This window comes from Vulpes vulpes, chromosome 14 (assembly GCF_048418805.1).
Source record: "Vulpes vulpes isolate BD-2025 chromosome 14, VulVul3, whole genome shotgun sequence".
Classification (NCBI taxonomy): Eukaryota; Metazoa; Chordata; class Mammalia; order Carnivora; family Canidae; genus Vulpes; species Vulpes vulpes.
Genome location: NC_132793.1, coordinates 32,460,960 through 32,533,048, shown reverse-complemented (window position 1 = coordinate 32,533,048; position 72,089 = coordinate 32,460,960). Strand labels below are relative to the sequence as shown.

The following is a 72,089-nucleotide window of genomic DNA, read 5'->3' as shown; positions in this document are numbered from 1 at the left end:
TGAGGAATCCGGGACAGACTTTGCTGGGTAGTTCTGGTTCAGAGTCTCTTCATGAGGTTGCAAACTCATGAGGGCTGTAGTCAGCCAACAGAGGAAGGATCTGCTTCCAAGGTCACACAGGAAGTTGTTGGCGTGACTCAGTTCCTTGCTGGCTGCTGGCTGGAGGTTTCAGTTCTTTGCTATGTGAGCTTCCCCCTATAGTTGCTCGCAACATGGTAGCCTATTTCTCCCAGAGTGAGAGATCAAAGAAAAGAGGGACTAAGATGGAAGCCACAGTCTTTTACAACCTAATCTCAGAAGCAACAGAACATCACTTCTGCTATATTCTACTGGTCATATTGACCAACCCTGGTAAAATGCGGGATATGCTGGCATAAAAGTGTAGATATCAGGAGAGAATCACTGGGGGCAAATGTGGGAGCTGGCTACTATATCATCCTAGTTTAATCCTCCACATTCAACTGCCTAGAGGCCTGAAATAGCCTCCTGATCCATGTCTCTTTTTCTCCTCTTACCATCTCCATTCATTAACCACTCAAGCCAGAAATCAGATCTTGCCATTCTTATGCTTAAAAACCCTCCAATGGCTTCCCATACATAGAGTAAGATCCAAACTCTTAACCTGGCCTTGCCCACCTCTCAAGCTCATTTCCCATCACTCCCAGCCACCACAAACAGATTCTTGTTCCTCCGACATACCAGGTTGGGTTCCCTTTCCCTGGGGGAATTCAGATCACAACTTAAATGTCACTTCCAGAAAAGACAGACAACACTACCCGAAGATAAAGTACTCATTCAGACACTCCCCTGCCTAACTGTCATTCCTGACCCATCACCACACACAAACACAAGCGTACTTCTTACCTGCTAAAAAAAATCCTGATTCTTTGTTTAAGAGCAGGCAAAGATATCTTGATCTTAGGCAATACAGGCTCCTCTCATTTACAGGAATGACACATGATTATTCTATAGAAGATACAGTAATCCTTTCCTTCAATGATGAAGCAAAAGCATCTACAACTGTCATGGGTTCTAGTAATGAGAGGTAGGAGGATATTTATTGGGAGCTTCCCTTCTAAAATACAAAGAGCAGGCTTGGTGAGAACAGCATCTTTTTCTCCCATCACTACTTTTCTAGATGTAACTACCTTAAGGATATAATGTCCAGAACTATGAGATAAGCAACCATCTTGTGATGTGAGATAAACAGCATGATAATAAAAATCTAATACTACCAACAATGATAAAACAGCAAGATACAAATCAGACTCTGATCTTCAAAACACTACACCATTCCTGGTCCACCAACCAGCCTCTAGATTCCTTGACATAAAAATTCATTACATACCCTTATCACTTAAAACCCTGCTAGTCATATTTTGTGTTACATGTAGCAAAAAATATTCCTAATTGATATGTTCATTCACACAGAATCTTCCTGCTAAATGATGGCTCATTCATTAAAAGACACAGACTCTATAATGCAGCGTGCACTTAAAAATACCTGATGTCAAAGAACCAACAGAATTACTGAGGCCTATAATTTTCTTGCTAAACTTTCTTAAGATCTTTAGCAGTAACAATGAAGGCTGAAGTATAAAGGTGACTCGTTTTATAAGCATTTCTATGAAGAAGTTTCTTTTAATAGACTAAATAATAATAAAAATTGGGGCAGCCTGGGTGGCTCAGCAGTTTAGTGCCGCCTTCAGTCCAGGGTGGGATCCTGGAGACCCGGGATCAAGTCCCACATCGGGCTCCCTGCATGGAGCCTGATTCTCCCTCTGCCTGTGTCTCTGCCTCTGTGTGTGTGTGTGTGTGTGTGTGTGTGTGTCATGAATAAATAAATAAAATCTTTAAATAATAATAATAATAATAATTAATCTTAATGAGTCTACTACAAAAAAATAGTATTAAGCATTTTACCTCAATGATCTGAGCTTGTTAATGAGCTAAAAGAGCCAGTATTATTATTATTTTTTTTAAGAGCCAGTATTATTAACTTCATATCACAGATGAAGAAACTGAGGCCTGAGAGATGAATTTATCCAAGGTTCTTCAGCCTACAAGATAAACCTGAGACTTGAACCCAGGTCCACTGACCTGATGTTCACAGGCTTAACTCTAGCACCACCCCCAACCTCCAGCGGGCTGGGCCCATCATCAGTTCTCTACCCAGTAAGTATTTTAGCAAGTGTCTCACTTGAGTGACCTGTATATCACACCTAAGTACAGCTTGCTCCTTGGCCATCATTTGGCATCTATATCTTAAAGAGTTCACATTAGAGAAAATTAGATGCAGTTTTTACTCACAGAAGGAATATTTTTAAACCTTTTGAAACTAATTAAATACCTGGCATGATAAGGAGAAAGGCTTATGCTTTAAAGTTGGGAATTTATGTCATAGCTGCTCCGGCTCATGACAGCTTTTCCCACTCCCTAATGTTTGTCTTAGTCAATATTCAATTTTATCACAATCCCTTGCCCATTTAACAGAACTACATTTGTACACTTTCCCCAAGCATCCCTAACTCTTCTCCACATAACAACTGGAGTGATCCTTCTCAAACATAAGTCAGATTACATCACTCCTCTGCCCAAATTGTCTCATGGCCTCACATGTCAGGGTAAAAGCTGAAGTCCTTACAATGGCTGATCAGGTCTTTTAAAATACTGCCCCCTTTTGCACTCTGATCTCACTGCCTAGGACTCTTCTCTTTGCCTGCTTCTCTTGGGTAAATTAGCCTTGCTGTTCCTCAAGTAAGCCAAACATTCTTCTACTCAGAGATTTTGCCGCCATTTATACTGTTCCTTCTGCTTAGAGATCTGCTTCCTCTAGCTACTTGCATATCTTGTTCCTACAATCCATATCTCTACTCAAATATTTTATTTTTCTTTATTGCATGCCATGTATAAAACAGCAACACCTTCCCTCCAATTCACAAACTTCCTCTCCTTTTCTGAACTTTTTTTTTTCAAAACACTTACTACCATCTGACAGTATAAAATTTATTTGTCTGCTTTTTTATCAACTGTCTCCCTCCCACTGTCATATAAGATCTCAGAAACAGGAACTTTGTTCACATGTTTTCAGAATTTAAAGCATGCTTGTCATGCAACAGATACTCAACGAATACTTGCCAAATGAATGATTGAACAAATTTATCTTGGGTAGTGAGGTCACATCACTGCTCTGTCATTTAGTTTCCACATGAAATAAAAGAGTGAAGCTCAGAGGATCTCCTCATTCTCTCCTTATTCTCTCATAAGCCAAAGCACAGGGCTTCCTCTAGCTGGAGAACAACAGGGATGAGCATTTACCGGGAGCCACAAATGGTTAGTTTCTCTCTGCCTTTCACATCTTGGCTTCCTGGGTGGCCCTGGGCAAGTCACTTAACTCTTTCTTTAATTCTCCACTTATATAACAAGGCTAACACCTACCTACCGCATTGGGAGACTTGGGAGCATTAATTAATGCTTGTAAAGTGTTCTGGTATTTCTCGATTAAAAGATTCAATTAAAGTAAATTGTTACTAGTACATAAATGAAAATGAAACGAGACTGTTCTAGGCACTATAATTCATACATGAATTCCAGCTTTAAAAAATTAAAAGAACCATCACTTTTATTCTAAAACAATCCATAGAACTCTCTACTCAAAAGAAGTTTTTCCAAAATGTTAACCCTCTGAAAAGCAGCTCAGTTTCAAAGAAGTAACATGACAACTTTTCCTAACTTAGAATGTTCCCTAGTTGTCACATCTAATTCTATATGTGTGACTATGATTACAGTTCAAAAATTTATCATTAAAGAAAAAAGGAATATATTTTAGCCCACTGCCTACTTTATGTTTCTTATCTTTAAAGGCCAAAGGGAAAGTAAATATTTTAAGGTGCAAAATATGTCAAAGAAAAATGTATTACAGTTGTTTATATTTGTTTGTGAAGACATCTAAGACTATTTAAGAAAAAGAAAATACAAAGAGTTATATTTTGAAATACCAACACTATTACATTGATCTGAAGCTCTACTAACTAGGTAACTCCAGGCAAGCTAAGGTTCTCTATTTAAAGAGCTTTATTATATTGAACTTCACATTTTTAATTCACCTTGCCCAAAGAGACCGCTTGCCCACATCTTAGCTGCTTAAGCAAACTTTTTTTTTTTCAATTTGATTGCCTTAATACTATCCATGAAAGAGAATGTTATGGCATTATATGTCCTTCCTTTACTCCTTCCTTCAAAGGAGATCTCCTCTGCCTGCCCATGATAGGGAACATGAGCAACTGCTTCCTGTTTAAGGACACAATTGGCCTCCTGGGATGTAGGGGTTGACTGGTGATGCCCACAGAGAACAAAAACTTAGGAATCTGCACACCTATTTAGAAACAACTGTGAACATGGTATGGAGAAGTTGGAGAAAGCTCCTCAAGTATTTACCAGCTCAGTCAGGGAATGGAAAGTGAGTGTGAAACTAGACTAATTCACTTATATTTTATTTGGGTCCCACCCCTGAATCTCCTATTTACCCATCCTGTTGAGTTGCTAAGGACAACACAGGTAAAGGATTTTTTTATATAGTAAAGAACCATGTAAACCTTATAAATTATTATTATCTGTTAAACCTGTTTTTTAGGAAATAGAATTCTTTGGCAACCAGATTAATATTATGGTTTCTCTTCACAGAAAAATGCATGTAAGCAGAGTTTTATATACAACTTCAGCAGTTTGGGATATCTCTAAGATTCATGAATCGTAGACACTATACCCAAAGTGAACCAGATTAAGAAGACTATCTGAAGAAGCCTAGATATGGACTCCAGTGGTACCATGAATTCCCCAAGCCAACAAATATTCCATAAACAATTTACTGCTCTAGCAGGCTTTTATTCAGTGATTCATAAATCAGGCAGCATCTAATCTAACAAATGGAAAAAAGATCCAAAAAGTTGTTCAGGATGAGAGATTTTTATAAACCAAAGTGAGCAGGATCAAGGAAGTTATACTGGTCATTTTCTGATTGGTTAAAGCACTGGAGAAGCGGATGGACCGAGCAGAGCACAAGGGTGAGCTTCAGACAGACAAGATGATGCGGGCAGCCGCCAAGGATGTGCACAGGCTTCGAGGCCAGAGCTGTAAGGAGCCCCCAGAAGTGCAGTCTTTCAGGGAGAAGATGGCATTTTTTACCCAGCCTCAAATGAATATCCCGACCCTCTCTACCGACGATGTCTAATCGCCAGAAAAGTTATTTCCTTTGTTCCACTGACCACGCTGTGAACATAGACTGTGGCTAAAGTTATTTTTGTGGTGTTATATGAAGGTACTGAGTCGAGTCCTCTAGCGCTCTTGTCGGTTTGAAGATGAACAGATTTTTTTTTTTTTAAGTTTGGGTTCTATTATTATTAAAAAAATAAAAATAATAAAAAATAAAAACAACAAAAACCAGCAAAAAAAAAAAAAAATCTTGGAACCAGGTCAGATAATTCGGGCTAAACAGGCAAGTGCTGATTGGCTGATCTAAGACCTTCCTTTTCTGGGAGACGTGAGCACAAAAACTTATTTAAGTTTTCATTTGCTGACATAGGCCTAGCATAATCATCTCCATCTTGGGCCTAATCTGGTTAACATCCAAAATTGAGGACATTTTCCTGAGAAAGTTTCCTTAGCTTCCATCATGCTATCAACAGGGTTTGTCACCCACTTGAAATTAAGAATATCTGACCTAGGGTTCCTTGAAATGCTAATTTTGCTTCTCTGGCCACAGTTTGAATTTCTCAAGAGAGGGATATCTTCATCGTTTTATTATGCTTGGTACATGGAGTGCTTAATACAGATTTGTGAAATGCATAAGTCAATTGCCATTCAAAAGCCAAGTCGGGGGCAGCCCGGGTGGCTCAACGGTTTAGCATTGCCTTCAGCCCAGGGCCTGATCCTGGAGACCCAGGATCAAGTCCCACGTCAGGCTCCCTGCATGGAGCCTGCTTCTCTCTCTGCCTGTGTCTCTGCCTCTCTCTCTCTGTCTCTCATGAATAAATAAATAAAACCTTTAAAAACAAAAACTAAAGCCAAGTTGGTTCAGTAGAATTGTTGTTGGCATAAAATAGAGGAGAAACATCAAGCTGAGGCATAGAAAGCTATAATACACACAGATAATCTTATTTTATTCCCCAGGTATTTCTCAGACTTAGGTTATGTGTAATATATTTTAGACCTTATCAATTTCATAATCAACACTTCGATATGAAAAAAGTGTTATTTATATAGATTGTGGCAGCTTCTCAAACTTTAATGTGCTTACAATTCACCCAAGGATCTTTAAAAATGTTGATTCTGATCCAGCAGGCTGACATGAGGGCCTGAGATCCACATTTTGAATAAGCTTCCAGGTGATACTAATATGACCAGTTTGCAGACAGTACTTGGAGAAGCAAAGACACAGGGAACAGAGGGAATGGACATTAAGGATCCTATTCTCTACTCACCTGTTCACTACCTTTGGGATCAGGATACGATGGCAACTTGTGGATGAATTTAAGATAAAGAAAAGGTTCCTAACAAGGTAAATGAATAGACCCTCATGCAGAAATGCCAAGAATCTAACCCAGCTGAAAGCAATATTAGATTAACTGTAAAGTGAGACATTGATGGGATTTTCCCCATTCTCCACCTAATTATATTGGCATAGAATAAGCAAAGGTATTTCACTTGTATTCAAGTTTTTATTGACCAGAAACACAAAGACTATTTATTTAAACATTTATCAAGCTTTTTGGTCTGATCAGATGGTCTTACCCAAAATAAGCTTTTCAGGGAAGAATTTTATGTACATTACTTAGCAATGAGTTGCTCTTCTTCCTCTTTTTCCTTTCAGCCCTGGGCCATTTTGCCTTGTCTTCTCACTCCAGAAAATTACTAGGTGAGGTTCTATTACCCTCAACTTTCTCTTTATGGTTTCTCAGTGTTCCTGAAATACATTCACCAAGGGAAAGTGTTCATTTTCATCTTAAGTACTTGTAACTCCCTACATAACTTGTCACAGTTTTTGAAAGGGCAGATTTTAAAAGCTTCATACTCTTGTTTCAAGTACACAGGTTAACAGGCCTTAATAAAACCAGAGTTATTCTTCTAGTTGCAGAATATTTTATTGAAAATAAATTCCAAAGGCTCCCCATCCTCTTTACCTATGGTGAATTTCTTTTCCAGTGTACTTTAAATTGCCAAGTTTATTTCAAATGGAATAAAAATTATAATTTCCCTATTGAGAGGGTTAAGCCCAAAGGCATTCTTATATATTGACCCATTTTCTTCCAAAGGAGGTTGGGAATGGGTCAAGTCTTCATGTTAGAGAAGGGAGACAGAGTGACATAACAATGTAGCAGACAGGAAAAAGCACTAGATCAAGAATCAGAAAGCCTAAGATTTAGTACCAGCCCTACTTTGGAGTAGTCACACACATACGGAAGAAGCTACCCCTATGAAACTCTATAAATGGTAACAGTAGTTTGGAGTTAACATGAACTCTGTTTGAAACCTTCGTTCAAGCTCCTACTCTGACCCAGAAGACTAGGAGAATCTATAACTTCAGCTTCCTCCTCACTATGAAGAGAAAATCGTGCTAGTTGGTCACTGTTGATGGTTACAGCTCTAAATGCTGCTTCTAGTGGAATCTGCCTGCGGGCAATTAGAAAGTCCAAATCAGTAAGACTAACTCAATGCTCAGTGGGTGCCTTCCCATAACAAAGACATGGAGAGCTTTAGTTTTATTACCCACTTTTTTCAAATATCAGATGACAGTGCTGCTGGTAAATTCTGTAGCACATGTTCCAATGCTTGTCTGATAGATAAAGAAAATCAAAAAGAAAACATTTTTGCATCTTAAATTGTTTAAATCGAGTTTGCAATAAAAGTAGAGGACAAAAGGATTATTCTGAATTTATACTTGACGCTTTATCTCTGGCAGACCATGTTAGAGATCTGTTGCTTTTTTCCTTCTACGGAATGAATAGGCCAAGTGTAAAGACCTGGTATCAGCACATCAAGAATGAAACACTATTAGTTGATGCAATTATCTAACTTGCGTCCATTTTGTCTCAAAAAAAAAAAAAAAAACCATCCCTCCTTATAAATTATAAGGTAAATTATAAGGTAAGCAAACAGTAATAAAATGATGCTCATAGTCTTTCATGGCTTGTTTCAGTGCAAAAATAATATTTACTCAATTTCTGTTAAGTCCGTCAGAAGGAGTGATTCCATACCCTCTTTAATAAAGTTAGTTTGCTGTCCATACAAACCAAATGAGTATTTTATCTTCACAAAACCCTCTTGAATTCCAAATAGTCATATCTGTTTGTAAACAATAATCCACGTTCATAGCTTACGTACGTACACTGTATGTGTGTATAAAATCAGTCTATGCATAAACTTGAGGGGAAAAAATACTCCCAATCTAAATGCAAATGAAATTTATTATTTTGATAAGAAAGCCATTTAGCATAATAAAGATATGCCTCAACATTGTAACTTTTGTTCCAGTATCATGAAGATAAGTATTTCCCTTTTTGGTTTTCTAGTAGCTAAAACCACGCACTGATACACTGTAACTGTAATGGAGGAGGCTTTTCAACAAGTCTCTTTCCACAGTGCTTAACTTCATTATCCTGCTACAGTATACTGGGCACAAGGGGGCACTGAAGGAGTGAACAATTGCATCTACCATACTGGAACTGGGACACCTAAGTGTGTTCACCTTTCACTCTGTCACACTGTAGCATTTACCTTCTTCCTTCCTTCCTTTTCTTTCTTTTTCTTTTTTAATATATGTAAGGAATATGTCTAGCTACTCTGGTCACATGAGGGAAAATTCATCCAGTCCATGGACAACACGATCTTGAATGGCCTCTTCTAAGAGTATACATGCCATATCATCATGAAACAGCATCCTGTTTCACTAAAATGCCAAACATCTGTGGCAAGAGTCTACTAGTTCCCTACCCAATATTCATAATACCCCTTCTTTCTAATAAAATCCCTATGATGTTGGAGGCAGCTACAAACTACATTTCCCAGTGGCCTTAGAAGAACAGGGTGGATAATGAAATGAAAGAAAAAGTCTTCATTGTGTGAACGTCTGGGCAAATTATCCAAACAGGGCTCCTAAAATGGTAGGAGTCCTTTTCTCCTTACTCTTTCTTCTTGCCTAGAGAGAAAACGCCACAGCTTGCGCTATAGCAGCTATCAATTCTGAAAAGATGGTGGAACAGAAAGAAAGAACAAGCCTAAGATCTTAGTAGAGCTACAGAATTTTCAATACATCCCTGCACTGTCTCCTTCGAAGCTTCATGTTATGAGAAAAAAAAAAAAAAAAAGGAAAAAAAAAGGAAAAACTTCTTATCTGGGTCAATTCCTTATGATTTGGGTCTCTGAAGCTTTAAAATAAAAAGTATTTGAAAACTGCAATTCCCAAATTATACATCTTGAAAGTATTATCATTAGTAAAGGAGATTCTTCAATTATATAGAACAAAGGAATTGGACTAAAGGAAAAATTTCACTGAGCTTCCATCAGGTCCCATGAAAGTTAATGCATGATTGTGATAAGGCATGAACTAAAATGTATTTTTAAGCACCTTTTTAATCAAATTGAACAAATATCAACTAGCATATCACAGAGTAAAAGCCTTACACTGATCATAATAAATTCCAATTCTCCTCTAAATTACTGCGGTGCAAGGCAACTGCCCATTATATCACACTGGATGCATACTAGACACCCCAATGGGAAGAGCCACAGGGTAAGTGCAGAGTTTTGTCCATTTCCATCACTCACTGGAATAGACAGACAGCTGCACTTTTAACAATCTCCCCTCTCAGCACCCTGGTCAGCGGCCTCACCCTCAACTCCCACTGCTCCCAACACCCTTAGTTCTCACCCTAACCTCCCCAGGAACCCTGTCTTCAATCCTGCTTGTTTAAGAATGCTGGAGAAACCAAATATCCAAAAGCAGCTTCTTATAAAGGAATATCCTGGGTTTCTGAGTCTATTTGCCCATGAAGAAAAGAACTGTTTTATCATATTAATTGAAAAATTAAACTTCCTGACCATTTGTATTATTATTTTCCAAGTTATCTCAGTGGGTGGAAAATAAAGTCTAGATTTTTTAAGCAAGTATAAATATTTTTTACATGTGAATCTTTGAATTTTTTAAGTTTCATGATGTGCTTTTACTTCTAGACAGTCTCGTCAAAGGACATTGTTATTGCAAAATAATAGTCATTGCTTTACAGAATTAAGGACAAGGATGAAGCTCTGCTTATTAAGCAAATTCCAAAAAAATGCCCTATTCTACAGGAAAATCACAGCACTTAGGCCATAATGTTATTTTGATACAGAGTTTGCATCATTTTTTTAAAATCATCTTTAAACCAAAAATGTCATGCTACTTTGAAAGGAAATCACATGGCTTAGGGGAAATAAATCCTACCCTACTGTGATTCTTAAATGAGTAGTAGATTTATATTCTCTAATTCAACTGAATTCAGGGACAAAGTCTTTTAAGTTGCAGAGCTTAAATTAAACACAATTGGTTTTTAATTGAAAAGATACTTAAATACTGAGCAGGCTAAATTAAATAAGGTTATAAAGTTTCAGGCTGGGGAATGCTTTTAAAGTAAAAGTGACAGCCACCAGTTATAGAAGACAGCTAAGCAGGAGTTGATATACTCAGTAGAGATACTTTTCCCTGCCTGTTTAGTCTTCTAAGTTTGCAACTCAGACCTCAAACCTTGATAGTAACTATGAACAGTTTCAGCACTGGTATATATATTAAACTAAAAATATATATGTACACATTATAAAGAGTAACATAAATATTTTCACATTAAAAGTGTTTGTATATCTATTCCAACTAACTTAAACACCTGTTTGTTGTTTTCAAATAAAGAAACTGGAATTTAGGCATTTTCAGTGAATAGCACACAAAAGCACAAGTGACCACTCTTTTCTTCAGTTCCCAATACTTGTTCCATCACACTCTGGCTATTCACTGCATAGTCTGCAGACCAACAGTAGCAGCATGACTCAGGAACCTGGAAATTCAGAATTTCAGGTCCCACCTCAGACCTCAGACCTTTTACATCTATATGATCCCTCAGGGTATTCATAGGCTCACTGAAGTTCAAGAAGCACTATTTCAGGCTACACCACCACCTAACTGAAACACCACTCTTTTGTAGAAGTTGAATGATACTGCAATCAGTATGTCTTACCTCTCTGAATATGCATGTTACAAAAACTCAAATTAATGCTAGAAATATAAGTTTGCACCACCTGCAAATTTAAGTCAGTTACTAACTTTGAAACCTCATCCTCTGTAAAATGAGACTCTACCATTCCTCTTATCCTCATGAGCAAGCAATCAATTAACATAAATTAATTTGGAGATGCCTAGTATTAAAACAGAAAGAATGGAACCAGCAAACAAGACCACATTAGTCTTTTCACTGCTAGGTATGTGTAGAACACAAATGGTTTGACTGCCCAGTTGTCTGCATGAAGATTTTTGTTTAATTTCTCCTTTTGGCATGTTTTGGTTGTTGTTTTAATTTCAGCTTTAGTAAAAATTGTTACATTAAACACACATTCTTGAGGAATAATCTAAGAGATTTTCAATTGCCAATTTTACCATTCTCTATTTTTACTTTAAATACAAGCTTGAGAACCCATTCTCATGTAAGCTGTTACCCACTTACATTTTTGGAAAAATATATAAATACCTGTTAAGATCACCATTGCTTGCTTATTATATGTCTTGTCCTAGATGGATTTGTGGCACTGAGCAATAGTTTAGAAACATTTAAGCAATAATTAAGCCCCATGAGAAATGGCACTAATGCATTAATCATAGAACTAATCATATAACTCAGATGTGGTAGGAAAGTGAGTATGAATGTTTAAGTAGTTATTTTCGGGTTTGGAGAGGAGGCGGGGATGTTGAGGAAGAAAGAAAAAAAAAGAATGGATGTGAGAAAGGAAATATCACTGGAATGCTGAAATTGCAAATGAAACCCACAGAAGTCAGGAAATTCAAGAATTAAGGCTCCCACTGCTCCCTTAATTCTGTCCCTGGTATCGGGCAAACACGTTGTGTATATATCTTTCATTACCAGATCCCATAACACTTAGCAACAGAGCCTACTTAGGATGGTGATGAAGAAGCATATGGCTCCTTATGAAATGAGCTTTAACTACATCGAAAGGTTAACAACTAGTATAACAAGGTACTTTTTCCTATAAAAATTTAATGTTAATTATAAAATCGGATAACATTGTTATGGCGTGAAATATGAAATACACAAGGCAGCACTCCCCTGGGGCATAGTTGATGTGCACTGTATTCACAATGGAATTTTCCCAGTGTACTAATGTGTAAATAATTCCTTTTTCCCTAGAAAATATATGAAAACTAGCTAATGTAGCAAAATTTCAGAATCTCTACTTTGCTTTACATAAGAATAAGTTTCAAAGGCTGCAAACTATAGTTAACAATATACTAATAAGTCAATGTGGTCCAGGAGATGAGAAATAACAAATGATTCTTCCCTCCCTCATCCCTCCCAAGAACATCATTTCTGGCTGGTTTTGGAAAGTTGTCCTTTCTCTTCAGATTTACTGTCCCAGTGATGTTTGTTTTTTTCTTGCCTCTCTGAATGTATTCAAGGTAGAAAAAAATATCTCAGGAGGGTGTTTACTTGGAGATCAAAAACAAAGCAGTATAAAATAAAAAGTTGCACAACATATATCTTCATGAAGGTACATAAACAATGAAGGGTGAACTTTGTTAAGATACCAGTTTTGGTGGTTATTAAAGGCACTATTAAAGCTTTTGAAAAGTAAATTAACCATTCCAGAAGTGGCTCTATAATTTGTATGGTCCAGTGCTAAACAAAAACACGGAGACTTTGTTAAAAAATTATGAATTTCAAAATAGTTGACAGTAGAGCATGTAGCCAAAGGCCAGAACTTCTAAGGATGGGGCCTCAGGAGAACGTACACTCTGATCCTTTCCTTGATTAAACTGACCTCTGCACTTATGGCACTTAGCACTTTCTATTATTCTTAGTCTTTTGTGCCTCATACCTACTTCTCCCACTAGCCTATAAACTCCTTGTAGGCTGAGACTCTAAAAAGAACATGGGCCCTGAATCAGGCAAATCTGCCTTAATTTATTTGTTTCATGAACTCAACTGCATTATTTAATTTCTGAAACTTGGTCTTCTCATCTGTAGAATGGGCATAATGTCAATACCTCCAAGACAGGATGGCTCTGAGCATGAAATAAGGTAATGCATAGTGGGAATACTTAAAAATGGTGAGTACTCATATTATTGCATTATAAGGCTGTTGTGAGGATCACAATGAGATAATAAAAAGAACTTCACAACTTTTAATGATATGGGGTTGCTTAAAAATAGTACGATAAATTCATACAGTGGTGTATGTTTGCTGAGATGGATCTCCATATTCACTTAGAGCATTTGATCACAGCACTACATAAAGAACGGTGCACACCTGGCAGCATCGGAAAGCTGGTTAGAAATGCAAATTCTCAGACCTCCAGACCAAACCTACTAAATCGAGAACTCTGAGAGTGGCACCTCATCATCGGGGTGGGGGAGGGCGTACCAAGTCCTCCAGGTGATTCTGATATGCTTTCAAGTTTGAGAAAGACTGATCTACTACATGAGCTGAATCTGTGAATTGATGAAGGAAGTCTTCTAAGCTATATTTTTTATTAAATTACAAAGCAAGGTGCAGATAGTTCCCAAACTGATTTCAAGCCCAGAGATTTTTCACAATTGAGGCCCATTTCTCCACTCTGGCAAATACTAATGAAAGTGTTCCTCTGGCCAATGCTGGAGGAATCACACTCATTCCTATAACTTACACCCACTTTGCTTTTGGGAAGGAGTCACAGTGATTTTCCTTTTTGATGTTTTGTACTGTCAGAATTTTTTCAACTAAATTTTTAACTATATATATAGTTATATAAACTTATATAAGTTATATATTTAACTATATATAGTTATATATATATATATAACCCCTTCTCATGTGGTCCTTTAAAAATGCACCTCTTTATTTCATAATGAATAAAGTAAATAAGTGTAACCCAAATGTGGGGGGAAAAAAAGCATGGCTCTGGTTAACTAGAATGAGGCTAGAATAAAACATATTTGAAAGTCAGGCCAAGTAGTGAAGGCTGTTCTTCTAGAAGCAGAGAACTAACCCTAATATGTGGACTTCAACCAATGTTGCTGAGCAAACCCTTGTTGCCTGAGGAAATCCTGACAGCAGGGCCTCTAATTTCATGAAATAAGCCAGGTTGACCTCAAAAACTGTTGGCAAGGAAATTATACAGGAGCAAGGGCACTTCACACAATTCTCTCTTTGGTTTTTCATTCTTTTAGGGTTGGTTTCCATGGAAATCTGCACCTGCCAGTTCCCTGGGGTCGGTAAGCCTGAGGACTCTAAGGAAACAGGGAACAGAAAAGTGGGAACAATGCAGATTTTATAGGCTTCTTTCACTTAGCATTTCTGCTTATGATGTTTTCAGAAGACTAACTGTTAGGCTGCAGAGCAATTCCATTAATATCCCCCTTATTTACCATTTTCTTGCTTTCTGGAACCTTGAAAATGTAAGATAGTAAGGTTTCAGTGCATAGTTATTTTGTATACAGATATGGAATTGGGTCAAATGCCAGGAACAGCATTGTTTTCAGAATGTTTTGGTAATGATAAGAATCCTTTATATTTACAGGGAGAAATACTTATCCAAAGAACCTCGGGCCCTTTAAGTCTTTAAAATTTGCCTTGAGCCAGAGAAGTAAGAGCACATATTTTTACTATTTTGAATCCAAAGTGTTAGAGTCACTAAGACAGGTGGTCACCAGCTGGGAAGAAGTGAGCTCAGCCAGGTGACCTCTAAGAACCCTTTTGGAGCAAGAACATGTGACAATTGTAGTTACAGACCAGAATCATCTTTGCTAGCCCTACATAGGAAGCTCTGACCTGATCAGCTCATGGCTCTTGCTCTCCCTCTCCTCCCACAAAGAATTTAGGTTGAGAAAGGATTACTTGCAGTTTTTCAGACTGGGAAGGGACAACAAACTCTTTCAGGGACATCAGTCAACAGTGACTGAGCTCTGACTGGGGATTCCAGGGGTGGGTGAGGGGAGGTTATGGCAAATAAATAAAAGAAACAGTACCTGAAGAAGCTTATACCTTTCTAGGAATACACAGTATATAATGCACCTACCATTGTTAAAGGGCAGGGTACTTGTGCTAATCCTTACTTTGCAAAATTAACCTTGTTTCTGGGACACTACTTCAACATTAACCAAGAAGTTCAAGGCAAGGCTGTTGTTTTTATTTTGTTTTTGGTATATGTACTCATATTTGAAGTATTTCAACAAACTATAGTGAATTTATGGAGTTGTACAACCATCCCCACAATCCAGTGTTCGAACATTTCCATCACTCTACTGCAGACAATCTCTTAACTGCTTTGCCTCCATAGATTTCCCTTTACTGGACATTTCATATAAAACATAGGATTCACATACTGGCAATCACCAATATATATTGTTTGTTGCCTCCAGCTTCTTTCATTTTGCATAATGTTTAATAAATTCACCCATGTTGTAGAATGTATCAGTTGTTTGTTTTATTGCTGAATAGTATTCCATTGTATGAATATGCCACATTCAGTTTACCCATTCATTAGTTGATGGACACTTGGAGAATTTCCACTTTGGGGCTATTATGCATAAAGCTGCTACAAACATTCATTATAAATGTCTTTGGGAGAACATATGTTTCCATTTCTCTTGGGTAGATACTAAGGAGTGGAATTACTGGGTTGTATGGTAAATTTATGTTCAACTTTTTAAGAAACTGTCAAATTATTTCCAGAGTGTCTACACTGAAAATAATTCTCATCAACAATGTATGAGTATTCCAGTTTTTCTATATCCTTGCCAATATGTGTTATAGCCTGCTTTTTTCACTATAGTATTTCCAGTAGTATCCCATTGTGATTTTAATTTGAACATCTTTTCATCATCACAATAGTGTGCTTATACACTATTTATACATCTTCTTAGTAAAGTACCTATTCAAATGATTTGTTCATCTTTTAAAATTAGGTTGTTACTCTCAGTACAGTTGACCCTAGAACAACATAGGGGTTGAGGTACCAACACCCCTTGAAGCCAAAAATCCATGTATAAATTTTGACTCCCATCCCTAGAGACTTACTTTATTTAGTCTAGAGGTTGGCCAGAAGCCTTACTAATTACATAAACAGCCAATTAACACATATTTTGTATGTTATAACAGTATTCTTATGAAAAATCCAGAGAAAAGAAAATATTAAGAAAAATCACAAAAGAAAATATATTTACTGTACTGTAAAAAATCCATGTATAAAAAAAATCCATGTATAAGCAGACCTGTGTACTACTGTGAACTACCTGTGTAGTTCAAACCCATGTTATTCAAGGGTCAACTGCATTGAACTCTAAGAGCTCTTTATATATTATGAATACAGATCTTTATCAGGTATGATTTGCAAATATTTTCATCCAATTAGTGACTTGTTTTATTTTCTTAACAGTGTCTTTTGAGGTGCAAAAGATTGTAATTTAGATGAAGTCCACTTTATGAAATTTTTATTTTATGGATCTTAATTTTGGTTTCATATCTAAGAATCACCTGCCTATCCCAAGATCAGAACATTTCCTCTTATGTTTTCTTCTAGAAGTTTTATAGTTTTTTTTTACATTTAGATGGTGTGTTACATTAATTAATTTTCGGGTATAAAACCAACTTTGCTTTCCTAGGACAAATGGTTCTTGGTCATGATGTATGATTCTTTATTATATGCTGCTGGATTTGGTTTGCTCCATTACCCAATTTGCTGACATCAAATTCTCCATAATACTCCTGTCTAAGCCCTTGAAATTCTTCAGGTTTAGCACAAAACTCCCCTCTTTTCATTCCTGATTTTGATAGTGTCTTTGGGGGAGGAGCGCAGTCACACTAGGTAATTGTCAATTTTATTGACTTTTCAACTTTTGGCTTCATTAATACTCTCAACTGCTTTTCTGTTTTCCATTTCACTGATTTCCACTTCAATCTTTATTGTTTCCATAATTCTGCTTGCTTTGTTTTTAGTTTCTTCTTTTCCTAGTTTCTTAAGGCAAAAAGCTAGGTTATTGGTTTGAGATCTTTCTTCACTTCCGAAGTAGGTGTTTAAAGCTTTAAGTTTCTCTTTGATCGCTGCTTTGGCTGCATCCCACAGATTTTGATATGTCATGCTTTGGCTTTTATTCAATTTAAAATATTTTCTGATTTCCATGTGATTTCTTTTTTGACCATGGATTATTTGATATGTGTTAATTTCCAAATTGGGGATTTCCCAAGTTTGTTTCTGTTGTTAATTTCTAATTTAATTGTGTTGTAGTCTGAGGACATAATTGTATGATTTCAACCCTTTTAAATTTACTGAATCTTATTTATGGCCCAACATATGGTCTACCTTGGAAAATGTCCTATGTATGCTATTGTTGGGTGAATTATCCTACAGGGTGTTGGTCCATATTGGTTGATAGTGTTATTTAAGTCTTCTGCATGTTTGTTGATCTTCTATAATTAACATACTGTTTTATAAATTATTGAGAAAAAAGATATTAAAGTTTTCAACTACTACTGTTGAGTGGTTCATTTCTTCTTTCAACTCTTTCCATTTTTGCTTCATATATTTTGGGGATCCATTATTAGGTGTTTATACTTTCTTTTTTTTTAAGATTTTTTATTTATTTATGAGAGACACACAGAGAGAGAGGCAGAGACACAGGCAAAGGGAGAAGCAGACTCCATGCAGGGTGCTCAGGACTTGATCCCGGTGTTTATACTTTCACCGGCATCCCGGTGTTTATACTTTCATAAGTGTTATATCCTCCTGATTAATGGGCCGTTTTCCATTACAAAATGTAATGTCTCTGGTAACATATGCTGTCTTAAAGTCTATTTTTCCCAATAATTGTAGAGCCATTCCAATTTGCTTAATATTATCATTTACATGATGTATCACTGTTATGCTTTTCATTTTTAGCTATTTGGATAAGTATCTCTCTTATAGATAGCATACAGCTGGAACTTGAAGTTTTATCCAGTCTAACAACCTCTGCCTTTGATTAGAGTTTTCAATTCATTTACATTTAATGTATTGATATGGTTTCATTCACATCTGCCACTTTGTTTTTTTGTTTTCTCTGTTTGTACCTCTCTTGTTTCTCTGGTCATCTGCTACTAGTTTGTGTGGGGGTAAACAGATATTTAAAGTGCACCATTTTAATTTTTTGTTAGTTTTTTCTTAAATATTTTGTGGAGTTTTTAGTGGTTGATTTAGGACTTGTACTGCAAGTTCTTAGATTATTACAACCTACTTCAGATTAATACTAACTTCTTATAAAATATAAAAAATTATTCCAATATAGCTCCATTTCTTTCTCCTTCCTTTTTGCTATTATTTTCATAAATATTATATCTTTACATGTTATAAGTTCAGTAATGCAGTTTTATAAGTATTGCTTTATGCAATCTCATATATTTTCAACCAGTTAAAAGAAAAAAGAAGAAATATTTATAAAGTCTTATATATTTACCTGTATATTTATCTCTAGTGATATAATTCCTTCATGTGGATTCTACTTACCATATAGTAAAATTTCAACATGAAGGAATTCCTTTAGTATTTGTTCTAAAACAGGTCTGCTAGCAATAAACTCATTTTTAAATCTGAGAATGTCTTTCTTTTTGAAATATCAATTTTAAAGGATAAATTTAATGGATTTAGAATTCTTGAAATGTCAGTCTTAAAGGATAATTTTACTGGATTTACATATCTTCACTGACAGTCATATTCTTTCAGCATTTTGAGTATGTCATACCATTACATTCTGGTTTCCTTTGTTTTGAATGAGAAATCAGCTGTTAATTACATTGTTGTTGTCTTATATATAATGAATCATTTTTCTTTGTCTTTGATTTTCAGCAGTTTGACTATGAAGTGTCCAGGTGTGACTCTCTTGGCATCTATCATACTTGGAAGCCACTGAGTTTGTTAGATCTGTAGATTAGTTTTTATTTTTTATTTTGATAATATTAAAAAATATTTATTTATTTATTTTGGCAGGGGAAGGGCAGAGGGAGAGAGAAAATCTTGAAGTAGGCTCCTTGCTGAGCCTGAAGCCCCAATGTAGGGCTCCATCCCACGATCCTGATATCATGACCTGAGCCAGATACTTAACCGACTGAGCCACCCAAACACCCTATAGATTAGTTTTTAATCAGATTTGGAAAGTATTTGGCCATTATGTTTTCAATTTTTTTTCTGATCTTTTCTTTCTCCCTTCTCCTGTGAGACTCCCAATTTATGTGCATTAGTATGATTGATAGTACCCCAATAAGTCTCTGAGGCTCTCATTTTTTTCCTTTTCTCTTCTGCTTGAACAAAACAAATTCTATTGATCTATCTTCAAATTTGTTGATTCTTTCTTCTGCAATCTCAAATATGCTGTAGAGCCCTTATGATTCTTTACTTCAGTTATTTTACTTTTTATCTATAGAATTTCCACTTATTTTTATAATGTATATCCCTCTATTAAGATCTCTATTTAATTAATCATTATTCTCATATTGTTCTTTCATTGCTTAACAGTTACCTTTAGCTGTTTGAACATATTTACAATAGCTATTTTGAAGTCTTTGTCTACTGAGTCCAACAACTGGGCTCCTCAGAGATAATAGGGGTTGACTTTTTTTCTTAAGTATGAGTGATACTTCACTATTTCTTTGTATAACACCTGGCATTCCTTGTATGTATTTTTGGTGAAAGCTGAACACTTTGTTGAAAATTGGACATTTCAGATAAGGTAACAACTCTAGACTTCTATTTTTTCTTCCTGGGCATTAGTATTATTGCTGCTTTCTTTATGTATTTAGTCATTTGCCTGAACTAATTCTATAAAGTATGCCTTCCTCGCAGTCTGTGACCATTAATGTCTTTGCTAAGATATTTTCTTTATTCTTGCTTTGTCAAGCCTGACTTCCTTGGGGTTGCCCTGGTGTTACCATAGCTTAGTGGTCAACCAAAGATTGGTCAGAGGTTATACTCAAACACCTTGAACCCCTCTACCATTTTAAGAAAAGTTATGGGTAGGCTGGGACATGCATTTAAAATTCAGGTAATTTAGGGGATCCCTGAGTGGCTCAGTGGTTTAGCACCTGCCTTCAGCCCAGGGTGTTATCCTGGAGTCCTGGGATCAAGTCCCACATCAGGCTCCCTCCATGGAGCCTGCTTCTCCCTCTGCCTGTGTCTGTACCTCTGTGTGTGTGTGTGTGTGTGTGTGTGTGTGTGTGTGTCTCATGAATGAATAAATAAAATATTTTAAAATAAAAAATAAATAAAATTCAGGTGGTTTACAAGACTGCCTTGACTTTAACTTCCTATGTGTGCAAAAACTCATGATCAGCCAGGATGAATATATAGCCAGGGATCTTTACTGAGTATGTGTATTACCTAATCATGTACACAGCCTTCCAAATGACCAGAGATATTTTGTAGCTTATCAAGGACTACTATGACTATCTCATTCCCGGACTCTCCCTGCTAAAATTTTCTCTCTAACCAGGATCATAGCTTCAAGCAAACTGCAGTATTGGCCTTCCTTCTTTGTTTGCTACTGAGGCTAATTTTCAATAACACTTAGGGATATGATTTTTTTTGCACCCCATTCCCAATCAAGTCATTCCCCACCAGCAGTTTCACTGTTGGTGTTTTCTCAATTTGCCACATCCTAATAGAACTTCTGAAATGGGTCTCGAGGATGGGATGGATGGAAGCATCCCAGGCTAAAATGCCACAGATCTTCACAGTTCTAACCCAAGGTTCAGCAGAATTTTAAAAGATAAATGCTTTTAAATTTGTTTTTATATCTTTGGTGGACATTTCAAGAGTTCTAAAATAGTTTTCACAATTATGTTCGGTTTCATTAGTGCCTTTTGTGAAGATGTATTTATTTATTTATTCATGATAGAGAGACAGAGAGAGAGAGAGAGACAGAGAGAGACAGAGAGAGAGAGAAAGAGGCAGAAGCAGGTTCCATGCAGGAGCATGACGTGGGATTTGATTCCAGGTCTCCAGGATCACATCCTGGGCTGAAGGTGGTGCTAAACCACTGGGCCACCCGGGCTGCCTGCAGAGAAGATTTACCATGCCCCTCACTTCTTCTATCTAAAAGCCTTGCCCTCTAGAATGAAATTGTGTGTCATCAGAACCCCAATGAAATGATTACTGAGGGAAAGGAATTTAAAATGATCACTTTATTACGAAATAAAATAAAAATCAACAATTAACCTAGAGTTTGGAAAATCTGATTGAAACAGCATCAATAGGAAATAATAAAAGAAAAAAAATGTTTTATCTGACAATTAAGATAACTAGGTTCTAGTTCTGACACTGTTGCCCATGAACTGCAAATTCTACTGCCTTGCTTCATCTTGCTGAGTCTCATATTATTCAGCTACCAAAAAAGAGCATGTGGAATCGGGGCACCTGGGTGGCTCTGTTGGTTAACCAGCTGACTCTTGGTTTTGGCTCAGGTCATAATCTTAGGTCCTGGGATTGAGCCCTGCATCAGGATCTGTTCTCAGTGCAGAGTCTGCTAGAGATTCTCTCTCTCCCTCCCTCTCCTCCTCTCCCTTCTCCTTTCTAAAATACATCGAATCTTAAAAAAGAAAAGGCATGTGGAATCAAATTTCCTACAAAGGTCTTTCTCCACCTAATATTTGCGTTTCAGACGAAAACAGCAAAACATGGCAAGGAGATGCTTAAAGGACCATAGTAACAGTGAAAATACAAGCAAGTCTGTTGCACTAAGACACTTAGAGCTACTTTCTTGGTAAAACTCACTAGTAAGCATATATTTGACTCAGTGCACACTCAGAAACATGAATGTGTCACTAGACCCAAGCACTCATAGTCCTTTGACATGCTCCTATAATCAAAATGTACAAACAATGGCTTGCTTGAGAAGTAAATAATAACTAGACAATGAAGCCCAAAGCACCACAAATTCGTGGTATAACATGATGTTTGTCCATCTAAAGACAAAATTTCAAATCTCTGCTCCCCACTTAGTAACTGCAGATACGAATCTTTACTATTTTAGGCCTCAAGATCCTCATCTGAAAATGAGTGTAAATTCATTAAAACAGATACAGCATTTCCTATACACAGCACAGATTCTGCAATATAAATGCTCCATAAATTGTCATATTTATAACTATTTCATATCTCCAGGGTTGATCCTCTGGGTTGACAATGGAGGTATCTGTGTGCATGAAGGTGGGAATCTACACCCAAATTCTCTCTCCCTTACTAGGCTGATGCTAGAGTAAATCATGCTAAGAAAGCCCTCCTAAAAACAAACATCAAGGAACCATTATAGCTTCACAACCCTATTGCATAGAATTGGGAAAAGTGCAACTGGATGAAATAGGAGGGGAAGTAGGAAAGATGAGAAAGAAGAGGGCACGAAATAGAAGATGCAGAGGACCACTGATTTGCCTTCTGTGGTACAAGAAGATAGGTGAAAATAGTTGAGGGTAGCAAGAGGCAAGCAGGAAGCAGAGAAGACTGATTCTGCCTTAGGCCACCTCATAGATCCCATTTCAGGAATCCAAGGGCTTCTCCCTTCTCTTTCACAACAACCCTAAGCATCTGTATATCTCTATGACTCACCACTCTCTCTCCTCTATCAGCAAAACATGCAGTTTCACTTCTCCATCTTGTGTCCCAAATTGGTCCCAAGCCCAGAGATTTCCCAAAGCCATGTCTCATTTATCCCTTTTGGCGGGTGGTAATAAGGGTTGACATGATGCTGACCAAGTTCACTTATTCTGGTGTATGTTGTTTTTTTGACATATGGCCTTTTCTATTAAGGCTCTAGGATATAGCTTCTTTGAGTGAATCAGTTAGGATTTTAGGAGATATATTGGCTGCTCTAAGTGACAAGGTCCAGGAGTCGGATGGGGATCAGGTATGGTTCAATCAGGGTTCTGCTCTAAGTTTCTCTGAAGCTCTTGCCTCTGCCCATCTTCACCTACTTCATCAAGCTGCAGCAGTTTCAGGAATTGAACCTGGACAGCATAGTAGACAGAGAAAGAACTATTCCTTCCTCTGGCTCTCTCTATACAGAAAAGAACTTCCTTTACCAGCATCTCCTTGAAAACACACCCATTTCTGGGCCAATCCTTATGGTACAAGGAATGGCATACAATAGTAGGCTATAGCCTAAGTTCTTAAACTGATCATTGGCAAAATCCTCAGGAATTTCAAGTCCACATGAATACTCTGGGAATCTTGGTAAAATGCAGATTCTGGTTCAGGAAATTTGGAATGGGGACTAAGATTCTGCACTTTTCGTATCCCAGGTAATATACAGTCTGCACTCTGAGTACAAAGGAATAGGGGGTATGTAGATTATGTAGGGAAGGGCTTGTAAGCTTTTATCCACCACTGAATTCACAGGGCCTATCATACAACACAGTGTACAAAAAGTATCCTACAAATACCTGTTGAATTTTGAAGAATATCTTCCCCAAAATTGGGAAATTGATACATAGTCAGGTAATAGGTCTTTATAATCCATTACCCCTTTCCAGACACAACTGTCAACTTCTGAGCTTTCAATATTATTTAAAACACTCGATAGATTCTAAAAGCTAAAAATGAATAAGTGATGGAACACTTGTACTTTGAAACCAAAGTCACAGAAATATTCCTTTCCTTGAGAGCATGTATAAGAGAGATAAGCTCAATAACCCTACTGAAACATCAATATTTAGACACATGGATCTCCTTTCCAGGTGCACAAAACTTTGCAATTAGAAATATTATATACAAAGATTACCAAATATTTGAACTTAGAAGTAAACTGCATTATTTTTTTGCAAAGTTTTTAGCATGGTTTCTGATATGAAACAAGGATAAGTGGCATTTGGAAAAAAAAATAAGTGACACAAAGTATCTAAATGCAAACTGAGATGCAGAAATGAATGTTGAAAATAAGATACTCTTATTCCCACAGTGTTCTCTGATGCACAGAAAACATTCATTCTTACTGTTTGCAGCAGTAGCTTTGTGTTTTAGAGAGGAAGCCGACACTTGGATAGATCCTTCTGGAGTTCCATACACTCACCCAGAATGATGGCTCTAGAGAGAAATCATTATCTCCAAAACAAAAAACAAAAAAACAAAACAAAAAACTTCAAATAGAAAACTATAAAACATTAAAAAAACGTCTGGGGACCCCCGGCACTTACCAACTCTGATACCCTAACAAAGCAACTTTTCTGGAGTTACAGAAAATAAGCAAGCAATGTCAATGGCTAGTAAACTATGCATTGATTTCCTATTTCTTTTCTGGGTAGCAGGTCTTAAAAGACCGTCAGAGGCCCAGTCAGTTCATATGTAAGGACTAATCCCCAGGCCCCATTTCCTCATCCCCCTTCCCTTATCACAGCAAAATGCGTATTTATTCCTTCTGGTCTGATTTCTGGAGGTGAAAGTCTCATGGAAATGACTGCAAACTTGTAACTGAGATTTCTCAGTTGCCCCTAAACTCTAAGCTTGCCTCCTGCCAAGTTCATAGGTTCCTCTCTGACCAAGTATTTATGTGTGGCTGTCTCTTCTCATGAGATAAGTGCAGCTAGGAGAAACAAAAGAGAAAGGAGATAGATGTCATCATTCACTTTTCCTTTCTCCAAGCAAAACTCAGCCCATCCCCTCCAACAAAAGCATTGTAGGGGAGCAAGGCTTTCCCTGGCAATTAAAGTAACAAAAAAGCTTCTTGAACCAAAGCTGAGACAACTTTGAATGCCTCAGTGGAGCCAGTTCTACAGCTGAGAGGCTGGAACACATCATGAACAACTTAGAAAAAAAAAATCCCTACAGCTAAAATTTCTACAAAAACCTAGACGTTGCTGCCTTCAAAGAGACATTTTTCTCATTGAGTTCTGTAGGAAAACCGGGAGACTGGATGGAAGACAGAGGCACTCCAGGAGATTCCTGAACAGTAGCTTAAATGGAGTCCCAAACTCCTTGGGAAAACCAGAACTGTCATAACTCTTGACTCAGAAGCAGAGAATTTTCCATAGGAATGACTATACCCTTATTTCATTCTACCTTCCCAATGGCCCTCTGCTGTGTCCCATATTCTTTTCTAGAATTACTTAGTTTTGCTCACTCTCCTCCTACAATATATGCCAAGTCTGAACTCCTAAGAACTGGATGAACCAAAATGGCCATGAAAAGATCAAGCAGATAGGTCAGTTCACTTGTTCCTAAAAAGTCTTCCCCATTTACCATCCATTCTTGATTTTAGACATGGGAATTCTAAAGAGCAGTGGTAGTAATCAAGAGTAAAACAGGGGAAGAGGGGCTCTGAATGCTCTATTAGGAAGTATATTAGAATTAGAAAATTTGCTTAGGGAAGCTAATTCTCTGAGCTCATCACTGCCTTTGCAATATTGGAAACCTTTCTGCAACTCTAAACATTGGGCTTTAAGAGAGCATTCTAAAATAAAGTCTTCTTTGAAATACTAAGCAATCTGAAGAATTTGTAGGACCAAAAGGGTTCAGATGAAAGTTTTATATAAGCTTTATATATAAGACGAAAATTTTCCCCATCCTCCCCATTTCTATGCAAATCTTTAATTAAGGAGGTGGGAGTGATTACTAAATATGTACCCTGCCACTTGAGTTTCAGGACACAGTACAAATAATTGAAGTTATTCATTTATAAGATGAGACATAAGTGAGTAACTACGAAGACCATATAGTTAATCTGTGTAGATTAACAACATTTCAAAGGTCAATTAAAATCCACCTAAAAAGCCCTAGTTCCACCATTCTAAACAGTTGCTGCTTCCAAACAAAAAATAATCCTTTAGTGTTCTCTTTAGTAACTATTCTTTCCTTCCCCACTCTCATTACCCCTACTCCCAGATTTTTCTTTCTAACAAACATAGAAAGAAAAGGAAAAAGCAAAATAATAACTGTTAAAATTCCAAGATTTTACTCCAAGGCCACATTTCTAAGCAACTTTGATCAGGCAAATTACCTCTAAGTGTCTCAATTTTTCCCTCAGAAAATTGAAATAATTTATCACCTTTGATCTGCAAATTTGTGAGGGCATTTAAAGATCGAAAGAAACATACGTACTGGTATTTGTTTCCAGGAAGATAGAGTAGGCATACTTTTCCCTATTCCTCTTGCTAGGTTAAACTAAAAACCCTGGACTTTATATATAAAACAAATGCCAACAGGTCTTAAAGGTTAATTAGAGGAAGGCAGTCCAGCTAGGGACCTTGCGCCAGAAGAACATAGGTGGTGAGTTCTCTGAGGCTTCTTTCTGCTTCACATATTCCAGACTAGATACTGGAGAACTGGTACCTCATGATCATAGACACAAAAGAAAAGACATAAAAGAAGGAAAGAAAAAAAGAAAGAAGAGAAAGAGAAAAGGAAGAAGTGCAAAGGAAAGTTTGCCCTCTCTGGCCAAAGACCAGGAAAAATGTCTAGAAATACAAAGACTTTTAGATAATACAAAGTCTACTCCAGCCAAACAACACAGAAAAGAACTGCAGCCTAACTCCCAACTCTTGCCAGCAAAAGCCAAATGGACAGCCTAGACATGCCTCTTTATAGGCTGTAACAAGGTGTTCCAACTCTCTCTTCCTTGAGTGCATGTCAAAAGAAGCCTAATGGAGGGTCAGAATTTTCATCAGTATTCAGTGGTAACAAGAATATCCCAACTCACAGCTATTAGTGGAAGCCAAAAGGGGACCCCGAAATTCCACTCCATCCAGTGAATGAAGAAGCCCCCTTACTCCCTGGGTATTAATGGAAGCAGAGTGGAGAACCTGGACTTCTACCTCCACCTGGCAGCAGGAGGTAGTACCCCCACTTCACCCACAAAAGCACTGTTGGAGGATGCTTGCTACACAAGACTTAAATAAGATCTAGAATATTATAATACCCAAACTGTCCAGATTTCAATTAAAAAAAAAATCCCTTGTTATACCAAGAACCAGGAAGAACTCAAACTAAATGAGAAAAGACAATCATCAGATGCTACCCTAAAATGATGAAGATGTTAGAATTAAAGCAGCAATCATAAAACTGCTCAGAAGAACAGTTACAAACATATTTGAAATAAATGAGTGCACAGAAAGTCCTGGCAAAGAAACAGAAGATACACAGAAAAACCAAATGGAAATTTTAGAACTGAAAAACAAAATAACTGATATAAGAAACTCCATAGATGGGCTCAACACCAGAATGAATAAGACAGAGGAAAGAATCCGTGAACTTAAACATAGCAGGAGTTATTCAATCCAAACAACAGAGTATAGACCAAAAGAAATGAACAGTCTCCGGGTTATTTGGACAAAAGATCTTGTCACTAAAGTCCTATAAAGAAATGGGAGAGAAGAGAAGATTAAAAGAACAGTCAAAAAATATGGCAAAAAATTCCTAAACTTAGAAAAAGGGAGGGGGGACTTCAGATTCAAGCAAAGTGAACTTCAAATAAAAAGCCAAAAAAACCCCATTCTGAGACACCACAAACTTTTGAAGACTAAAGACCAAGAAAATCTCAAAAACAGCCTAGAAAAATTATGCATTGCTTACAAGGTTAAAAAAAAATTCAAACAGCAGAATATTTCTCATCAGAAGCCACAGAAGACAGAGGAAGTAGTGCAGTGTTTTTTATGGGCCAAAAAAAGAAGTCAACCCAGAATCCTATACCCAGTTGACAGTCTCCTTCAAGAATGAAAGTGAAACCAAGACATTCTCAGGTGAAGAAAACCTAAGAGAATTTGTGGCCAGCAGACCGACCTTAAAAGGGTAGCTGAAGAACAGTGCGTAGGTACCATGGAGACAGGGGACCTCGGCCCAAAGCGCTCAGCCCCATCCAGGAATTGCCGCCAAGCCACCAGATGCGGCCAAACTCTCACCACCTCCAGCTCTTGCAGGTGTGCCCTCCTGGGTGTGCGCACATCCAGCCACCTCCCAGGCTGCTGCTGGGAATGCGGGAATCAATCCTGGAAGGCCTTGTGGAACGTCCTTAATGAAGAAGGTTCACAGGTAGAGCAGGTTTATGGGTTGAGCACAATAGACTTTCCTTCTCTTCCTGACTTTTCTAAATTACGTTTGATGATTGAAACAAAAATCATAACCTTGTCTAACGTGGTTGGCAAGGAATGCAAGGAAATATTTGAGACACCCATGTTCTAAAAGGGGATGAGTAAAGGGACATAAAAGGAGGTGAAATTTCTTCACTTTAATTTCTCTGGTACATAGTTACATACTAAAAATGCCTTGCAAAGAGATGCATTAAAAAAAACTATAGATAGATTAAAATAGAATTCTAAAAAATGTTCAAGTAAGGTAGGAAAAAGAAAAGGCAAGGAGAACAAAGAAATAATAAAAAAGTAGACTTGAGCAATTATCCATAATGAGTTACATGTCATTAAAAAGACATTGTAAGGATGCCTGGGTGGCTCAGAGGTTGAGCATCTGCCTTCAGCTCAGATCATGATCCCAGGGTCCTAGGACTGAGTCTGCATCAGTCTCCCTGCAGGGAGCCTGCTTCTCCCTCTGCCTGTGTTTCTGCCTCTGTGTCTCTCATGAAAATAAGCAAAATCTTCAAAAAAAAAAAAGACATTGTAGCAATTAAAAGACAGGATTTGCTGAGTGGCTTAAGAAGTATGACCCAACTATCTGCTGCCTCTAAGAAAGTAACTTTAAATATAAAAATTTAGGTAGACTAAAAGTACAAGGATAAAAAAAAATATGATGCAGTATATTTTATATCTATGCATATTTAAGGCAAAAACCCGATAGGAAAAATAAAGTCCACTATTGTAAATACTTCAACACCCCTCTCTCAACAATTTATAGAATAACTAGAGATAAAGCCAGCAATGATGTAGAAAAATTCAACACTATCAACCAACAAAATCTAAAGACATTAACAGAACACTGCACACAACAGCAGAATTCACATTGTCTTCAATTACTCACATGCTATATAACAAGTTAGACCAAATCGTGGCCATAGAATGGATGCTAACAAATTTAAAAGATATGCAATTGTATAGAGTATGTTTGACCACAATGCAATCAAACTAGAAATCAACAGCATAAAACCAAAAAGAAAATATTCAAACACTTGGAAACTAAACATTTCTAAATAATCCCTGGGTCAAAGGGAAATTCTCACACACACACAAAAAAGTGAAACTATAACGTCAAAATTTTCAAGACACAAATAAAGTACTGCTGAGAGGGAATTTGTATTACTAGATTGCTTACATGAAGAGGAAAAATCTCTCAAACCAATAAACTAAACTCTCATCTGAAGAGCACAGACAACAAAGAGCAAAAAATAAACCCAAATAAGAAGACAGGAAATAACAAAAAACAAAAATTAATGAAACTGAAAACAAAAAATTAGAGAAAATGAATGAACAGAAAGTTTGATTCTTTGAAAAGATCAATAAAATCTACAAATCTGTAGCAAGACTGACAAAGAAAAAGAGAGAAGAGACACACTAATAATATCTAGAATAAAACAAGATGCCACTACAGACCCTGCAGACACCAAAAGAATAATATTACAAACATCTCTACACATGTATTTGAAAACTTAAATAAAAAGAGCCAAGTCCTCAAAAGTACAAACTATTATAAATCATCTAATATGTAATAGATAATCTGAATAGCCCTCTGTTTTAAAAACTGAAATTGAATTCATAATTAAAAATGTCTCCAAAAAAAGAAATCTTCAACCCAGCTGTTCACTGAAGAATTCTACCAATGCTTAAAGAATTGATGCCAAATTTATACAATCTCTTCCAGAAAATCCAAGAAGAGGGAACACTTTCTAATTCATTCCACAAAGCCAGTATTACCCTTAAAACAAAACCAGACAAAAATAGTACCACAAAAAAAACTGTAGACCCCTATCCCTCATGAATATGGATGCACAAATTTTTAGTAACATATTAGCAGATAGAATTCAGCAATGTATAGAAGCTATTATGCCATGACTAAGTAGGGATTATTCAATTGATACAAATCTGGTTGAATTTTTGAAAATCAATCAGTGTAATCTACCACATTAACAGACTAAAAAAGAAAAATCGTATGATCACATCAATTGAAGCATAAAATGCATTTTTCATGCACGCTCAAAGCTCTCAAAACACAGGATTAGAGCAGCATTTCTTCAATGTGATAAGGACACATCTTTTTAAAAATACCTGCAGCTAACCTTCTATATGGTGATGAAAGGAATTCAAGATAAGAAAGGCATTAAGACGAAACTGGCTGCTTGAGGATCCGTCAACAGTAGTGGAAAGATCAGCCAGGGTAGAGGCCCCTACCGCAGCCAGGAGGGGAGGGGTGCGAGAAACGCCCCTCTCTGTCCCCCCCAGTGAAGTTTTAGGGACATCTTCTATTTGGGAGGATAAAAGTGCATTCTTCCTGGTGAATGTTTTAAGTTCCTAAAAAGTAAGTAACTGTTTCAGTGTTTTAAATTCCATATGAAATTATCAAATGAGTCATGAGAAAAATCCTAACGTCAAAATTAAAATCAAATGAATCACTGTTTTCTGGCTGCAAAACAGAGCGCTTTGCTCAGTGCTTGCAGAAGGCCAACTGGCTGCCTGCTCCCTCCCTCGCACCCCCTCCCACCGGAGTGGCCCTTCTCTGCATCATCTCAGAGGCTGGGTTATGGACAGGAGGACAGTGCTCTCTCCCTCCCACAATAAGCATTTTCCATAAGTTAAGTCTATGGAGTTACTGGTGTCCCAAAACTCAGTCCCATCACCATGGAAATGAAAAATAACAATAGGATTTGGTGCCTTCAGACCTTCTTCAGCAGTTTCAGTTGTGTTGAGCCAACTCTCAGGTTGGTGATGCTGTAGGACCAAATCCCTCTCCCTTTTTATCCAATCAAGTTGGCTTTTCCAGCTCCTCTTTCCCTAACATATTTCCTTATCTCCATGGAAGGTCCTGATACCCAGAGGAAGGAAAAGAGACAGAGGGCTGAACGTGAAATAGAGTTATCGGAAGGTTCTAATTGGTTTTCTGAGGACCAGGTAAGTGATAAGTACAAAATTAAAGTTACCAGTTTGTACTCCACCCAGAGAAGGACCACCTCTTACCTTACCTCTTCACTGGACAGCCTTGTGAGTCCCAACTCCTTTGGGACCCAGAGGTCAAAGCCCCACAGATCTACTAGGCAAGGAGCCTTCAGAGACTGTGTTTGGGCAACAGCTTCTATAGAGGGAGGCTCTTATTTTTACACCACTGAGGGTGAAAAACTGCTATCCCTCTGAACTTTCCAGAAATGGCACATCATAGATGGACTTGTCCCCATCCCAAGAAGTCCTTTAATTACTATCCCTGAGAGGAACAGCAGTGGTACAGTCTCATTGTCCTAGCTTTAAAAGTTCTAGAAATGAGACACTGCCCACCATGCTATGAGAATGTACCTAATTGTCCTTTAGGAAGGTCAATACCCCCTCTACTCCTTCACACTATGCCCTTAAAATTTGCTTAGTGAGCCCAAGAGTATATCAAAGGGTGAGGTTAAACAAAGGCACTCAGGAAGTATCCTTCTGACACACTGACCTCAACCTGGTCTCATCAGTGAAACTGATATTCAAAAGTACTCACGAAAGAGAGAGAGAATCTGGAGCTGATTTCCATATTATATAATGACAACCTTCCAGAGATATATTTCCCAACAAAGCAGGGTTATATATTTTCTTTCTGCTCTTGTTGGTAAATGGATTCTAGAATTATACAGTTCAAAAACTGTTCTTTTATATAAAACAAATAGTTCAGTAACTTCTAAGCCCTTTTCTCCCCGGGTAAAATGTTCTGTAACATCACCAAGGAAAGGGTTATTATGCTATGAGAATCTTTAAAAATCACTCCTCTGCTCATCAAAGCTGCATTGATTGTGTGTGTGTGTGTGTGTGTGTGTGTGTTTTCAAACCACAAAATAACCCCTAGCTTCTCCATTTTCTTTTATTCAGCCAAGCTATCTTCAGGCAGCAAACACGCACTTAATCCTATGAGATTAGAATATATTAGAATCCTCTCCTGGGCCTATTTTCCTATTTCTATTTAGCTCATCTATTGATTGTCATGAGGTTTGCAATTTGATTCATTTCAGGGCCCTGGTGTTTAAATATTGTGCCTTATAATATTGACAATACTAATGTGCCCGTGAGGACTTGTAGGCTTACTGCTTAAACCGAGTGATTGAGCAATATTTAAGTCAGTAGTAAGGCTTCTTTATAGGAGAACATTTTGTCAAATTTATATGTACAGGCCAGACGGGCTTCAGAAGATCCTAATTTCCAAGACAGGCTATGATGAACAAACTTCAGGGCTCCCTGTTTGATCCCCATGCCAGGAAATCCTGCCTGTAAATGAATCAGTAAAGTTGGTAAAGTTTTCCATGGAGTTGACTAAATTCCAGCACGGGGAACCCTGTGAAGAGGAGGCACAAAGAGGCAGCATCTCAGAGGACGAACAGGGGGAAAGGGCAGACCCGGGGTGAGGATAGCACGTCAGCTACAAATTGTGTACACATGCAAGACAAACCTGTGAACACACGTCCAACTTGGCAGATGTATAAAGATCATGTATTTATAACACGCTCCTGAAACATCTCACTGAAATGAGCAATTTAAATGACTTTGATTTAAAATTAGGCTTTTAAGAATCTTTAAAAACATTTCCAATCTGATCCACCAAAAAAAAAAAAAAAAAGCAAATGCAGCTTCTTGGAGACAACCTGAAGTCCCGGCATTTCTGCACATTGCCTCAAAGTGATCTCTCCTCTACCTCTTTGACTCATAACTATCGAAGTGGCTGGAAGCTGGAGCTCAACTTGGTTAGTGATTTAAAACACACCCTTGGAAACTAAGCTGGCTTTTTCTTGTCCGTTCAGGTGGGAAGTGTGTTCCAGCAAAGGGGAACAACTCTTAATAAAGTTCTCAAACAGATAATGCCTTAAGAGGTCGACTTCAAAAAAATCTTCGCCAGCCAACTACCCAACAGAAGGAAGGGTAACCTGGTAAGAAAACTAAGCCTTCCATGTTAAGACAAAGATAAAATAGTTCGGCCGCCAGGATTTGACATCTTTAAAAATGCCTTTTCAATCTTTAACTTTTGTCTGCTTGGTTGTCTAGCAACCAAGTGCCGACAAGAAACTCCACCCAAAACAAAGTGAAACAATACAGACACTTAATTTCGCGAGTGTGCACGCGCACGTGTGTTAAGATTCTCAATGTGCAAAGATAGAAACTCGCTTTCAGGCAATTAAAACAGAAAAAGTGCTGATTGTAGATGGCAGGAAAGGAAGTCGGGAGTGAGTAAAAAAGCAACTTGAAAATGCGTAATGCGGGATGAGGGTCTAGTTTCCACACACCAGGCTAAAGCAAGGTTTACACTCTTAAGTAGTAAAAACAAACCATTAAGCTAGGCCCAGCACTGTCAGGAAGTATAAAACAGTTCTTGAAACTTTGCAGTTACTATACAAAAGCTTTTCATAAACTCTGTTTCCTGATCTTCATTAAACGTTCACATCAAGTTGCCATGGGGCAATTAGCTTGCCTCCTGAAATCAATAAAAAATCAACAATTTGGAAATAGTTGTACAGTAAAATAGTTCAATAATTATTCTCTCATAGTGTTGTGGCCAAGTGGTTCCAGTGTAAATGCAGTCCAGATGAGATCCTGCTCCTTATGAGGGAAGCTTTGAGCAAATCGGTGGTTTGCAGAGAGATCTCTCCATCAGAACGACTGCAACAATAACGGACTCCTGGCCCTGTCTGAGTGGGGCCCAGGGCGCGGGGCGAACACAGCCTTGAAATGGGCGCTCAAGTCAGCATCTGGCATACTACTTAAGCACCTCCGAGCAACTCAACTCAAAATGTAGAGACCTAAATGAAATTATAAACCCGACGACCAAAATAATACTAGATGCCCTCCACTCGGCCTATGGGCTCCAGACAGGAGCAAACGAAAATTTTTTCTTTGGATATATATATATATGGGAAAAAGACAGATTATATATGTGTGTACGTTATGCACATGTATAGTGTATGTTGATATATTAGTATGTATAATATTAATTATATATAAATAAATATAAATATAAAGGGTGTTTGGACATTAGGAACTCCTTCATTCCAACATTTCAACAAATATTCAAATCTGTGTTGCTTATAAGAAATCTTCATCGCGGTCCCCTAAAAAGTAAAAATGAGGCTGAACACACGACCCTCATTGGACATTTTGCTGAAAAAGGAGGCACCAACACAAAGCGATTTCTTCCCTGACCCCTCCCCCCTGCAGAGGGAAATCAAGTCCCTTTCCTTTTTCTAGCCTGAGCCCATTCACCTCAGCACCTGATTATTCAAAGCCAACCACGCCATCACAAATTCCAATATCCATTAAATCAAAGCTCAAATACCAGCTTGGGAAGCTTTATATCACCCTCTAGGCTCAGTGGTGTTATACAGTGAACTGTCTTAGAACTTAAAAAAAAAATTCAAGTATCATTTTTAGTATAAACAAATACTTCAAATGTATGACATCTATTTGCTGCCTTCAAAGGGAAAACTTTTAACTCAGACGCTTGGCACTAAGATCACACGAGATCAACTCAGTGGACTGACTTAAGTGTTAAACTTTTTTAAAGTACGTTAAGGGCTTGCACCTGCTCCCCCATCCACATAGATGTACTGACACGCATTTGACTAAACTGACTGCGTACATGCCCAAGCAAGCAAGCAGAGCAGATTTTACAAGATAAGCAACCAAGTGTTTTCATGTCTGAGGGTGGCTAGAACACAAAATTGCCAGTCATCTTGTGGGGGAAAAGAATGCCTTTGAAAAAAAAGATGTAGAACATCATTTCAGATATGGTGAAACAAATTCAAATGCCATCCTGTATACAGGTTTTGTTTTTTTCCCTTAAGTACTGCTTCTTAGAGAGGGGTCTAAACTCAACCCAACTTTCTGCTGCTGTGATTGAGAAGATAATTACCAGAACCTTGCTTCTCAAAGTGTCGTCCATGCACCAGCAGTAACAGCTTCACTTGGGGGCGACTCGGAAATGCAGACTCTCAAGCCCCACCCCAGATGCACTGAAACAGAATCTAGGTTATGACATTTTCTCAAGTGGTCTGTATACACATCAATTTGCATTCTCCTTGAGGCAGTACTGATGGTTTGTATGCACATTAAAATCTGAGATGTTTTATTTAGAGCACTGGTCCCCCAAGTTAGGTAGAAGCTCACTTTGAAATTTGCAGGGCAGGGAGACAGTCCAAACAAACAAACAAAACCCCCCAAACCAAAACCTCTGCCCTGGAATACCATAAGGCTATAATTTATGTCAACAAAGTAGAGAAAAAGGGAAAAGCATTTTACCTGAGTAAAGTAGACTTGTATTTTATCCATCTCATCCTACTTGCCCCCTAAAAAATTAAACCAGGAAAGGAATAGGGCAATCTTAGTTCTTTGTAGTTGCTCATCTGTATCATACTCACTCTACACTTAAATTATTTATTGCAAGGCTATGTTCCTTTTGCCTTGTAACAGATTGGGGGCTGTGGCATCTAACTAACATTCAGTGACTCAATTTTCTTAATATTAATATGACTGCAGAACAGAAACACACTCTTTTAAAAAGTGCTTTGAGTTGCACAAATGATTTCTCCACCTCCGATAAAAAAGTTGAGAGAAAAGACATGGATCATTAAGATTATCTAGCGATAATCTTGGCCTTTGAGGTACAATTTAAAGTAGTGATTGGAGTAGAAATTATGAAAAGATGGAAGCAGATAAATTTGTAAACTTTCACCCTCTCCCTCCTCAATTGTAAAAGCAAAAAATGAACAGAACAATCTGGACCTGCCATGCAGGTTAAAACCATGCCAGGGAGAGCACATAGCCCAGATAAGCACAAAAACAGAGGACATGATTTAATCAATTTTGAAAGGTGATCCTCCAAAATTCAGAAACTAATACATTTTTTAAAAGCCAACTCTAAAAGGATTCAAAGATTCCTACAGAATAGTCACTGAAGATTCAAAGGATTCAGTGTCATGGAGTTAGTTATGACACTTTCTCTCAGAATGAAGAATGTGAGCCAAAATGTAAGAATGTAGAATGTATGTAATAATATTCTGTCTCTCAAATGAGCTGCCAAGGTCAGAGTCCTCAACTATTACAAAATCTTTGAAACTAAACTGAAGCTGAAAATACCGTCATGTATACATATGTTATATCACATATCTTTGTATGTTTTTATACATATTATATGTGTATTTATTTACGTTTGTGTATATGTAGTTTATATACATATAAAACATGCAAGAGAACACATTTGAGTTGATACCACTGAAAACCATTTTAACAAAGAAAATCAGAACCAATGAAGCAGAAAAATCAATAATGGATTGAATTGTCAATATGGGTGGAAATTCTTATGCAATAACCATACACTCTCCTCTAGAGTATTTGGAGATGAGAAAACACGGGTTATTATCATGAAGATGTTAAGACAGTGCTGTCTTAACCCCCACCTCCACCCCCCTCCCACCCCCACCTCCATGCCAAGTGAGGGTGAAGGGTGGCTGGAGGACAGAGATCACCCTGCCCTCCTAGGTTGGTTCTAATACTAATGACTCTTACCTATGCAAGAGCAACAGGGATAGGCATGAAAAGGAATGGAAAGATTTTTAAAGTGGAAGGAGTGATAGATAACTGGTATTAATTTAAAAACATGATCTGCATAATCAAAATGTAACTACATTCATGGTCATCACAAGTTAATTCTTGGGGAGAATCTGATTATAACAGTCTGTTCCTTGAGGAGCACACTGTTTTTTCAGCCAATTCCAAGGCAAGGCTAGAGAAGATTAGAACTAGGCCTCACCAATCAGAGCGATCAGAGGGGACACAGGGTCCTACAAATTGACCTAAAAGACTTCTAGTAAAATAGTGAGAAGTGGTGGGTTCCCTGGCTGTACAGACATACCCATCGAACCCTTCCTTGGGCCTGATTTCGACACAGAGCACGGAAGCCCTGCCGCTGCGAGAGTTCACTCTGAGTGGCCTAATTTGACTTCATTCTGCTTGGGCTTCTGTCCAATTGGCAGATGTCCTTGTAGAAGCTGATCTTAGACACTTTCCCTTTCTAATTTTTTGGCACCGCTGCCTCTGTTGCATGGGATATCATCTCTGAAACTTTATCTTGGGTTTCCCAGGTTTTGCTTGTTTCAGAGCTTTGGTTTTTCTCTTTCTCCTAAATCACGAACCCCAAAGAGGGTCACATGAAATACTAAATCGTTGCTAATTCCTTTGGGACAAGTATCAATTATCAAGTGACCTGCTTGCAAATGTCCAACATTCTTTGCCTTTTCCCCACCTCCCTCCGAAATGAGTAGCTTCAGACGAAAGAATGCAAACACGAGGCAATCATCATGCATGCTGTACAAATGCACCATCCTCTCTTATAGGTTGGACTATAGAATGAAATGCCAGAGCTCTGATATTTATTGTCTGAAAGAGGTTTAACATTTGGAGAAATGTGTTCCAACACATACCTTTGGAAAGAAAAGCAAGCTGATCCAACAGAGAATAGGTGGTGGGCAGAAAACATGATGGGCACAATTTTGCTGTGTGTTGGGCAAAGTTAGAAAACTGGGTCCTTCTGCATAAAGAGCTCCCAGATGAGGTAACAGTTAAATACAAATCAATTTCCAACTCTTCATGAGAGCCACTAGACATCAATTTTAAATATACATGACCACAATATTAATAATAAAGAAATCTTATGTTTTATTTTAATACTTTGGCCAGACCAACCCCTTTGAAGGGATCACTAGTTTAGGAAAGAGGAACAAACCATCATTCACTTTCCTGCAGGTTTATCGTTTTCCTCATTATTTCTATTGGTCCTGCTTTATTTTTTTCTGAAAATTAAGGGGTAGGGGAGTGTTTCTATATTAGATCAGCAATGTCTGGTTCTTATCCAAATATTCCACCTAATAAGGACGTAAGTTCTCATGGATTGGACAACCACTCTGCAACATTCCTGAGAATTGAATAATATAATAATCTTGAAAGTCAGCAGAGTGGATTATCCACTTTTTTTTCTGGACTTGAACTTGTGACCTTAACAGTAGCACTGCAAAAAAGCAAATGTGCTAAGCACTTTGCCAGAGTAACCTTCCATGTAGACTTTTCATCTTAAATACACACAACTGAAAACAACTACAATTTTTGGAAAATTATGTACAAACCCAATAGTTCTTTTGATTACATATAAATACAAATTAGCTATCTTTCCTAAAAAGTGGTTATAATAAGTAAATAAATACAAAATAAATCTGACCATTATACTTCATGTGCTGGGGTTGAACCCATATAAAATGTACAACTAAATACATTTTAAAATCTTTAAGGAATAATTCTCTGATTAAAATATTTGTTTTCCCAACTTTTTTTGTAGATATAAATATATTTTCAAAATAACTGTGTTTTTCTTTTTTTTCTCCATTCCATTCCATAAATAAAGTCTTCATTGGGAAATATTAAAGTGTCAACTTGGTTTTTTTTTTTTTTTTTGCTTTTTTCTAATATATATATTTATATATTAGAAATATATATATATACACACACACATATATATATATATTTCATTTTGCTGTGCTAACGACACCCACAACCCTCCACAACCATGTCCTGATAGTTCTTTAATACAACCTTTTCGTTTTCATCAAGGTACAGCATGGAGATAGCACTGAGTTCTGTTGGTACACAGCACGCCTTGGGGATCTTAGAATTAACCGAGTTGACCAACGTCTGAACAATGGCGTGGTTAGTGGAGTTCAGGTGATCTGCCAGGGGAAAGGGGCATTCCCCATGGCAATAAAAGGCGTGGTACCCCGGGGGAGCTACGATCCAGTCATTCCACCCCACGTCACTGAAGTCCACGTACAAAGGGTGTCTCTTACAGCTGGACTTAAGGCGTTTGCGCTGTTTGTGTTTTGCTTGACGCTTTTCTCTTTTGTGGAGGGGGTGTCCTTTCCCATCGTGGCCAAACGTTACTAGCAGTGGCCTGATTTGTGACCAGCTGTGCTCGTCTTGGTGCAAAGACCTGCTAATCCTGACGTGTCTCTTGGAGACACCTTGATTCTCCTCCAAGTGGGTCACTTCCACCACAAATCCGTGGTTGGCAAGCCCCTGTGCCGTCCACCTCATCACAGCAGGGGTGACATCAAAGCTCTCCCACCTGCTTGTGTTCTGATTCACCAACCTGGTGTCCAAAAGTCTGGTCACGGGGAACTTCAAGTTGGCTGCTGCAGGTTTTATAATTTCATAAATATTAATTCGGTGATGGAAATTGCTATTGTTTTCCAAAGGTTCCTGCATCTGTTCCCGAAAAACCTGAAGTTCTGCTGAGGTGATAAACTCGTCAGTGGGGATAGAAGTTAAATTAAAGAAGAATCTCCGGGTTGTTTTCCCACTCATTTCTGGCAGTTCTTCCAAAGATTCTAATTTGACAAAAAAAAAAAAAAAAAAAAAGAAAGAAAGAAAATTAAAAAAAAAATCATTCAGTAAAGTAATAATGACAATCTGAAGACATAGGAGAATTTGTAAACCTCATTTCAGTATCTGATTTAACCTATGTAAAAGTTTGCAACCAGAAAACAAAAACTTCTGCTTTGGATACAAAGGAAGCCTCCCTTTTCTGTACATTTATGTCAACATGCACACCATGAAGCAAAACTTCACAATTCCTTGTTAGGGCTTTTCTTTTTATCATCGTTACATTCTTAATCCAATACATGAATACTGCTTCCAGGTGGCTATAATAATGGAGGAAACAGTGAAGCATTTCTTTGGAATTCATAGACTTTAGGGCAAAAAAAAAAAAAAGGCACTATAGTTAGTAAAGGTCTAATGAGTGAGGATTTGAGGAAATTATTGCATTTCTTAAAAAGAAAAAGGCTTTAATGTCAATCCCTTAAACAGTATTCTATAACATTACTCTGCAATTTAGATGATTTACAAATCTCGATATACAGATTTCAGTTTCCTAATTAAAGAGTCCGAAACTCAACATCAACGATGACATTTTGCAATGCACACCCTACTATTTTACTCCAAGTCCAGAGACAAAGGCATTTACAGGGATCGACTTCTTTGGAAGCGTAAGGGTGGTACTAAAGCATCGTAGTAATTAAGGCCAGACAATTTTAAGAGAAGGAACTTCTCAACTGTTGTCTGTTCTCTCACCTCTTTATGACCTCAAAAACCAAATCCCGTTTTAGGTACTATTGAAAGGAAAAAAAAAAAAGACTCTCTTCTGTTTTTAATTCCTTTGTCCTTAAAAAAGATAAACCATATTAAACACATACACCTACCAAGACATAAAACCAAAAAAAATTATGAAAATTTATAAAAATACCATTATGAGATTCATGACCTAAGGGATAATCCCATCCTATTACAGAATAAACATTCTAGTCTAGTATCATCATTTCAGAATAGCCATTCAAGTGGACTATGCATAAAAGCTCTTTCTGATTTAAGACTCCTGAATTTAAATTTTTAAGGAGTACTGTTTTCCAAGCAAACAATAAAATATAACAGCACCTTGAATGCTTTAGTCTGCAAATCATCAAAGGTACACATTATCATTAAATTGGCTATAAATAGCAATAGAATTTGAGACACTGGGTTTATTTTCATTGAGCTTTACCAACATCCTGTCCTTTCATTGTCAAAAAACTTAACCTGCTTCATTCTGGATCCAACCTATGTGCTTTATATTATCTGACAAAAAAAAAAAAAATATGCTCATGGAATTTACATTTGAATGTGAAAAGCATACTTTGAAACCTTGACTCTCAAAGGTCATGAGGTCCTAGCATTGCCTCAACCTGGGAGCCTGCTACAAGTGCTGAATCTCCGGTCCCACCCCATGCCCACTGTGTGAAGATTGAAATTTAAGAAGCATCACACGGAAGCATTACTCCATAAATTTGGTGTAAACCAAATAGGAAATTTTGGTAAACTGTCACTCCGGAACTTGGCACTTCCACTTAGCTTGCCCTGATGAGTGGTGCTTTGAAGATGAAGTTTTCCACAAGTAGGACCTTTGAGTGAATGATCTGAAGTGATTCGCCTTTGCTAAGAGATCTACATTCTCTGAACAACCTATAGCTGCTTGATTTAGGGGAAATACAACCATAAAAGTAATCAATACAGTATCCATTTATGATAATGATAGCACCAAACAGATTTTGTTAGCACACAGAAGAACATTAGTGTTGGCCAAGGAATAAGAGCTGAGTTCATGGGGGCAGGGGCAGGGTGCAGCCAGGGACTCAGAACAGAAAGATCTAACAAAGCTCATCTATCTACTTGGGAAGTGGAGACTATCAGGCCAGGAAGTAAACTCTCCATGGTCCCTTTATGCCTGCTAATCTACACCTGTTGGGAATATCTTTTGGCAACTACTCACACTCTAAACCTCATTCTAAGCTAATAGTACTTCAGGCGCTATTTTTATATTTTATTTTTTGTTTAATTTAATTTCACTTAAATTCAATTAATAACATATACTATATTATCAGTTTTAGAGGTAGAGGTCAGTGATTCATCAGTTGCATACAACACCCAGTGCTCATTCTATCTTGTGCCCTCCTTAATGCCCATCACCTAGTTAGCCATCCCCACACCCCGCTCCACCTTCCAGCAACCTTCAGTTTGTTTCCTATGTTTAAGAGTCTCTTATGGTTTGTCTCCCTCTCTGATTTGGTCTTATTTTATTTTAAAAATAACCCTCCAACTAATCGGAGCAGGGCTTTCCTCAGTAGCTCCAACAAGTAACAAGGATTGTATTTAGCTACTTCTCTTTTTTCCTCCCCCTAATTCAAGGGCCCTCTGTTTCCACTGAAGGCATTCTTTTCACAGAGAAGCCAACATATACCAAAGAAAGAAGGAGTGTCCTAAAAATCAGTAGCATCCCCTAGATGTAATGACATAAAGCTAGATCTGGCTTGAACTACTGATTTCTTAGTATACCTAAGAACATGCTCTTTTCTTTTAAAGAGTGTGGAGGACAGGCAAATGATCCAGGGCATTTGTTGAATGGCTGTAGTAATAAGGTGCCCAGAGAAATCACAATTGCAACAAAAACTTCAGATCCTAAATCCATAAATGAAAAAGAAAGAAGTTATGAACACATACAGACATGAGCACACCCAGACACAAGGACACACACACACGCACACACAGCAAGAGGATGATAATGAACACTCAGCAAGACCAGCTTGAAAGACAGGTAAAATGGATAAAGATGGGTATAAAAGAGGCATGGAATAGAATAACCCTCCAGAAGATAAATGTAAGACTGAAGTGAGTCATATAAAATTGCCGTTTGACTAGATTTGACATGTTAAAAAAACAACAATTTCATGCACTTCAAAATCTCACTGGAAGTTAAGTGGCAGGAAGGAGAATCACTTAGTAACTTCAGCAAAGGGAAGACACTCGCTATTGAACAATAAGTAACTTGAAGGCCTTTCTCTGACTTCCCAGGTGCACTAAGAACCCCTCTTTGTCCTTAATACAAATGATTCTGGTGATGCCCCTGTGGACTTACGTCAGAGAATAAGTCAGAACACTCCAAACCCAGGAAAAAATGGCTCAAGTTTGGGGCACCTACCACCACTTCCTTTGATCTGCAAGGAATGACTTTCTTCTTAAGGGTGGAAAAATCAAAAGCTATTTGAAGTAAAATGAAGGGGGGGGGGGGGAAAGCTGCAAATCACAACACCTGGGGATTCTGAAAATATACAGCATTCGCCTAAGTTGGCAATGTATGCTTTTTCAGAGGTTTACATAGTTATTAGTTCTCTGTAAATAACTGTGTTGAATAAGCTGAACTTGTCAAGGGATTTGGGTATTCCAGCCTATTTTAGACCTGGGTTCCTGAACCTCTAAGTTCTTATCCAAATAGAGAGGGAGCTATGGCTGTAGAAATGTGGGGAAGTAAAGAAAGATAAGACATTAGTGACATCTGACCTCTTGTCCAAAGAGAAGTTCTGACTTAATCATCTACCCCCTGTCAATTATTCATCTACATGAAAATAATACAGAATATGAGGCTGAATTCCCTCAGCCCTCCTGTGTTCACTCTGGCCTCTTCTTCCCCAGACAAGCGGGTGAATGGGACAGAAGAAGAGAAACAAGGCACCATGGTAATGCCTCTGGTGTGCTGAAGGATTCTTGGTGCCACGTCTGGCATGAAGATCTCTATATGAATCATCTCACAACAAATCGATTAGAGTGGGACTCTTATCTCCACTTTGGAAATGAAATAGTTAGGGCTCAGAGAGGTTATGTGGCTTTCCCAAGGTCACCGGGCTAGTAAATGAAGAGCAGAGCTGTGAACTTTACTGAAGTTCCCAAGTTTCTGACCATTAGGCACCACTACCTATCCAAGGGGAGGAGTCAAAAACTCACGCAAATGTCAAAACCACTAGGGGCACGTTTATGTTTACTGTAATAATAACCACAGGGTGAGTTCTTTTCCAACCAAAGACATAGAAAGACTGTATCACCCAAGTATGGTGGAGAGATGTAACTAAACATTAGGAGAATACAGTGGTAGGGCCCACTGGGACATGCAGATCTGGTCTAGAACTACTGTTAGTCTGCAGTTACCTTTTTGTCCTCAAGGATGAATTTTAGCAAAAAAATGTGAATGGTTATGTTTTTATAATTCTGCAACCCTCTTTGAACCAAAAGTGTCCACTAAGACAATAACCACAGAGCACATGGGTGGCTCAGTGGTTGAGTGCCTGCCTTCGGCTTAGGTCATGATTCCTGGGTCCTGGGATTGAGTCCCACTGGACCTCCCAACTCCATTGCAGGGAGCCTGCTTCTCCCTCTGCCTGTGTCTCTGCCTCTCGCTCTCTCTCTCATGAATAAATAAATAAAGTCTTTTAAAAAAATAAATAAATACATACATAAGACAACTACCACCACCGAGCAGATGCCGTAGCCAACCAGTAAAACTGGATGTCACTGCCCAGAAATGAATGGTAAGTGCCTCAGAATAAGAAACAATATTTTCTAGAATATAAAATAATGGCTAGAGAATTATTATTACCAAGGAGAAAAAATATAAAATTAAAAGGTTAAAAGGAAACTTTTTTTTTTTAATTTTTTTAAATAAAAAACAACAAAAGGCAACTGAAGGAACAGTACTGTCATCCTCAAGAACCCTGATCTGGCTTCTGCCCACCCTTAACTCCAACATCTTTGGAACGATCATGTGCCCGTTTACTGTCCTTTTACTACTTAGTGAAATACACAAAGGGCAAGTCTCAAAGAAGACAAGATAGCTCAATGAGAAGGGATTAAGGAAGGAGACAGAGGAATGGCCAAAAGAGTAGAGAACAGATAATATTAGTCCAAGAACAATCGTTGAGCATCAGAGCCTCGACCCCCAAAGACTTCCAAAGAGAATGCCTGTTTTACTTGCTGGGACCCTTCTCAGTGACACTGAACGACCCGGGGATACTAGGGACACACATCAAGTAAATACTGCTTTGGGGGGGGGGGGTGTGTCTGTGTCCAAATCCTTTGCTTACACTGGGCATTTGTGATACAAGTTTTCTCTCCCAGGGCATCAGTTGCTTCTTGAACTCTCCCATTATACGGATATTTTCGTGATAATTACATTTGTGGGAAAATGGGTATTTTCTATTCAAAGGCTTTAGTCAGGGAGGCAAATAATTCCATTGTTCATTAAAACGAAGACTGTGTCCTTCAGAGTCTGGAGAGCAAACAGATGGTCCTTCTATATTCTACTCTGACAGGAGAACATAAAGGCTTTTTGCAGGGCCAGTGAAGTCAACCAATTTCAAGGTGTTTTTCAGTACAGCAAAGCACAGAACACTCTTTCCAGGAGGAGGAGTGATTTTTCTTTCCTCAGTGGCAGCTGCGAGAGGTCTATGTGCGGCCAAAGAACTTTTTAATGACTGAAGAAAACTGCTGGAGTACTTGGGTTCTCCTAAGTGACAAGTACTGTCCAGAAGACTAGACAAAGTTTAATAGGAGAAATGACAACCAATCATTCTGTTTCAGATCACCTACCATGTGGTCCCATTATCTTCACACAGTGGTTGATTATCTGATAACCATGGTATCTCTGGTCTTGTAATTTCACCAAATCACCCAGATTCCACCCACAAATGAAACCAACAACAGGTAATTCTTGGAATCAGGCCCTTAGTTCTCTACCAAACACATGCCCATTAAGGTTGCAGGAGCCAAGTTCTGGTCTTAAGCTAGCTGCCTTAATCACATGATTTATTAAAAGATTTTTTAGTGCCATGCATGGCACAAGGATCTTTATAAAAAGCAAATCCTGGGTTATACAAAAATGAAACGGTCTTCAAAATATGCATGATGTGGCCTAAGAATGATATGCTAGTCATAACAAGAACAGAAATGGATGTGATGAAATTTGAGGCAAAAATTACATGGCTTTTTCTATCATCTAACTGCATTGAGATCTGAGGTTACCGTAAGTTGACTTTAAGCAGGTTGATAATTTCTCTAGTGCTCTGCACATAACATTCATACTTTTAAAGTTATAAATTCTGACTTATAAACTCAAGCACGCTATTTAGGTTAAAATAACACACTCAAATAATTTGTAGCCTGTTTCGTTTTGATCAAGCCACTCCTAGAGGAAAGAGAAATACACAGACTCCACTGATGGGATCCTCATGCAGCTGAATGTTTTAGGTGTCAGATGACTTAAGTGTTCCTCCTTTAAGTTATGAGAGACACACAGTACCTTCCTAGCCTTTAAAATAATTAAGAGTGGTTCCAGGCTAAATTTCCAGGAGAGGTGGATGAAATAGCTGCTCTTGCTACTTTTCCATCCAGAAAAATAATTCTAATCAGCATCAGCTGGGAATGATGAGCTGCATCTACTACAATCGTTCCAAGATTATGTTGACAGAGTATATAGGAGCGAAAACATTTCTACATATGACAACAGACAACTTCTGCTTTTCAGCGAACGAATCCCGAAGGAGTAGAATGATACCTTCTATGCTTTCTCATGGGAGCTCTACTGCAAAGAAGCACCTCACTTGGAAATGTGCTGGAAAATGATGGATTACGATCAATGGGTTATCAATCCCGTGTCCCTTCACCAGTGTACAACTGCTTTGATGAAGAAGTACCTTTTGTTACGCCACCTGCCTTTAGGACTTCTTCCCAACACTAAGTGCTGTTCTCACAAGTGTAGTCACCCTTCACACTGAGAGGAAATACGTAGCTGTAACAGTTCTTATTTGTTTATGTTAGAGAATAGATTTCTGCCTGAAATGTACCACCTCAAAGCAAGGCAAGAAAATGGGAACTTTACTCCCAATTCCCCAGTAACCTACAAGTGACTGCTCTGTGATACACAGCTTTGGAGATTTCTCTAGAACTTGATGAAACCCGTGCTCTATTTGGAATGCATTAAGCCAAAAGGGTATTTAAAAGTGTAGAAAAAGAACTAAAGTGGAACATAAAATTTTTGACTAATTGATCCAAGAACTTGGGTACAACAGATGTCAATAGCCTCTCTTGGACATTTCAAATCCACTAAATACTGTTCTAATGAAACAAACAGAAATAGCGTACCTTAGGAAAACCACATCCAGTATCATAAAAGAAAAAAAAAATCCACATTTCAATGCACATGGAGGAAAAAAAAAGAACCACCAGGCAGCTGCTGCAAAAGCTTTTATCTGAAGGCTTGCCTTGTCTCTAAGAGGGAGTTCATCTCAGATTTAAGCACAAAACAAGAAAGTCATTGTGGAAACAATAAGATTGATTGTGGGATTGATCTCTCACGGGGATTAGATAGGGATTCGAAATCTTCCAAACCAGGCCCAGATCAACTGTAAATTAGAAAGACTTTGGGGCCCCTGGCTTTGATTCTTCAATAGTATCTCTGAAAAGTCTGTCCTTGGCTGTGTCTAGCCTGAAACCCCAGCTGAAGCGGGAGAAACAGATTTACAGGGCAAAAGGGCTTCCAAACAGACATAAAGAGATCCCAATCTGCCCCCCTCCTTTTCATTCTTCCCCTATGAAATTCTTGCACATTTAGCTGACTAGGGGCATGCCTTTTGCCCTCATCTTCCCCATCACTTGATTTCTCTCCAGTTCCTGGAGGAGGAGTCGCTCTCCTGGCTGCAGGCCAGGAAAAGGGTGCAGACTGACCAAAGGGGAATCCCTGGCTCCCCCGCCACACAGGCAGCGCGGTAAAGCCAGGTTCCGAGAGGTTCTCACAAAGGCGAGAACTGCCTTCCCAGGGATGCCAACAGTCAGCCCACAGTGGGGAGCTTCTGGAGGGGACCCTCCGCGCGCATCTCGCCCCCACGCTCTGCTCCACGCCTCACCTTCGTGGTGGAAGCTGCGCACGGTGTTGGCGAGGCTGGCTGCCCTCTCCAGCCGCTGGTCCGGGGCCGGTGCGCCCGGCTGGCCCGAGTGCCGGCGGTACAGGTCCAGCATGTAGGGGGGCACCACGGCGTCCCTGCTGGGGGTGGGTCTCCGCTTCAGGCCGAACATGCTGAGCAGCCGCAACTCGAACTCGCTCAGGACTTCGTCCGAGGGCTGGGACGAGGAGCGGCCAGGAGATGCCGCGAACTTCCTCCGGCCCAGCTCCGTAATGAGACCGGCCGCGCCGCCCAGGAGGACCTGGGGAAGCAGCAACGCTAGAAGACAGCGGGTCCCGGCCACCATGGTCGACCTGCGGACAGGGCCGACGTGAGTCACCGAGTTCCCCGCCCAATCCTCTCCCCGCCCTCGCGTCCCCGGGCTCCCGCGCCGGCCGTTGCCTCCCCCTCCAGGGTGCCCACCTGGCTTGCAATACTCGCGGGGATACTCCAAAGGTCTTAAGCGCGAACGTTTGGGAGAATGCAAAGCCCCTAGTTCCTGAGCCTGAAGGCTCCCCCCTCCGACTCACTCTCATCCATCTGACACGATTTGCACACACACACACACACACACACACACACCCCAGCAGCGTCAAGACTGTCACCTTCCTTCTGTGACACTCGCGCTGACAGCCGGTGCAGGGAGCCCGGGGGAACCACCGCTCGGCCTGACACCTCTCCGTTCGCTAAACAAACCCCAACGCATCGCCCGGCGCTGGCTCGCATATAAACACGCACGGGCGGCGCATGTGACTTCCTTACAGGCACCGTATAGAACTTCCTGATACACATACACACTCCCTCCCTCCCTCCCTCCCCGCCCCCCCGGACTTCCAGACCCAGTGAACTCAGGGCCACAACTTCCGAAGCCACTTGCAACGTGTGGCCCACGCCTTCGACCTCACAGGTGTCGGACAGGCCAGTCCAACCCCGAACCCCCCGCCCCAGGCGGTCCAGACACACGGGTATCCCTCGCGTCGCATAAATAGTATCTATTCAGTCACGTGTCACTGGAAGGTGGCACTTAAGTACTGCCCCCCTCGCATTCCTGGAAACCGACGGGGAGAGCCCCGACCTCTAGTATTCTCCGAAACGGGACTCGGCTCTGAGTAGAGAGCAGGTCCTCCTGAGAAAGTACAAGAAGGGAGAAAAGGTGGCCATGGCGGGGCGCAAAGGCTGGCGACTAACGGGAGAAACCCCGAGGCCACCCTGCATCGGACTCCTTCGACCTTTTTTTTTTTTTTTTAATCATCCAAGTGTTAACAGCCCTAATAAAATACTGAAGAGAGGGAAGGGAGGAGGGGCGGAAGAGCGCGGCCGGGAGGGCCAGGCTCGCCGGGGCGGTCGGCCGGGGCATCCCCGCAGGGGCTCGGCAGCACGTGGACCCGGACGGGGTCTGTGGACGTCCGGCCCGGCCCGATCCGGCCCGGCCCCAGGAGCGGCCCCAGGAGCGCTCGGCCCGGCGCCCGCCCGCCCCCGCCCCCGCCCCGCCCCCTACCCCAGCCCCGGGCCCTCGTCCCCTACCTCTAGGAGACCGCCGCCCGTCTAAGAAGCACGCGGGGACACGTCCATTGAAAGAGCCTCCACATGGAAAAAGCTCCGGTGGAAGGCCCTGGCGCAGGGACCCGGTTCCCGCGGTCCGCCGCCTCCTCCGCCCGCGGCCGGCCGGGCAGTCCTCCTGCTGCCGCGGGCGCCGCGTCCCGGGCTCTGGCCCCAGCGGTGGGGCGCGCGGAGCGGTGGGGCGCGCGGAGCGGTGGGGCGCGCGGAGCGGTGGGGCGCGCGGTCCGGGCGGGGTCCGGGCGCGGGGTCCGGGCGCGGGGCCGGCTCCGCTGGGGCTGCGGCTGCGGCTCGGGCTGCGGCTGCGGCTGCGGCTGCGGCTGCGGCTGCGGCCGAGGCGCCGGCGCGAAGCGGGAGCGCAGGCTGTTCTCCCTGCAAGTTCAACAAGTCTCCAGCCAAGTGCTGACACGCGACAACAGCGAGCAGGGGGAGGAGGCCGGGGCAGGCGAGGCGAGGGGCAGGGGGAAGCTGCTGCTGTCGTCGTCCTCAGGCACCGGCGCCCGCGGGACGCGGGGCCCGGCGCGGGGCCGGCGGCGCGGCGCGGGGGGCGGGGGTCGGGCGCTCCGCGCTAGCGCCGCCGCGGCCCATGGCTCGGGGCGGCCATCCTGGGCGACGCCGGGTCCGGGGGAGGGCGCAGCGGCGGAGTCGGGGCCGGGCGGGCTGCCGCCCCGCATCACGCGGCCTCACTGCAGCGCGGCCCCGCCGGCGCTCGCCGGCTGAACGCCCCGCGGCTCCGGCGCCGCGGCGTCCTCGGGCGCATTCCCGGCGGGGCGAGGCGAGGCGAGGCGAGTCCCGGGCGGCCGAGGCGCGCGGCCGCGCTCTCCCCTCGCGGCAGCGCCCGGGCCAGACTGCGCTGCGCGCCGGGGCCAGCCCGGGGCCGCTCACACGTCGACCGGCGCGGCGCGGGCCCCCACGCTCGGGCGGCGGGGGCTCGGCATCGCGGCGCTCGGGCTCGGCTCGCGGCTCGCGGCTCCGCGGCGCCGTGCGCGCTGCTCCCCCGCTCCGGCGCGGCCCGGGCGGCCGAGCGCTCCAGCCCGCGCGAGGTCTGCGGCGCGCGGCGGCCTCGGAGCCCCGTAATCCGCGGCGCGCCGGCCGCGAGGTCGGCGGGTCGGGTCGGGTCGCGGCGCAGCCTGCGGCGGCGGGAGTCCGGCGGCGGCGGCCAGTCCCCGGCGGTGCGGGAAGCGGCGCGGCGGGCGCGGCGCGGCGCGGCGGGGCGAGGACTCCGGCGGCGGCGCCGTGGCGCGGCGCTCGCGGCTTTTAAAGGGGACGCGGCCTGCCTGCAGCCTCCGTCTCCGCGGAGGCCGGACACCTCCCCCTCGGTGGCGCGGCGCGCCGGGGATCCCCGAGCGGGCGGGAGCGGCGCGCAGGGGTGTGGACGGCGCGCCGGGGCAGCCGCGGCGGGGTGGGGCCGGGGGCGGGGCCGCGGGGCCGCGGCCGCCGAGGGGGGCGCTCGCGCATCCAGCCCCTGCGCCGGGGGAGAGAGCCCGGGAGCGCGGGGCCCGCGGCGGGGCGGCGGGAGGGACGCACGCGGGGCCGAGCCTTTACTTCCTACCCGGCCCGTTATTCGACTTTCAGTTTGAAGTTTTTCGGTAACAGATGATTAAGGAAAAAAAAAAAAAAAAAAAAGCCTCAACCAAGTTGCAAGGGCGTCTTGGCATAGGGTTGCGTAGACACTTGTGTTTCTCCAGGGTAGGAGAATTAAAAGAAAACTAGAGATTGCAGAGTAGGTCACTTAAAATTTAGTGTATCCACATATATATATATGTGATGCATGAGTACGTATTTACATTTACATATCTGTATACATTTATGTTTATGCAAATGCCCCTTTTTCAGATAAATGTACATGTAATATTTTTGCATAGACATCGTGTATGTCTCTATCAATATATCCATATATGTAAATATATGCTAACGAAAGTCCATGTCTATAAATCTGCATATGTGAAATGGATGTCATCCTGCTGTGCATGATATTCCCGATGTTGACTCTCGCGTGTGGCAGTGTAGAGAGAGGATGATATTATGTTTTATGGTAGCCATCAGGTAATGCTTTGTGATATTTATCTTGCCCACCGCAGAGGCAGGCGTTGAGCAGCTCAGAGGAAGGTAAAGTAATGCACAGTGTGAACCAAGCATACAAGACCTTAGAACCTTCTGACCCACCAGGCCCAGCAGCAGGTATATGACCTACGGTCAAGTCACTTGTCTTCCTCAGCTGAATATTCCCCAAATCTGCGGTACCACGGCGTTTGGAGGTTAAGGCTTTCTCACCTTTCTCCAGGGCCCTCCATGCATAACACAACCAGGTTGCCCAAATGATCCTAGAAGCCAAGAGCCAACAATTTTTGGAAAAGACCAGATCAGCAAAATCAAGTTTGCCTGCACTGAACCTCCAGCCTGCAAAGCAGGAAAAGTCTGCAGCCAGAGCTCATAACAGCGTATTATCCATGTGTATTATTTTTTCAGTTGAGAAGCTAAAATAATTCTAGGTTCTGCTCACGTAAATCGGATTAGCAACCCACAGAGGGGAATTAGGCACTTGCTGTTTCTGAAAGTATAAAGGTCAAATAAGGTATTTCAGAGGAAGCCTACCTACTAGGAAAGTAAGTAAATGGAGTGCGGGAGGGTAAAATATTCAGGAACATGCTTCTGCCCCCCTCCCCCCCAAAAAAAATAAAGTGCCATAGAAGCAGAATGTCCCTCTGAATCACTGGCCACCAAACAAGTTGGCAATAGAACATATTCTACCCATAGACAGTTAAGTTAAAAAGCGTTGCTTGTGCTTCCAAAATGATTTCCTTTCTTATCAAGTTTAACTGAGAAGTTAGCAATTGTTTCTGTCATCAGAGAGATTTAGAAGACAAAACAACCTGAGACCTAAATCAGTATGTAGCTTTTAAAGAGGAGGAGAAAGATGATGGATGCTCCTCGAGTAAAGATGAAAAATTAATCTCTGGTGATGATATCAAAGATGCCTTGCACCTTTAGGCCCTCATGACTTGTGAAAAGGGAATCTTTTCGGTGTATGAAATAGTCTTCAAGTCAAGAATCTAAGAGAAAATGGGCACTTCACTACCTTCCATTCCATTTCAGTGTTGCCCATCACAGGATCTCTTTCATGTGTGATATAGGATTTCTGAGAGACTGCAGAATGCCTTTTCCTGAGCACAACTTCCTAAATTTTGGCCCTATTTGTGGAAGAGCCAGACTCTCTGGTTGTTTTTTAGAGATGGCTGCCCTCTTGTGGTGGAAATGAGTTCCAACTCTTGGTAGAAAAAGTCCGTAAATAAATAAGTAAATAATTAAGTAAATAAATAAATAATCTCCACAGGCTGAATTGGGGTATGAACTATAGGGCAATCATACCTGTTCACATTCCAAGCAAAAGAAATAATTAAAAACAATAAGTATAAATGGAGATGACCTCTCTCTTTATCTGCTAATAGCCACCTTCCACCTGTAGCTCAGAATGCTGGGTTATTACTTTAGATGCCAGTGTCTATGTGCCTAGAACATATCACCCACTGCTAACTGTGGCCGACCCTACCTTTTTCAAAGGTTCATTAAAAGTTTTCCAGCCCATAAAGTGAGATTCATTCTTCGTGGCCATATCAAATTTGATGTATCTGCCAGATGTGGGGAGTGGCCAGAGTGGGGGTGTGGAGTTATCTGGGGGAAGGGTTGATGGTAGTTGCAAGAGGGCACAGGAAAATTGTGTGAACAAGAAAAAAAAAAAAAAAGCAAAGCCTACCGTGTAAGGACTCTGTATAAAAGAGGGTGCTGCTATTCCCTTCCAGTAATTTCTTGCCAGTTTTGAAAAAAGATACTGAAAATCCACATTTGATTATGTGTGGACATGACCTAGGATGAAATTAAGTGCTTAAAGAGTCATACTTTGGCAACTTTTCCTTTAGCAGTTCAGCCCAGATAATGTTTAATTTTATTGCATCCTGCAGCTATTAGCATTCACCATTGTTCTTGCTAGGTCAACCATTATGCAAATTAACATTAAAATAATGATCCTTACTATTGTAAAGGTCACAGCAGGCATTAAATGATCCATCTACCTTGTAATTGTCATTCCATGAAACCCGTAGCAACTCCCCTGAGAAACCTCTTGGCTTTTTAGCATACATGTCACTTTGTTACTAGTGTGACACCCAACACCAATTGTACTTACTTCATCTGGATGAAGTTCTTTCATGGGAACCAGGAGCCACAGCAAAAGAGTAGCATCTAGTCAATCACTTTTACCTGTTGGGTGTGTGATTAGATGTGGTAGAAAGGATGTAAGGTGGAGTGATTTATTTGTAAAACTAGGCCTACTAGGCCAAATCGGGTTACTGCTTTCAGGCAAATACTGACTACATCTTAAACATTAAGGGAGAATGAGCTTTGTGAATTGACTAGGTAGTATTTTAGGATGCACACAGTAGGTATTCTATAAACAAGTTGATTAAAACCCAAGACCTTATTGCTTGACTTAGATTCTAATTTGTTTCAGCTGTGCATGGCTGAGTTTAAAATGGTCATCTCTTGAGGTGTCTGGGTGGCTCAGTCCACTAAGCACACCCAACTCTTGATTTCAGCTCAGGTCGTGATCTTGGGGTTGTGAGATAGAGCCCTGTATCAGACTCTGCTGGGCGTGGAGCCTGCTAAAGATTCTCTCCCTCGGTGTGTGTATTCTCTCTCTCAATCTTTCTCTCTCTCTCTCACCTCCTCCTCTTAAAAATAAATTAATTTAAAAAAACAAAATGGTCATCTCTTGGGCTCATCTGTTGATCCGAATAAAAGAATATATATTCTTAGCCTGCCTCAGCCTGCATGATGAAGGTCAAATGCATAAAACATGTGTGGAATTGGAGAATTTAAAAATGCCATACAAACACAAGATCCTGATTGCTACTTTATGTATCTTGAAATGTGTTTTTCAGCTTTCTGCCTGAAATACTATGGCCTGTTTTAGAGAGTTAGGATTTTGCATGCATTTTTTCTTTTTTTTTCTCTAACAGCTTTTATCACAGTGGATATTTCACCAGAAATTTGGGTTGATCTGAGACAACAACAAATTTTCATAGTCTCAGCTCTCTCGTGAATAACGTGTAGAGACTTACAGCTGATCTCTTCACAAAGTTTTGTAAAAAATAAATGAGAAGATAATGTGTCAAGAAAAAAGATACGTTGCAAAATTTGATTTACTCTACACATGCAAATTAAGGTCTTCTAAAATTAGTTTTACCTTATTTTCTATTGCACTTGGTAGATACCAAAAATGAATGTTAAATGAACACATGCATCTGAAAAATAAAGATGGCCTTCCAATAGGCTGTTTTAGATATCAATTAAATATTATTTCATTAGCATATATCAATATATTTGCTTATCTTGTCAATAATAGTAAAATATTTTGGTCTTGTGTTAGATTGTGAAGAGTCAATGGCTAAAATTTCTCTTTACATATCCAGTCTCCAAACATTTATCGAGTAGCTATTATACCCATGGCACTATTTACTTAAGTCCCAGGTAATACAAAAATACAGTCTCAGCCCATAATACATTTAGAATTCATTAGAAGAGATGGAACATAATAAATGTAAAGTATATGAATAAGAACCTTAAGTGAAAAACAATTGCTGTAGGTTTAGTAGAGAAAGAACAGTTTCACTTCTGAAATGTAGATTCATTACATTTATAGAAGGGAGGGCATTTGAGAGGAACATTTAGGGCAAGAATTGTGTAGGATTGGTAGGTGTCTTTATGAATGTCAGCATTAACAGCAGTAGAGGTCCACCAATGCTGGTAGTTACTGCATTTCATGTATTAGCTGCTTTCTACCTAATTCTCACAAGAACCTTGTGCCATGGGCATTATTATTTCCACTTTGCAGCTGTAGAAAATATGCTTGGAGAGGTTAAGCCATTCTCCCAAGGTCACACAGTGAGTAAGTGGCACACTCTTTTCTATAGCTCTTGTGTTTGCTCATTTGAGTATTTATCCCCGCTACCCTCATGCCACGTTCCACATGCCCACCATGCGAATGGTCTCAGTTCTACACAGTACAAACAACCCAAACCCAAAACATCAGATGGAAAAATGTAGGGAAGTGTTTTGAGGAGTATGGGTGGGACATGTGTTCGGATAGGGATACGGCAAGACCACAGGTAAGTCTATTCTTCAGGCAGGATCCCAGCAGGAAAGTGAGGGCACATTCTTTAACACAGAATTTTAGGAAGTTTAACAAAAGGCACTGTACAAAGGTTTGGGCAGAGTTGAGGGGAAATGACAAGGGATTGTGAAGCACCCTGGCCCTACATTAGGAAGCCAAATGGAGGCTTTACAATGCTTAGGCCTACAGGGGCTCAGGAGCAAACATTCCAAGGCCCCGAGAAAGCTGCAACCGCAGGAGGGAGCCCCTGGCAGAAGTAGGGCACCTCTGGTTCAAGGTCAGCTGGGAAGGAGCTGGCAGGGAAAACAAATAACTCAAAGTTTCTTTGCTCCTCCTCTCTGAACATCTGTTGAAATCTCCCAGTGACCTAATTTAACCAGGACAAGTATCCATTGCTGTGTAGCAAACTACCATAAACTTAATGTCTTGATGCTCCTGTATTATCTCACAGTTTCTGTGGGTCACAAAGCCAGGCATGGCTTAGGTGGTTCTCTACTCAGGGTCTCACAAGGCTGCAATCTCATTTAAGGCTCAGGGTGTTCTTTCAAGTCTATGGGGCTATGGGCAGAATTCATTTCGTTGCAGCTATAAAATGTACTCATGATCATTTCTTGCATCAATGCCAACAGGAGAACATCTTTCTGATTACTAGACCCTCTTCTAAAAGACTCACCTGATTATATGCCCATCCAGGATAGGCCCATCCCCTTTATACAGTAACTCAATTTCAATTGATTAGGGACCTTAATTACATCTACAAAAATCCCATCACCTGTTGCCATACAATGTAACCTAATAAGGTGAGTATTATCCCACCCTATCCCTCAAGGGGAGGGGCTGTGCAGGGGCTGGGAATCTGGGAATCTCTGTCTATGCAGCCCATAGAAATCAACCTCTCAGACACAAAGCAAGGAACAGAGTAGATCTGGGGTACAAAGGTAAGCGGACTTAAGGACCTCAAGACTCTTGACTGCTAGTCTAAGGTATTTGGACTCTATCCTGTATAACGGGATCACTGTGAAATAATTTTACCAGAGGAATGGCATGGCTAGAGATACATGTTAAGAAAACAAATCTCATGTTTGGTAGAGTATAGTGGTGAAAAGGAGGCAGAAAAGAGAGACTAATAGCTTTTGTAACTATATATATAAGGGTGAAGGAGTGGTATTGGAGGCCTAAAGTCCAGGTGAAAAAGAAACCAGTGTGAAAACTGTGAGATCAGATGGCTAGTGTGGCCTGGAGATGGGAAGTAGCACTGGGGACAGGAAGAATCGAAATCTGCAGTTTTTAGAGCTTGGGTGGCCAAAAAAGCACAGTGCAGTTCACAGTAAGGAGTGTGAACAGGAGCTGGATGGGAGATGTGGGGGTGATTCTTTTTGGGTGTCGTTAAATATCCTCATGGATGTATAGAGCAGATAATTAGATACTAGCCTGTAGTTCAGGGAAAGGATTAGGGGGTTGGCTTGCAGATTTCTGAACTAAATCTTAATCATTTAGAGAAGAAAAGATTGCCAAGGAAGGTGCAGAAGATGTTGCAGAAAAAGTCTTAGAGAAGAAGTCAAAAGCAGACCATGGTAATTTGTCTTAGAATTCATAGGAGGGGAGTTTCCAGAAGAAGGTAGGTCCACATCTTCAGTGCTGGTGCATTAAGAACAGCTCTTTGATGGTGTTACTGGATCACAGGTATAGAAGAGGATGGAGTGGCAGGAGACAGTATGGCATTAAGTAGGAGTGAGGTATGGAAGTTGAGTCTGTAAGTGAAAGAACATAAAGCAAAGGAATTACCAATATTTGAAATATATCTCCAAATAGTTCATGAAATGGTTGAAGTTACCTGGAGGCCTTTAACAAAATCAACAAAGGGGTGCTTGGGTGGCTCAGTTTGTTGAGCATCTGCTTTCTGTTTGAGTCCTGATCTCAGGGTCCTGAGATCGGGCCCTGAGTCAGGCTCTCTGCTTCTCCCTGTCACTCTCCCTCTGTGCTCTCTCTCTCTCTCTCAAATAAATAAATAAAATCTTTTGAAAAAAAAAATCAAAATTCAATTCTTAGGGGTTTACTTATTGGTTTTGCTGGAGAATTTCTGGGTGGTTATTTATTTTTTACAAGAAGAAATCTCCCAGGGAAATAGTTCTAATTAATACCCAGGGATTTGTCATCTACTTAAAACTTCATTTGCATATTTCTGCACCTTTCACAATTTGTAGGACCACAGGAAGCTCAGTAAGGTGGCAGAGTTAACCTTCAAACTATCAGTCATGTTCATCTCCTCACAGTGCCCTCATGGGACCAGCTGCAAATTCTTTTCATCTCACTTACCTATTGATTCAGTAAGAATTTTTCAAAGGCAAAAGGGGTTTGGAGGTAACAACTTTAGAATTATGATTTAAAAAGTACTCTGATTGAACAATAGCAATCCAAGAGAATCACTTTAACCAGTGATTCTTAATGGATATTCTCACTCCAGGCATATTTCACAAATTGTCTTACTGGGATACAAAAGGATTTGCTTTCTGTCCTAATTAGTGTGGAACTTACTTGTTGAGCAAATATTATGAGTATATGTGACTTGCGAGATTTAGAGAAATATCATGTTTCATACTTTCATATTTACTGCACAGTGACCACTCAATTGCAGCCAATAGAAGATGCAGCCCCCCAGCCCTGTCCACTCCAGTACACACCTGATTGCCAATGAAGGGCTTTCCCCATTTGGTAGAGTTTGTTCTGCCAGCATGTGCTGCTGGCCAGATGTGCTAAGGAATTTCATACCTCCCAGAAGCAGCACTCAAATCAATGACCAATGGGAGTATATCAGTACCTTGCCTTCCTCTGGGAGGGATAACTCAGGTGCATGATCTAAACGGACTCCTCGAATTCCAGTCACCTGCAGTGATAAGGGCTTGATAATGCGTCCTTTACTGGCTGCCTTCTCTTCCCTGTCTCACTTTTCTATTCCTCTAATTGTGTTTCTCACCTCCCTGTAACCTATCTATACTCAAATCTTTGTCTTAGAATCAGCTTCTGGTGGAACTCATCATAAACACAGGATGATATTCAGTAGAATATCTACTGACCTGAGATAGCACCTATCTGTAGTGACTCAAATTTAATGGTACTCTGCCAAGAATGAAATAACATTGTTGGCTTTGGAGACCTGTTTCCTGCATTTTCTTTGTTCATTTATTCATTCAATGATTTTTACTTCTCCAGGCACTGCTAAGTTTCGGGGGCTACAAAGATGAACACAGCGATTTACACAAAACCATCAAATAGAAATTTATACAAGATACAAAAATTGAACCAACAGTTACTACCCTCCCCTGGAGATCAGAGAAGGTTTCCTGGGAGGACATAATACTTGAATAAAATCATGAAAACTGAGCAGGTGTTGGGCAGATAGGCGAGGGGGAAGGGAATTCTAAGCAGGAAGAACAGCAGGGGTAAAAGCAGGAAAGCATGAAACATCAAGATGCATTAAAGAAGTGGTCAACAATTTAGCGTGACTGGAAAGAAGAGGAGAGAGGGTGCCAGCATTTTGCTGGGCAAAGGAATTTGGACTTTTCCCTATAGGATCTACTTTGAGAAAAATGTCTTTGGTAGAAATGAGCATGATCATTGTTTGGAGTAGTGCCAGACTGGAGGCAGAAGGACAAATTAAAAGGTTCTTGTAATTATTCAAGCAAGAGATGAGAAGTCCTTGAACTCAGCAGAAGCACGGGGCAAAGGCGAAGGCTATAAGAGATTGAAAAGATAAGATCTGATGGCACTTAACTGTCCACAGGGAATGAAAAAAGATTACATGACATAAACCACTATAGAAAGTGCAGTGGAAGAACATGGTCAATTTACAAGTATATAGAGATAGAGAAAATTCTTGAGAAAACTTCTGTGGCTTCTAGAATCCAAAATTTCAATTCCCAGCTATCAATGATTATGTCTTTAAGATTATTTTCCCAAGTTCATTCATGCCAGTCAGTGTATATTGACGAATAAGCTAAGTCTGCTTTCAATGGGGAGGATTCACTTTAAGCTATGAGGGTGCAGTTTTGTGTTTGAACAATTAATTAATAAAAGACCAATTTGCATACATAAAGTAGCTAACAGATGGGCTATATCTGGTTTAATCCAGAGAAGAAAAAGCTATAAGACAATTAAGCTATCATTGATTCTACTAAATGCCTGGAAAATTAATGTTAACAATAGACTTTCTGCTTTTATAACAATTAATTTTTGCTAACTTGGTATTGATTCAGCAAATTATAATTCTAGCATCTTATTAGACAAGTAAACTATTATGTATATAGAAAAGATGGGCATTTAGGAGATTTAGTTATTTTAATATGCTGATGAATGGAACTAGCATATGTAGCAATTCAAAAGTGAAATCAAAATACAATTTTATGTTTTACTTGTATATAACACATAATTATAAGAAAATGTCACTGAACACAATTTAATCTATTTTTGAATATTTTACATTTTGTTAGGTTCCTATAATGGAAACCTCAGAACCATGTTTATGACCAGGTGTTATTCTTGAACCAACTATTTGAAAATATATAGAAGTTATATCCTATTTGTCCTGACCATTTGAGACACTATAGAGTGTTAGTATCAAAGAATGGAGGGAGGCGGGGAGGGAGGAACGGAGAGAGGGAGGGTAAAAGATATTAGCTCTACTTGTTATTTGTTCATTTGTCATAAAAGTAGTATAAGGAGTAAAGTTCTTTGGTTATTTGAGAGCTATTTGTTATTTGAATTCAGAGTAAGTTTGAACTCAGTGAATTCTAGCTTCCCTTGAGCTATCGAGTTAATATGGTATTCCAAAGTACCAAATCAGAATCTGACAGAATGATAATTATTTGGCTATGTTCAGTATAAGTGCCTCCGCTATAATTTACCTCCTTTGCAGATTTAAGTGATTTTCATTATGGAGTTACTGGGAGATATCTGAATTGCATTCCCACATATCTTCCTTCATTTAAAGCAATAAACAAATGGAGCACTCTTAGATAGGAAGTAACTTTTGGATTAATCGCTCTTGTTTCATGTATTACATCAGTAAATAAAAATTGAAACTGGAGGTTTCTCCCATTTTGCTAATTTGGCTTTAATTAAGCCACAAAAAGAATCGAAAGGCTCTTCTCCAATTGTCTCTCTACCTCTTTTGGAAATAACATGCATTAGGGTGGACTAACTTTAAAAATAAATGACGATTTCTTCTGTGAAATCCCACCCTAATGAACACTCAACTCTATACTAAGTTACAAGGAACATTTCTTGTGCTTCATGATGTTTTCTGATCTCTATGGTCTTTCCTCCGAGTCTACCCAATTTGAAAACCTATGTGTTTTTCGAGTTTAAAGATCTCACTTTGGAGAAGGCAGGTTCAGGAAAGGAGAAGTAGGGAAAGAGGCCATTGTCTTGCTATACGGATCAGGCTGCCAGTCAGGAGAGAAGGAGCACGCAAACAGCAAATGCTAGCTTTGCTTAGCCCCCCAGAAACCCTGCTCACAGTAAACTGAAGGCACTGTTCCCCATTAATAAAATATCTGAATATTTTCAGGAATTGATTTTCATTCAGTGTAAGTTTATAAAGTATTTAAAATTGAATAATGATATAACATCTTATTTTAAATCATGTTTTAGGGACGGCTGGGTGGCTCAATGGTTCAGCATCTGCCTTTGACTCAGGGCCTGATCTCAGAGTCCCTAGATCTAATCCCACATCTGGCTCCTTGCAGGGAGCCTGCTTCTTCCTCTGCCTATATCTCTGCCTCTCTGTGTGTCTCTCATGAATAAATAAATAAGATCTGTTTTTAAAAATCATGTTTTAAAGTATTTTTAATAAAGAAAAGAAAATTATAATGATTCATAATTCTGTTACCCAGATAACCTCTGTTAACTTCAAAAATAATAATCCACACACATATTAAAAAATTTAAACTGTATAAAAACACATAAAATGAAAATAAAGGTCTCCTTCCTTCTTTTCTACCCTAAATGAATTTTTCTAAAGGTAACTAGGGTTAACAGATACATATATAACCTTATGGAAATCAAGACATTACATGCATACTAGCATATGCACATATGCATGTGTATATATTCGTGTGCAGATATTTTGTGCAAAGAACTAATAGCCATATCTTAGTTTTCTGCTTTTTAAATGTATATATATATATATATATATACACACACACACACATAAATATTATTGTTTTTAAAGGTAGCATGATTTGTTTAATTTTCCCCTCCTGATAGACATTTAGGTATTTCCAATCTTTTTTTCTTTTATAAAGATATTTTGAGAATAAGTTTATTTATTTTTATTTTTATTTTTATTTTTGACAATAAATTTATACAAAAATTCAAGTATATCCAGAGGGTAAATCTAATAATAGATTTTCTGGGTCAGAATATATGCATTTAAAACCTTTTTTTTGAAAGACTGTAGCTGAATTGTACTTCAAAAAAGCGTTACTGATTTAACATCAGCAGAATCATCATCAACCTTCCATGTCATCAAACATTGATAAAATGGTGAAGTAAAAATGGTATCTCGTTTTAATTTTTATTTTGCTTCATTATGATTGAGGTTGAAATCTTATCATATAATTACTAGCCATTATATTTCAATTTTTAATCAGATCCTTTACCCATTTTTCTAGGTTGCTTGCTTTTTTCTTTGACTTAAGGCAGAAAAACAAAAATATCATACTACTACTATCATACCTAAGTTTTGTTCTTAATTTTATAGGTTTACAACATTTTATATGTTTACAACATTCATTTGCTATGAATATTCCTACATCTGTTGATTGACTTATGACTTTATGATGCATATTTCCATGTAAATACATCAATGTTTTCTTATTATATCTTAATGGAGTCATTATTTTTCTTTAAATCTTAGACATATCTGGAATTTATTGCAGCTTGCCAGTGTCCCATTACATTTATTAAATATCCCTCTATTCTTATTAGCTTGAAATGACATCTTTATCATGTGTCATGTATCATCTTTATCCCACTTATGTTTGGGACCCTTTCATTGACCTATTCACCTATTTATTTTTTTCTTAACTAATTGCATGGGCTAGTCTCTTCCTATTGGAATATTAAATACAAAGGAGCAGGGATTTTATATGCCTTGTTTGTAGTTAAATCCACACCATTTACAACAGTGCCCAACACATAGTAGGTCCTTAAAAATTAGTTGTATACATGATTAATAAAAAGATCTTCCTCATTCATCAAATTGAGATATGATCTATTGACTCTCAATATATAAATGGAAAAATTAATACAGTAACACATATTCTTAGCTCTGTTCTTTATCTCTTGATTTCCTGTTGCTTTATTATTTTAAAATGTTCAATAATGAGAAAGGACTTTCTGAAAACCTGTTTCCCACATTGATTTAATTTTAGTTCTAGGTGTAAAGAGATTCAGTGTATCCACCTGTAGTCTTATTAGGGCTTCTGTTAAGGCAGGTTTTATTAAGAAGAACTCATGGATTTCATGAGATTCAGCTCATTCCCATTTAATGAATTAACTAACACTTATATAGTGCATTTTATATACCAGGCACAGCAAGTGCTTTATAAATATTAAGTAATTTAATTATAAAAATGATAGTTCTGGAATTTTTGCATATAATTTAATTGGTATTAAATGTACATGCCCTCTTGGCTTGGTTTAGCATTTTTTCTGACAACCTCCTTTATCCTACTTCTGTCCCAAAGAACTTGAAGACATTGCTCCACTGCTTCTGGCAATAGATACTGTTATAGAAAAGTCTGAAGCCAGCTTGATTTTTATCCTAATGATCAACTTGCTTTTTCTACTTGTATTTCTGAAGAAAATCATCTTGATCCTTGAAGTTGAAATTTTAGTAGGCTGTATCTGTGTTTGTAATTATTTATTAGTTTATCCTAGAACACATTATATAACACATTTAATAGACTTCTTAATTTAAATAATTGTCATTCTTCTACTACTTTCTTGTATTATATATTTTAATCGCCTTCTCTCCTCCATTTGTTGAGATTACTTGTCAGGCTCTTTCTGAAAGCTTTTCTTCACATTTATCTTGGGTTGCTTTCATAACCTCTGCAATGGCCATCTCTTCAGGTTGGAGCTAGATGACCCCTCACAAAGTTTCTGTTTGCAGTAGAGTAGAAATCAGGGGTGCGTCTGGGAAATGAGGGACACACTCCAGTGTGTCTATGACTCAGACACAATTCAAAGATGTAGATCTGAGTAATGTGGCCTTTCCTTTCTTTGGTTCCTAGAAGCATATTTCTTTCCCATAAACAAACAAACAAACTTGTTTTTCTGTTTCACCCTGCCATTTTACTTTGGATTATGGATATGAAGTATTTATTTGCTGGGCTCTATCTCACATGTTTTAGCTAGCTTGATTTAAAAGCAGATGCCACCACACAAGAATAGCTTTATAATCCCACAAGTTTCATTGACAATAAATGGCTTCTCCAAGGACACTAGATGATTATGTTGAAGGTAGGACTTATCCTACTTTCTCAGCTGTGGTGGTGAGAGAAGAATACTGATAAAATGGTAAGAATATCAGAATCAAACATAGCATAAATGATAGCCATATTCATTGAACACTCACAATGCAACAATTACCCTTCTAAAACCTGAGCATAAGGGTACCTGGGTGGCTCAGTTGGTTAGTCATCTGACTTCAGCTCAGGTCATGATCTCAGGTCCTGGGATGGAGCCCAACATCTATCTCCCCACTCAGTGGGGAGTCTACTTATTCTGCTGTCCCTCCTGCTGCTCATGCTCACTCTCTCCTAAATAAACAAAATCTTTAAAAAATAAATAAACACTGAGCATAAATTAATTTATTTGATCTTCACAACACTATAAACTATGAGCTTCCATTATCCCCATTTTATATAGGATAAACATAAAACACAGAGTAGTAATTTGTCCAAAGCCACCAAGCTCCAAGTAGTAGAAACAGGATTCAAATCTTGGAGGTCCAGTCCCTGAAGTGGTGGTCTTAACTCTGACCTTTTGCTGCTTAAACCACAGGTCAAGACACATTAAGGTTTCCATATTGTATATGTAGGCTTTCAAAGAAGTTTGGTTCCCCGAGGAAAGCTGAGATATCTTTTTAATTAAGTCAACCCTGTCAACTCCAACCATTCATGCAGATATTTCATGTTCAATACTCCTCACAACTGGGTTTATTCAAGTTCTTGCTAAATTGATCAAATGATCTGATTTCATACTGGCCCATCCTTAATCAATAAAAACACAATTTCATTAGTAGTCCTTTTAATGTTTTTGTTTGCACATTTAGAGGTTGTCACAGAAAATATAGCAGTGGACTGCTATGTTGCAGCACGCCATCTTTTGTCTACTTATGCCTTGGTGAGAGAGAAAAGGGCAAATTTGGCAGCCAGCCACATAATTTGAATTAACCTTGGCCATGAAGGCATGACAGATGAGCCAACCCGATCACTCCAATATTTGCTGTCTGCATGTGGAATGCCTGTCTTAGACCATGGCACAGAAGGAAATGTTCTTCTTTTGAAATTTTTTTCTGTATACCAATCAAATTGTTCCCTCGGGACATATCATAAAGAAATGTCATTGAATACTCTAATTGTGGCATTCACCAGAACTATTTTTTAAAAAGCAACATTGGTCACAAACTCAGATTTTAATCAAAACCAGAATTCTGGTGAGTTGAGTGGTTTTCCAATATTTTTCAGCTTAAATTTTTTGATAGTCACTGGCCCCATAAATTGAACCTGTATTCAAAAGATTTGAGCTAAATTAGTTCAGCATTTTACTGTTAAGTTAAAGTAGAAAACCTGCAATTTTCTCTGAGGAAAACACACACACACACACACACACACACACACACATCACCTTACCAAAATACTTTTTTCCCCTGTCCATTGAGTATTACTCAAAAGTATCTGAAAGTTTAAAATTCAAACTTGGCAGTTGTATAATCCTCCCAGGGGAGGAAATTCAGGAGAATTTAAAGAAAATTGGCTTAGCAATGTGTTTTGAATATAGGCAACAGAACATTTTCTATTTGGGTACAACTACATCAATGAAACTTGAGTCGGTGGAAGTCTTGTCCGATGCCATTTAGAAGGCTGTCAGAGCTAAGGGAGGCGTTAGAAGAATACCAGTTGGAACAGAGAACTGCCTTAAGGAAAGACTCTATTTCCTTCCATTTCCTGCTGTAGATAAATGAGGACCAAATATAGGAAACCATAAGGTCATTTCAGCAAATAAAAACCAACCCACCATTGTGGGTATCATATATTGTGGTTATTGCTGCTGGTATTTTGTTCACTTGTTGGCTTCAAAGCATGGCTGCAAATTGTTTGACACTTTGACATTGCTCTCACACTCCTGGATCTGAATGGGACTGCCACTGCTTTGACCAAGAGATTACAGAGGAAGTCACACAAGGTCTGAGGCCATCAAGAAAGGCCAGGTGGCTCCCACTTTATTCACTGAAACACTCACTCACGGAGTCCTGAGTTGTCAAGCAATAACTCTACCCTGAGGCTGCCACACTGAAGAAGATGGCATAGATTACTGGTTAAAAAACACAGACTCTAGAGCCAAAATGCATGGGTTCAAATCCTGACCCTATTACTACTTACTAGTAGTTGTATAGTAACTTTGGGACAGTTACTTAATCTTTCTGCACCTCAGTTTCCTCATTTACAAAATACGGAGAAAAAGTAGTCTGCTGCACACCACCTGAAATCTTACCTGTACTTTATGCAATTGTTTAAATGGTCAGATGTGTTAGTATCTTAGAAAAGGGCTGGCAAATAAGACACACTATGAAAGTATTTGTTAAAAGAAACATGCATGTCCTTTTAGATGTGCCTCACAAGTCTACAAGCAGATTTCACTTAATACAGTTCAAAATCACCCTGCAATTTATATTTCAGAAAACAGATCCCCCTCAGGCAACTAAAGAGGTTTGTTAAAGCTCTGATGTACTTGAGCAATTCAGATCAAAAAATTGCTAATGTCTAAAAAGCAGAGATGCTCCTGAAAAACCTCTTTTGCTTCTATTTCCCTTCTTTCACTCTAGGCTGATGTTTGCTATGTTTACATCATTGAACCAGGCATTTTCCTACTCATGTTCTAGCACTGAGTAAGATATTTAAACTTATAAAATTTACAAGTCTAAAATAGTTACCAGCCTTGTACTCCCCCACTCCACAGCTTGCCTCACCCTGTGAGGGATTAGGTTATAAAAATGAATGAAATCATCATTCCTGTTTACTGGATAATCCCAAAGCTAAAATAAAAAAAGAAGCAGGGGAGACGGCAAAGAACATTTAAGGAAAAATGAAGATATATTGGTACAGAGAGACTTAACTACATATCTCACAGGGTAAATTACTGGCAAATGCATCATAGCCTGATTTCCCTTCACTCACTTTTTCAGATGAAAACAAATGAGAAAAGGAGCTAAATGTTGCTTGTTAAAGTCCAGTTAAGATATAGGTCAATTAGCTAATGCAAATATACAAATATACTTGCCTTCAGAGATGCCAAATGTGCTAGTCATTTGCCATTCTGAGATACTTCCCATGTCTCACTATGGAAACTACATTTCCCAGGCCCTCATGCACCCTGATTTCCTGGCGGATTCAGCCAAAGGGAGGCTTTGATGGGAGAGTAGGGAATGGAAGATGGGAAAAACCAGGATATTTCTCCTCTACTCTCTCTACTTCAGACTATATCATCTTCTCTATGATTTCAGCATTCACTGGGAAGGCCTCAACCTGGTTGTAGTTTCCAGCAGATGCACCCATATTCTGGACTTGGTAACCACATTCCTTCTGCTAACCTTAGGGGTGGTACCTCTTTATTGCTGATACTAATCTCTGGATTGTCTCACCATCCCCTGTAGAGCTCCTTACCCACTCTTCATCTCTGTCATCAAGGCCCTCTATTAAATCCCTTCTGCTTGAAACACCTGTTGTGACCCCAGTTTTCCTGACTGGACCCTCATAGATACCCATATGCAATGTTTTTGTTTGTGATCTAAACTATACAGGAGTAGGGGTGTTTTACTGACCTACAGTTTTGTAGACAAGCTGCACTAGTTATCTCTGGTAAGGATGTTGTGGCACTCATGCTAATTTTTCTCTTCCTGAGCTAACTGAGCTGTGTTTGTGATATATGTGGGAATAACCCTAATTGCTCATTTAGAGGACATGAAAGTTGAGTTACTCAAAATGAAGTATCTACTCAGATGCAATCATATTCTCTTCAATTCACCTCCCTGTGGGCTCTTCACTACATATTCTGTTTTGTCATACCACATATGCAGTATGTCAAACTCATGCACAGCATGTGGTGCATAAAAACTCATCACCCATTAGGAAAGCTACTCCCATGACAATGATTTAACAAATAATCTTTAAATATTGATGATTCTCTTCCTCAGGTAATATTTTTATTGATCTCAGGACCACCACAGCTAGTAGGAATCCTTTCCCATAAAGCATTTTATTTATTTGCTTGCATGGCATCAGGTTGGGGATCTGGATATAGGATTTGGGTGCTGGGCTCCATCAGGAAATGCCACTGCACCCCCAGGGATGTGAACCTTAGTAGAGAAGCTAGGATTTGCAGTCACAGCTGACTGTTTGCACGAAGGCTTTATTGCAGCTGCAGACTTAGCACATATGAAAAGGTTTTCTGTGCTCAGTTTCTGGATGAGGCAGATTGCATCACCAGGAATTCCTGTCCTCTAACACATAGTGACCAACACGCCTTAATAAGCATTTGCCTTTTTATTTTCAGTCAATAACGTCATGCTTTCTGTTCATTATGGAACCAGTTTTTTAAATCTCTTTTCTAAACTAGGGGGAAAGACGTAAAATAATAATTCCAATGCTGTGACTCTGGTATGTCCTGTGCACAAGTAGTTAGCCAACAAAACTCAGTGCAAACAATGGGCAATGTTCAGGTTTAAATAAGGCAGAGTTTCCAAGGTATGGCATCTGGCAAGGGGGGTTGTTGTCAAGGGAAGGAACTTGTGTATCCTTCCATGAGGTAGATGCTCTTGTAGGGGGTAGGAAATTGGCCCCATGCTGCCAAGGACAGCATCCTCTTAGCAAAGGAGTCAAGGGTTCAAAGTTGATGCACTTTGTTTGGAAACACTGACAGCAGAACCCAAGGAAAGCAGATGCAGCAAACAGAACACAGACCATCTCAGAAAGTCAGAGGATGTGAAGCCAGCCAGAAAGCCAATGTCAGAACCATAAAAACCCTAAGCAGACAGTGTAGAAATAGAGGAGGAGACAGAGGCATCAGATTGGCTCACGGGCTGGCAGTGGGCTGGGCCAGGAGAGAGCTAAACTCAGAGGAGGACTGCCTCTGGAGAGATTTTCTTCTTCTCTTGACCCTGGCCTAACTTCAGAGTTACCCCATTTCTGTGAGACACTCAGATACCATAAATTGTGAAATGCCCCACTTAGGAGCAGGAGCCACAGGACTCCTCCAAAATGTCTTAAAGTCCTGAAGGATGTCTTCTGGCATCGCCAATTCTCTATGTTGATCCCTTGTTTGAGAAGCCTTTATCCACACAATGATAAATTATACTTTAGATGGGCTTTCTTGCTAGATCATTGAATTGTACAATCCTAACATTTTCCTTAGTGTTTAGTACACATTGTGTTGTTCTCATTGAGATTTAGGTGAATGCTGACAAATCAACTTACACTGCGAGTAAAGAGGCACATTGGAAATGTTTATAGATCATATGAGTCAGAAGTTTTCCATGGCAGTGTCTAGATGATTTTGAATCCAGGATAAATTAGAGCTTGAAAATATAGTTATGGAGATATTTTCACACTCTAATAGTACAATGCATAAGAAGGGAGTCATCCAAACACAGACTAGATGTCAAAAAAAAGTCATTCTTAGATAACCATGCTGAATGTGCAAATGTGTGTGTATAATAAGAGTGGAGTGTCTACATGGGGGTGATGGGGAAGAGGTGACTCTGTGGGCAGGGAGAAGGTAATCAAGAGCCAGGATTGCCTTGAAGGCAGTTGAGCACCGTCTTACTGCCTTCTAGAACATGCTAATTTCTATACTTTTATTAAATACAGAAGGAAAGAAGGGAATTGGAGCAACTCTGCCCCTTCTTACTCCATGTAAAACTCTGCCCAGTAGCCTTCCATTCATGGACTCATCAAGTCCAGCAGCTGCTCTCTGGTGGCTGGTAGGTGATTTCTAACTTAAAAAACATTAGATTTGGATTATGAAGTACTTTTTAACTTTTTCATATTTGTTACTAATATCTGAACTTTGAAAATTTTCCCATAAAAACTTGCTTGGAATTCTTGCTTTTTGAATGACAAAGATTTAACAACACCAAGTTTTCATTCCCACATAACATTAGTGTGCTGGGCCAAAGCAGTGAGGCATCCCTCTAGATGGGATACATGTTCCCCAGTTTGCCACAGACTCCATCACTCCCTTTTGTCTCCTTGGTCTCTCTTGCCATTTATCATCACACTGACAATACCGTTTTCCTTAACAGAGAATAAGATAGAAGTAAAATACATCTTGTGCAAACATCTCTATCAAATATAGGAAACAGAGATAGGCATAGAGCATCTATGCATGCCAAGAAGCGGGGTTTTTTTACACCCGTTTTACTTTGCTCATGTGTGGCTGCTGTAGGCACTTGAGTTAGAGAGCCTGAATTAGTCTCATTTATAATAGAAGGCTACAGGTTGACAGTGAGTGTGACAGTAGTCAATCTGTGGTACAAACAGGATCAGTTAGGAGAGCATCATTACTTCTGTCATTCTTGTGCAGAGAACCATGTGGAAATAAACAAAAATGAGCTTAGAAGGTGGTTCAAAAACCTATCTGCTCAGACCATTGGGACTCATTTGAACAATCAAACTTCCCCTTGAATTTTCATTAAGAAATGATTTCTGGAAATAGCTTTTAAAGCTAAATGTTACTACCCTTAAGGAACTGTGTGAATGACTGCCGGATTTTGTGTAAATAGTGAGCTGAAGGAAGAGTCAACTACTTCCTCAAATCTGACAGGTTTAGAGAGATCTAGATGAGAAGGGAAGCTGTTCCTGTCAGTCAAGACTTCTCAGCACATGAGGGTATGTGTTGCCTCAGTTAACGAAGTTTTTAAGTAGCTCTCCCAGAGCTATAAAGTGTCTCTTTTTAAAAACAGATGGAAACATTGTACTGGGGAACTATGAGGACTTTAATACATTTCAGGTCCTGCAGATTTTTTTTTTTAATAGACTACAGAGGTAGTTCAAAGGGGAGGGAAATGCTATTAGGATGGAACAATTAAAGACCCCTAAAATATGAAACACACACACGCACAGACTACAGCAGTGACATCCACCAAGAGACACATTTTCAAAGGGAAAGAAGATGAAGGCAAGCACTGGATAAGACCGATGATTGGGACACTATTAGTTAATGGGGTAACATGGGACTTTTCTCCCGGGAGGGTTTGGGGGGACTCTACAATCACAAGATAATAGGCATTCTGCTAATCCCAGGTTTAGCTAGTTTTTCAATGCATCGCATGAAATTTAAAGCATAATTAAGCCCCTAAATCAAACATACTTCTTCACACTGAGCACTTTCCCCCAGTCTTGACAGCTATATTTCTGTACAATTTCTTAGTCTGGATCTTCTCCAGCAAAAAGAAGTTAGAGGTGGATCCAACAAATTGAATATAAGAGTGAAAATTCAAACGCTGGTTGGTCAATCGCCATCTGTTTCCACATCCACCTTACCCTACCCTCCAGTCTACATTCTTCTTTGCTTTATGCCGCACGAGGGGATATCTATGGATAGAATCATCCCACCCCTTGTGTCCTCTGGCTTTTGGCTTCTCTGGGGGGTACTGGCAGGAGATTGGAGGGCAGGAGAATGATGAAGTCACAGTATTTATTACCCTGCTCTCTTCCTGATGGGCCTCATGTTTGGGAGTATGTTCCTGTACTGGTGCTACAGCTCCTATGTAACTGCCCCTCTTGGCATTGCTCCCTTCCCTTGTGCCTTCAAAATTGGGGTGGGAACAATCTCTTCTTGTTGGTGAATCCTGGGCCACTCATTATCCCTTATTAGTTACCTTAACTATCTATCTTCACTCTTCTGTACGTGGTGGACATTAAACTCTCTGTAATCCAACTCTTTGAATGGGCCACCTGCTCCTGTCAGGATCCTGACAGGTATAATTTCATTTGCTGGAAGCCCTACATAACTCTCTAAATGCTTGTGGCATTATGATCAATAATAATGATCATTCTGATAATAAAGTTAGTTGAGAGCTTTCTGTAGGTCAGGCAGTGTATTTTATATTCATTGTCTCATTTAAGCTTCATGTTCACCCTAGAAGTAAGACATTGTTTTTATCATCCCTATTTTGCATATAAGAAAATTTAAAAACTTAGAATGATTAACTAATTTGTTCATGGTTTCGTAGCAACTAAGGACTGATCTGAGACTCAAATTCAGGTCTCTCTAAAGCTGTCAGAGAAAGACAGAGTGGACAAAAGAGCTGTCCCTAAGTCTCTGAGGGG

The 72,089-nt window shown here is 39.7% G+C and overlaps 1 protein-coding gene across 2 annotated transcripts; it reads right to left on the bottom strand.

The window, feature by feature from the left end:
* Positions 1–38,907: 38,907 nt before the first annotated feature.
* On the bottom strand, positions 38,908–49,453 carry BMP2 (bone morphogenetic protein 2). 2 transcript variants are annotated; one of them, XM_072736360.1, is made up of 3 exons: positions 49,272–49,453; positions 47,712–48,009; positions 38,908–39,779 (listed from the first exon to the last, which is right to left on the bottom strand). In XM_072736360.1, the coding sequence occupies exons 2-3, from the start codon at positions 47,878–47,880 to the stop codon at positions 38,935–38,937; spliced, it is 1,014 nt and encodes a 337-aa protein (XP_072592461.1). In that variant the 5' UTR covers positions 47,881–48,009; positions 49,272–49,453; the 3' UTR covers positions 38,908–38,934. The 2 variants fall into 2 exon arrangements, with proteins under 2 accessions (XP_072592461.1, XP_072592460.1); XM_072736359.1 differs by having other exon boundaries at positions 47,712–48,061; positions 49,272–49,411.
* Between the last annotated feature and the right edge of the window lie 22,636 nt (positions 49,454–72,089).

Excerpts from the sequence above, each read along its gene's own strand:
- BMP2 (XM_072736359.1), bottom strand. The coding sequence starts at position 48,054 with ATGGTGGCCGGGACCCGCTGTCTTCTAGCGTTGCTGCTTCCCCAGGTC. Across the intron at positions 39,780-47,711 it reads GCGCAGCTTCCACCACGAAG|AATCTTTGGAAGAACTGCCA; the intron begins GTGAGGCGTGGA and ends TTGTCAAATTAG.